At 39.0% G+C, this 72,089-nt stretch overlaps 2 protein-coding genes and 1 pseudogene across 6 annotated transcripts; 2 read left to right on the forward strand and 1 right to left on the reverse strand.

Annotated features, from left to right (window-relative positions):
• Positions 1-681: 681 nt before the first annotated feature.
• Positions 682-5,567, reverse strand: LOC103474114 (alpha-(1,3)-fucosyltransferase 7 pseudogene; annotated as a pseudogene). Its single transcript, XR_014090344.1, has 2 exons — positions 5,291-5,567; positions 682-3,389 (listed from the first exon to the last, which is right to left on the reverse strand). The product of XR_014090344.1 is annotated as an alpha-(1,3)-fucosyltransferase 7 pseudogene (transcript).
• Positions 5,568-12,806: 7,239 nt separating this feature from the next.
• clic3 (chloride intracellular channel 3) lies at positions 12,807-16,494 on the forward strand. 3 transcript variants are annotated; one of them, XM_008423971.2, is made up of 7 exons: positions 12,807-12,879; positions 13,057-13,155; positions 13,740-13,849; positions 15,030-15,155; positions 15,245-15,351; positions 15,456-15,631; positions 15,719-16,494. In XM_008423971.2, exons 2-7 carry the CDS (start codon positions 13,120-13,122, stop codon positions 15,881-15,883), a joined length of 720 nt encoding a protein of 239 aa, XP_008422193.1. In that variant the 5' UTR covers positions 12,807-12,879; positions 13,057-13,119; the 3' UTR covers positions 15,884-16,494. The 3 variants fall into 3 exon arrangements, with proteins under 3 accessions (XP_008422193.1, XP_008422194.1, XP_008422192.1); XM_008423972.2 differs by having other exon boundaries at positions 12,826-12,884; XM_008423970.3 differs by lacking the exon at positions 12,807-12,879 and having other exon boundaries at positions 12,894-13,155.
• An 868-nt stretch (positions 16,495-17,362) lies between these two features.
• pnpla7a (patatin-like phospholipase domain containing 7a) lies at positions 17,363-44,058 on the forward strand. Of its 2 annotated transcripts, XM_008423968.3 has the most exons (36): positions 17,363-17,502; positions 17,935-17,983; positions 18,110-18,184; positions 18,423-18,510; positions 18,634-18,716; positions 19,046-19,146; positions 19,231-19,371; positions 19,461-19,620; positions 19,959-20,039; positions 21,050-21,178; positions 21,302-21,382; positions 21,852-21,981; positions 22,073-22,144; positions 22,230-22,306; positions 22,456-22,611; positions 22,735-22,812; positions 23,945-24,150; positions 24,247-24,378; positions 24,532-24,655; positions 29,647-29,760; positions 29,871-29,937; positions 30,090-30,239; positions 31,064-31,127; positions 31,326-31,494; positions 32,954-33,136; positions 33,274-33,392; positions 33,475-33,631; positions 34,479-34,595; positions 34,678-34,747; positions 35,479-35,595; positions 35,710-35,858; positions 36,003-36,155; positions 36,303-36,422; positions 39,708-39,792; positions 40,301-40,416; positions 41,517-44,058. In XM_008423968.3, exons 2-36 carry the CDS (start codon positions 17,936-17,938, stop codon positions 41,625-41,627), a joined length of 4,023 nt encoding a protein of 1,340 aa, XP_008422190.1. In that variant the 5' UTR covers positions 17,363-17,502; position 17,935; the 3' UTR covers positions 41,628-44,058. The 2 variants fall into 2 exon arrangements, with proteins under 2 accessions (XP_008422190.1, XP_008422191.1); XM_008423969.2 differs by lacking the exon at positions 40,301-40,416.
• Positions 44,059-72,089: the final 28,031 nt, after the last annotated feature.

Below are 72,089 nucleotides of genomic sequence, written 5' to 3' on the forward strand. Positions count from 1 at the left end.
TTGTGTGAGCAACTGTTCTGTTTTATAATTTAGTGTTGCTTTCATGGTTATGACAGTGGTGTAATTCTTTAAGCTTTCCCATCATTTATTCTAGTCAGGTTGAGTAAGAGTCAGATCAGCTTAAGAGTTGAAAAATAGATGCTGGTTTATCTTGGGTGTGGTTTGCCTTTGATTACTGATTGTTGTTGTCTTATTTTATCTGCAGCTTCCGCTCTCTTTCCTGGTACCTCTTTGATGTCAGCATAACTTCTTCTTGAAGAAATTTATATGTTTTTATTTAGCATATTGTAATTTGAACTCATTTGGGACAGAAATCAAAATGAGTGAAACTGCTACAATAGTTAGCATAGCTATAGCACGATTAGAGCTTTCGCTCTTCTGCAATAATGGTTTTATTGTTAGTTCCCAATAACCAACTAATATCTTCTTTGACTTACCCATTTTATGCATAATACATATATAATGCTACTAAATTAATTAAAAATGATCTTTTTCATTTCTCTCACATTTAGAAATAATTATGGTGATCCTGACTAACCTAGAACTTTTTTCATCCAATTCAATGTCAGACACTAGGAAAAAAGAAAGAGTTAATGTTTTATACAGTACGTGAACATACAAATATTCACATACTGGACCAAGAGAAAATGATTTACATTGACAGACTGCAAAGTTTTACGCTGCTTGAAAGTAAAATTGTGCATTGAAGTTTAAATCTAAGGAAATGAATTCAGCCATGCAGAGTTGATTTATTAATCTAATACTTGCTGACATATTACATATTAAACATATTGACTATTCAACATCAAAGGTTTAATATTAAATATTATTAAATATATGACGAATCACATGCATGAACATACAGTTGCTGCAGGGTGTTGGCCATAGCAGCTTCTGCTGCTTGCATGAGTAAGCAACCCAAGGACGTAACCTGCACTATTATTGCTTAAGATTTTAATGTATTTGCTTGTGAAAGGCATTGAAAGTTGTAGCTCAGCAAGTATGGGAAACTGAATTATCACAGACACTCATCTTTTTTTTCTTGGTTCTATATTTAACAGGAGAAGCTGCGATGTGGTCAGATCACAAGTTTCTCACGTTATCTCTGTCAAACGACTCTGGCAGTTCAGTTCTGTTTCTACCGGTAGACACAAAGAATACACAAAGTGGCATCATGGGTAACACATCCAAACTTTTATAATTGAGCCAAGATATTTTTGCGAATGAAAATGAAAGAAAAATAGCAACGAGTAATTTACAAATTTAAAAATACTTGTGAAAGTTTTGGATTTTCCATCAAATAGACTTTTTCACTCTAATTTTATTATAAAGTAATCCTCTTTATATAGGACTATTGTTTCAAATGCTGACACAAAGGATCATCATTCATGCATGAAAAGGTTAAAAATCCCCACTTACATGATTACGCTTACTATTGTTTGCATCTGCACAGGTGCAGTCTTTCATATTCAGGGCATCCAAATTTGGTAGTATTTCCTCTTTATTAGCTGGTTTCCGTCACATCAAAGTCTATGATGTTTATGATCAAGTCTTGCATAGCAGCTCCTTTAGTGAGTTCACTGAAGAATCAGAAAAGAGAAACTTATTTTTCACTTGGTTGTTCGAAGTGCTTTTCAGGTCTACACCACACACTTTCTTCACCTTTTTGTATAAAATCTTGTCAATATTCCTGAATTTATGTTTTCGTTTTCTCCACATGAGACAGACTGAAGTGAGACTAACTTAGACATACCTTAGTTGGGTTTTGGCAAGTATCAGCAATTTGACTGCTTGGTTCCCAAGGAGGAAAGTTTTCTCGTTGAGTTAACATCAATATAGTGTATGGCTAAACTGTTGATAATGTTTTGGATTAACTTATTAATAATTGGATAGGAAAAGGTGCTTAACAGGATATTATTACTATTTTTTTGTTATTTTTATAGATTTTGAACCAAGCAAAGCTAAAACTATGACAGTTCTCGGTCAAATATATTTACAGATAAAGGTTATTTTTTATCTTTAATGCTAAATGTAGACACAGCAATACAGTTACTTTTGACTTAATTGCTGTTTTTCCAGCAAATGGCATTTTTTGAGTCATTTTTGAGTTATTGATAATTAACAAAATTAGTTGATGATTATTTTAAAGATCAATTCATCTGAATTAGATTAATCATTTCAGCACTGATAATGCAAAGTTCAAAGATTTTAAATATATGCTATTGCAGTTTTTACTCGTAAACTTTAATTTACCATCTTGAGATAAGTGCAAACTTGAAAGCAACATATGTTGTAAACACAGCGAAGGCAGCCACACTGCCTCACGGTTAGGCGTTATGAGCTTTCTCCCAGGCCTCTAGATCTGAATAAACTTTGTGCTGAGGTAAACTGTTGTACTGTAAACATATCTTGCACAGCCTTTCTCTCCAGTCTGCATACACTTTCACCTTCCAGTGTTTTTTCCAGTTAAAATATTCCTCATATCGCTTCTTGTCCTTTGCAAGTCTTTGAAGATACTTCCCCAGTTCCTGTACTGATGAAAACTCATCAACATGGATAAAAGAATGTTCTGGAGCCACAGCTTTGTAGTCACTTATTGGGGGTCCTAGCACCACGGGTATTGCCCCTCCTTTGTAAGCATTCAGCCACAGCTTCTCAGTCACATAATCTTTTGCCAGAGAGTTCTCAAAAGCCAAATAAAAGTAGCAGCGAGAGATTGTTGGTAAGAGGTCTTCAGAGGAGAGCGGCATTTCACTCCAACGTCCATAAACCTTCACAGGAACCGTGGCACTGAGCTCTTTGTAAACTTGGGTTCTTCTGTGGTGGTTCCTGTAGTTGCTGACCACCCAGCAGACCAAAGAGGTCTTATTTATATGGCTGTCCTCCACCAGGTTACTTTCAGTCTTCAAAGGCAGCAGCTCGCCATAAGGTATGGTCACATCAGCGTCTCTCCTGTAGGAAATGGTCATGTTGAAGATATTTCCAAACTTCTGTAAGTTTCCGTTGTGAGCAGGAGACTCCAGTGACATCCAGGCCCATCTCTGGCCTTGTGGACGTGGGAGTTCGATTGGAAGCTGCTGGCTTCCCTGTACCAGTTCTCTGTTGTGGAACACCACAACATGAGCTGAGGGGAACAAGGAGCGCTGATCCACCAGTGCACAGTTTGGTATTTTGTACAGATCCCAGCACACATTTCCCTTTAGACTGTACGAGCGTCCGAATGGCCACTTCCACAGCAGGATGGTCACGTTTGCAGTGCTTTTCCAGTAATTGTAGGTGTTTGCTTCGCGCCATCTATTGTGAAAACACAGCAATAAACCACTCAAAATGCAGAAGACAAATCCTTTCTTCATGGAACACCATTTCATCTTTTTAGTGTAAGGATCCCCCTGTTAATAAAAAATAAATGAAACTGGTTATCATAGGTTTAACAGTGTTCTGATTTACCTGAGATTTGCTCTTGCAAATTGGAATATTGTTAATTTCCACATATTTCTTTTAATCTCATGTTCTTTTGATGAAAAGATACTGTAAATATAATTCAATAAGAGTTGGACTGGAAACGTGTGTGTGCCGTGTGCCCCCCGCACTTCCTCTTCTATTTCAATACTGAAGACAGGCACCATCCTCCTTGCAACTCTGAAATGGAGTAAGCTAGAGGCCTAAGTAAGTTTATGTCTACTTAAACATAAGTAGACATAAAATTTTCAATTTTAAGTGTATTAAAATTGAAAATTAACTAGCAAAGAATCTTGCTCTCAATCTGACAGAACAACTTTAGGATGAATTAAAGATTATAAGACAGACCATATTGACATTTTTAGTTTCAAAATGTCTAGTCAGGTTGTGAAAACCAGCAATGTGCAAAGCCAAGCATCGAAGGTGTCATTGATTCTGACAGCCCAACTCCTTCATTATGGCTTCCTGCCTCTGTTTTATGTGCGCTGGTCGTGTTGGTACAACAGGATGCTGAATCATTAGAATCTATTGCTGGACTTGGCTGCAAGTTCACAGCTCCACCTAGAACCTACTTAGTAGTATATGTGTTGGATCTAAATGCAGGTTATATCTCTATGTTTCAGAAAGATGTAATCTAAACTAAAAGTCTTTGCTGTTGGAGAAATGAGTGCATGTCAAGGTGCTTACATTTCAGAGCTGCAGTAAATCTTACTGTACATCAGTAAACAGTACATGTTTTACAGTCATCTGAAGTCATCTCAGTGGTTTCCAGGCAACCAACAATTGCCTCTAAGAATAAGTTAAAGTACCTCTCTTATGGAAGTTGGTCCACATGGGAGGGCGAGCTCACAAAGGTGTAGTGTTTTTATTCTTACAGCAAAAATGTGCTTAATTTTTCCTTCATTTTTTTAACAAACAAAATTTTCCTTTGTTTGTTAAAAGTTTTTTCTGGACAGAAAATTACTGTTGCATGCTCGTCCTTCAAGCAAATTTAGACTGTTGTTGGATAATTTTACCTAAACACCTAAGCCAAAATTCTGACTTATTTTCTTAGGATTAGACAAGACACTAAAAGAAGCATTGATATCTTCACAGGCGGCCATCTCTACCTAGACAACAACTGGACTTAAGTGAATTTCTGCCACGAGATTAAATAAATGTTTTGATTGCAACCTCAAATATGTTTATTTTAAACCCAACATTAGTGTTTTTGTAATCCATGTATTTTGTCAGATAATCCAACAATCCAACAAACCAATGACAAACTATGTACATCATTCAATTCTGCCCCATCCCCCATCCTGAATGTAATAATGTAATTTTAAGCAAAATCATAAAATGTCACCGAAGATTGCTGCTGCCCTAGCCCCCATCCTGAATGTAATAATGTAATTTTAAGCAAAAGCATAAAATGTCACCGAAAATTGCTGCTGCCCCAGCCCCCATCTTGAATGTAATAATGTAATTTTAAGCAAAAGCATAAAATGTCACCGAAGATTGCTGCTGTATTTCCTTTTTTTCCCGCAAAAGATGCAGCGTGTTCTTTCCTTAGCATGAATTGTAAAATTGATTCAGAACAGGATGTGGTAAAAGATTTACTTTCTCCAGCCTAAAAGCTCATAATCTAACATTTCACATGTACATTTTATAAACACGTCACAAACAACATTAGTTCCACGCGTAAACTTGTGCGACTATTTTTCTTTGTTTTCAAAGAAAAATAGAAAGAAGAAAAAAAGACAAAAATGAGGAAACAAACTTCATCAGACGTCCTGCACTGACCAAAATCACACACGCACAAGAGAGAACTTCACAAGCTTCAACCACTAACCTGATAAGAAGCAGACCGGTGTAGTCGGCAGTCGACACCAAACCCAGTTCTTGGTTGCTGTTGGTTGTGAAACACCACAAAGCTTCAGCAGCATAAATACCACCACCCTTTTAAGGAAGCGGAGGAGCAGTGATCTCTTCTTTCCATCACTTGTGCCTCCCCAATACATCTACTTCTTTATCAGTCTTTTCTTTGTAACGTCAGCAATTTCTGTTCAGATGTTTTCTCCTCATTATTGTCGACAATAGCCGTCTTCCTTGTGAAGTTTTCAGCATGTCTGAAGTAATGTAGAAAGAGGAAGTGTAAAATGTGATCTGCAGAAGAGAGCACATTTACACATGGGGTACTTGAGTGAGTCATCCTTAAAAAAAATACTAATATGGTACACCATGTTTTAAAACTGTGTATAATAGTACATCATACTATATGATTTAAATCATTACACCATCTAATCTATTAGTAATCAAGTGGGAAAAAAGTATGAAAAAATTTGTCAGGATTTACTGAATGTTTTCTCAGTAAATTCTATCAAGACATTTCTTTCCCTTTATCAGTTGTCTTTGGCATTGTAGTTTGTGAACCCCTTGTCTACTGCAGTCTCATTTTTCTCAAGTGATCTTTGAAGTTGTTTGGAAATTAAAAATATTAACTGGTGCAGTTCAAGAGAGATCTCTGTCGATTTCTATCAAAAATAAGCTGTCAGAAGCTCAGCAGGTGGCGGCCTTCATTGTCTTACACTTATCTTTATGAGGAATTTCACAAGGTGACAACACGGCCACATGAGCAGAAACAGGAAAGTGAATATGGATACCTTGCATATACATATTGTGCTGCTCCTAAGTTCAAATAGACTTATTGTGGACATGAATGTCATTGATAGAGCTATATTCATATTGATACATCCATCATCTGTTCCCGCTTATTTTTGTAGAAACGTAAGGATGGAGTTTGGATGCGGATCAAGAAGGTTCACAAAAATCTTAGAACACCGACTAAGCCACTAACATGAAGCCTGACCTTACTTGCCTTGATTAAGGCCAGTGTTTCTAATTCAGCATTTAAAAAAAACTGAACCAAAATAGCTGCCATTGGGATTTGGTTTAATGCCGTTTAAATCAGTTCAAAATTATTTTATTAATCCCATCAACCACAAATTCATATCAACCTCAGATCCATGTCCACGAGAATTATTAGAACAGGTGAAGTACTTGACAAGCTGAATCTGACTGAATAATGCAATACTATTTGTAAAACCCAAAAATGAACTTTGGTAAAAATATATTTAGAGGGTTTTATTTATTCTGTGGAACAGATTAGCCGGAAATAGGTGTGTGTGAGAAAAGGAGCAAGAGTTAAATTTACTCTCGTATGCAAGGAAACAGGCACTGCCAACTGAAACAGGATGTAAAGTAACCACACACTTGAACAAGGAAGCACAACATAAAGAGCCTAAACAACTGAATAAGGGTAAGTAACAAAAATACCAACATGAACATAAGTTGAACTAAAAAATTTGTCATACAAAAAGCAGCATGACGACTCTTAATAGCAATGTGCAGAATATGCAGACTGTCAGAGCTTTACGTTTCATTTAAGATATGTTAAATATCCCTCACCCATCAAAAGTTTCTGTCAAGTAATACCAAGATCTTCCCAATAAAATCAAAAACGTAAAAGGGTTATTCCGTTACTGTTTGGGGAAGTTAGAGCCGTGTGTATGAATTGTTTATGCTGCTGCAGATACACATCTGCTTCTAGCTTCAAAAACTGCACCATTATGATCATGTTGACAAGGTAACTCCATCTTTGTGTCTAATGATATTTGCCTCAGTGTAATTTATATAAATAACCATTGACTGAGAGGTTAGCAATGAGGGAAAATAATGGACCCAACAAGACTTTCTGTATTTGTGCAACCTACTCAATATTTGAAATACCTTCACATTTACCAGCCCAAAGACGATCATCTGAAACTTTGCCATGCTTTGGTAGTTGCCTTAACCTTAAACAGCCACTAGATGGAGACATGTTTCTCCAGAGCTTTCTGAATGAAAAAGTGAAATGACGTATTCTCAGTGGGAAGTCGTGCATCTTCTGGTGAAACCAAAGATTTTCAGGATGGTGTGTAATATAAATCCATCCATCCATCCATTTTCTTGCACCCTTTTTCCCTCAGTGGGGTCGGGAGGGGTGCTGGTGCCCATCTCCAGCCAACGTTTCGGGCGAGAGGCGGGGTACACCCTGGACAGGTCGCCAGTCTGTCGCAGGGCAACACAGAGACACACAACCATGCACACACACACTCACACCTAGGGGCAATTTGGAGAGGCCAATTAACCTGACAGTCATGTTTTTGGACTGTGGGAGGAAACCGGAGTACCCGGAGAAAACCCACCATGCACAGGGAGAACATGCAAACTCCATGCAGAAAGACCCCAGGCCGGGAATCGAACCCAGAACCTTCTTGCTGCAAGGCAACAGCTCTACCAACTGCGCCACTGTGCAGCCCCGTGTAATATAAAATTAAACCAAATTAACGTTTTTATTTGTGCCTTTTCTAACATCTCTATTTTTTAATTGTTACCACAAATGACTTACAGGGAAAATATGCATGGGCACTTTCAGAAATGTGCACACAGCATGGTAAGCTTTTTCTTCTTCTGTTTTTTTTTTATCTGTCTAACTCTGACCTGCATGCCTGTTCCTGCTAGACTTCCTGTGGTTTTTTTTATGTCACTCAATGCTGTTTTATGACCTATAGCCTACATTTCTCAGCATTTGTTACTTTTTACCTTTTTTTAATGACTTGTTATACTCTTCCTTGTCTAAGTTAAAGATGCAATATAGAACCTTTATATATATTTTTTTACATATTTATTGAAACTGTCAGTATGTTGTGACAGTGTGATATGAGACAGATAATCTGTGAAAAAATGGAACTCCACTGCCTTCTTCCAGCGCTTACTACCGAAACAGCCAGTCAGAGTCAGGAGGCGGGTTTTGCACTGTCAACCACTTTCCCTGTGGCGCTGCACCTGCCCCCGGTCCCTTTGCCCTCTGAGCCTGCTGTGAATACTCATGCTAGGTAGCATGGCTGCCGATGATGGCAGGTAAACTGTTTTCTTGTAATGGTAAGATGTTTCTCAACTATTAGCACATTGAACAATGAGCAAATAAAGTTGATTGACAGCGCTAAGACCCACCTCCAGGCTCTGGTTAGTTCTTTTGGGTCAGGAGAGGTTCTTTAGACAGCAGTAGTCCCTCAGGAAGGAGGTGGAAGAGATTCATCTTTTTATAGATTATCTGTCTCATAATATACTATTATGACATGCTGACAGTTTTAACAAAGATATAAAAAGCTTCTTTTTTAAAAAAATAAAAATTACATACTGCAGTTTTAAGTGTTTAAACCACATAACATTTACTGCCTGTTCCTGGAAATATTTTGAGTCATATGCTATAAACCTTTTATTTTCAAGAAACATTATAAATATTTCCGTGAATGCTACAAAAACTTAAATATGTACTCTGATGCTAGAGCACAAAAAACATTTTTTAACAACATTTGTAAAGAAACAACAAAAAGAACACTTGGGAATATAACATAAGTACGGACCCACTAAGGGTACATTAAAGGAAAAACTAAAGAAATACATTTCTTGTACATACCAGATACTGCCTCGTGCATACCAGATAGTATCTTGTGCACACAAGATAGTATATAGTGTGGACGAGATAGTATTTGGTGTGTACCAGATACTGTCTGTCCAGCGCTCACCAGAAAGTATCTGGTGTCACAAGAAAGTTTTTTTATTTTATTTTTACCTCCATTGTCCTTTGAGGGGTTCTGTACATAGCAGCATCTAGAAATATTCTTCCAGTAGTATATCCAAAAGTGACAAGTGACTTCACCTACACAGGATATTAGAAAAACATGTGTAGGTCACCTAAAAAGGTGAACTGTGAACAAGAAATTTTACAATACCAAGTGGAAAATCTCCTCCAACCCAATCTATGGCTGCTGAAAGTGAAATAATAGTTGCTTTAATAAAATATTAGTCAAACAGAATGCATACCAATGTAACCAGACATTTGCATCTTATGCATAATTTTCACCCATAACATGTTTCTGTACTTTACATTTGAATTGTACAGAATTCCAACATAATTGGAAAACTTTTTTAAATAGTTTATTAAGGACTGTTTTCAATACATCACAAAAATGACATTTTAAAGTGATATGAATACACATTTGAGGGCCACTTAAACCGTTCATTTTTTCGCATAAATTCTTATAACTTTTTAGTCGTCCACTCTTTTTAAGCCTTTCTGACTGATTTTGCACATTTTGTTTCAGTCTGGCAATAGGAGGACCTTTGGTTCCTTTAAAATGTGACTGAACCGAAAGAGTGAAACAGTTCATTGCCTGGGTTGCAGGGACCTTCTCTTTTAGTTACATATTGAGGATTGCACCATCTGTTGTTGCAAGAACCAAAGCCCTTCCTCTGATACTTTTGCAACCCCAGCAAACATGTAGATTTTTTTTCCTATAGCCTTGTCTTGTTCTTAGCTGGGTTTTTAGCTGATCTGATTTTATTACAGCAGTGATAACATTTTAAGGAAATACATTTCTTGGATGACTTCCTCCTCACTCTTCATTTTGTAGATTTTTTTTACACCCGTTTTATTTTAGTTAAACTCATACATAGGATATGGGAATCTTCATTAGCTGTTCTGATATGTCAACTACTCTCTTGTTGCATTAATTGCATATTATTATTAGATTGACATTAATGTTGCATAATTTCTCGTTTTATTTATTCCAGTATTATTTGGAATGAAAACGTGAATGACTTGCAAACTTATTTACACCCCTTGAACAAGAAATGTCTGAAGCTCTTATGGGATTTCTAACAACTTTCTAGTCAAGTCAAGTCAAAGTTTATTTATGTAGCACATTTACTACAACCCCAGCTGACCAAAGTGCTTCACAATAATTACAGCATCATAAATAGATATTTTTTTAATATATATATTATTTGTTATATAATAAGAAATAAAGTAATGTTTGCTAAAAAATATGATGACATAGAAAATAGAAAATATACATCTAATCTCTTTCAGTTGTTTGTTTTACAAATGTTTTCCTGTTGGTCAGAAAAAAAATTAAAACATTTCTAATGTAGATGATGAATTTGAATATTTTTGTATCTTAATGAAAAACGTCAATGTGTTAAGCTTTTAGTTGTGCATCCCATGAAAATAGCAAAAATGAAAGAAATGACCTAAAGTTATTTGAACCTGTTTCAGTCAAAGTATATTCAATGCATGAGACAAGGCAAGGATAGTTTTCTGTAAAGCCCATTTCAGCAACAAGGCAATTTTGACATGTTTCAAACTCAGCGATCATTTTTGTTTTTATTTATCTAGGGAAAGTCAGGGCAGATCCATTCAGTCTATGCATCTACTCATCCCTCCAATTGTCAAGGTGTGTGTGTTGGAGGACAGACAAAAATAAGACAGGAGCTGGGAGTGTGGATCATTGTTAGAATATTTTAATGGCATAAATAAACAGGGTGATGCGAGGAGAACAAAGGGAAGTGACGGGAGAAGATGAAAGGATCCGACAAGGAGTGACTAAGAATGAGAGGCTTAAATACCAGGGAGGCTGAATGCTGAACAAAAGACTTGGGCTGATGAGTTGTCTCACCGCAGGTGTGAGTGGAAGAAGCAGGAGGGAAACAAGGGCAGTCTCGGTATTGTGGTGAGGAAAACCAGACTGAATGACATCAAAACAGTTGGTCATTGTTATGTAACTATTTAATTGTTGAAATAATGCTTACTGAACAAATAGGCCCTTTGAGACCAACATGTTGTCAAAAACAGGTTGTGGTTGATTTGTCCCCTCAGAGATGTTTTGGGCTTTATCATTAAGAATGAAATGCAGGAAGTATTTCATTCAGGGACAACACCTTTCTGAAAGATCTGAAGCAAAAGCACACATTTTATTCTACAGAAACCTGCAGAGTTTGTTTCTTCAACGTGTAAATTCCTTAGCTCAAAGTCACTGATGAATGACACCTGCTCATGAACACACCCTTTTCACTAGCGACACCTGTGTGACTTAAAGTATACCTGCTGTGAACTTTCTGGTTTTGGATCGCACTAAATCAATCTTCTCAGCTTGCATCCTTGCTTTTCTTTGTGTCGTTTTACTTTTTTGTTTTTTCCACCTCCTGTCTCCAAGAAATGGTTCCTCAAGTAAATGTCTAAAACATGACAACACATTTTGAGCCAGCTTTAAAAGATAACCAAAGCTGAAAGATTGTATGTGGGCTAAAGACAGTATAAACAAATAAAAAGAAGAATGAAGAAAGAGCCACAAAAAACAGCAAAGAGATACAGAAAGAGAGAGAAAAAGAGAGATGGAGAGATGCAAAAACACAACTCCAGGTTTGCTGTTTTTGTCCAAAACATTAAAAAAGTGTTATTGTGAAGGAGTCATTCACAAAGCCTTGCAAAAGTGTCCATATGTTTTGTTTTTCCCCATTTTGCCACACTGTAACCACAAACTATGTTTTTTTTTTTTTTTTGCAACAGTGCTGATTGTCTATAAATCTTACATACTTTTTTAAACCTTTAAGTGGCCACAATTGTAAGGCATATACCTTTGTGAGCTGAGCTGTGGCTGTACCCTTGGAAAACTGGTCAGATTTTCTCTACTACTGACCAAACCCAAAAGAAACAAGAAACCTGTCGTTGAAAGAAAGTCTAGTCCCATTTGTTTTGCTCATATTAGACCAAAAAGTAACAATTAAGCCAAAATGGAAAACACTATGTGTGGCCAAAAACTGACAACACGCATCACCTTGAAACACAGTGGTGGCAGCGTCAAGCTTTGGGGGTGCCTCTCTTCAATAGGAGCAGGAAAGTTGGACGCAGTTGATGAGAAGAATAACAGTTTGTAGCTAAAGTGTACCATCTTTTTAAAAGTGATCAAAATTAAAAAATTTATGTATACTTCATCTTCCCTCGTCTTCACAACTATTCACATATTATTTTGGAGTATCACAGAAATATCTTTGGCTTTTTAAGTTGCTTGTAACTTAGCTAAATTTAAAAAAGCTCAGCGGGTTTGAATAGAAAATTAACTTTTTGGAAGCAACTTCAGTGTCCATGCCCATACTAGCCTCAAAATCTGTATAACCATTACATCTGGACCCCTCAAACTACCTAAATGAGCTCTAAATTTCAAGTTCATTAACATCCAGTAGTACCATGACACTCAGCAGATCTTTTAGGTCTTCTGATTGGCAATCATGTTGGGACTTAAGACACTAAAAAGAATCAGGAACCAATGTTTCAAGACTGTGCTAGCATAAGCACACTCTGATTTTTTCCAGAGTGTGTGCTGCAAGACAGCTTCAACAGATCCAGATATGCTGGTCTAACTGGTAAAGCCAGTGGGGGGCGTAGCCTGACTTAAAGTTTGAGGGGTGTGGCTAGAGAAGAACAAAAATAATAATAATAACAGCAACAGGTGCAGTGAACACTGGAAGGAGGAGGTGAAGAGGCATCACATAATACCGGTAAAGTGAGTTTAAAGTAATGTTTTTGTACCTTTTACAGGCTGTGTAGGAACAACTTGCCTGCACTCACCTTACTACCAGTTTTTCAAGAACCATGAAAGTACATGAGCGCGCATGTGTCAGCCGAAGGATTACTGGATCTTTACAATCAGTTTTGACTTATCTTTGCGTGAACAGAAACAAGCCATCGTGAGAAAGCAACAGGAATAGGTGGACGCTATCAGACAAAGAGAAAGAAAAATGGCTGAGACTCCAAAGATTGAGCTCTTTGTGAAGGTAAGATCAAGAAACTTATATTAACCTACTTTTTTACTAACATATAAGGTTGAAATACTATAGTTGAGTCTGTAGAATGTTGGCATAAAAGTTTTTTTTTTCCTTTAAGAAGTGGTAAACGTTTTGTCGGCTTAACAAGCCAGCAGGTCTTATGCCAAGTCAATCATTTTTAGTCATGAAAGTCGACTTTGTCATTGAAGCCAAGATCTCAGAGATGTTCTCTGTTATATTTTTACCCATTTCGAGGTGGTTAGTTAATTGATTGGATCCAGATATGTCACTGTATGCTACAGCAGAGATAACAAGTTTAATTCAAACAACCAACTGTGGGTATCAGAATGAAGGGTATCAGAAGCCCTAATTCTCCATTTCAAATTTGCATTAATTGCTGTTTCAATCTGTCAGAGGAGATCAGGTTGATGAGGATGCCTGAACTGGTATCTATAATTTATTCAGACACATTACAGAGCTGGCTTTGGTATCCATGTTGCATTGTGCTAAAAAATATCAGTCATCCTGTCATTTTAGAGTACACCCTTCACATATCCATGAGATCTGGTTATGGTTTTCCTGTCTCTATGCAGGCCAGCGATGATGCTGAAAGTGTTGGAAACTGCCCTTTCTGTCAGAGGCTCTTCATGATCCTTTGGCTGAAGGGGATCAATTTCACCCTGACCACTGTTGACATGAGGAGGTAAGATCAGATGAGCTTATTCTTTGCTTGGGGTGTGCTGGAGTCGCCACCTGATTGACATCACACAAAATTATTTCCCAGGGAATGTCATTGAAAACACTGGTAATATATAATCTGTCTTTGTGGTGCATTTTAGGAAAATATTTCTCTTTTTAAAGATTTGTCATGGCACTAGTGGCCATTACTTGAGGTATTTAGATAGGAAATAGGCAGAGAGAAGTGGAGAAGACATGAAGGAAAGGTCCCATGGTTCAGAATCGAACCCCAGATGGCTGCGTTGAGGTCTAATAGCCTATGTATAAGGGGAGCCCATCCTACCTCCACACCATGCAACGCCCCAGAGAAATATTTCTGACTGCAGGGATAAGAGAAAGCTGTGTCTTAAAACCCAGTAAACTACAAATATTTTCAGGAAATCAAAAGCCTAACATTGATTTGATATTGTTAATACAGGGGAAAATATATTGTAAAATAGCCAGAGACTAAATATTAATCCGCTAATCCTCTTTAGGTGTAAGATAGCAAAAGCAAGAACCAAAGCTAGCTGCTACAAAGGACAGATAAGTCGCAAAAATAGACCGTTCTCACAAGCTTTTTCTTAAAAAACATGTATATCAGACATCTGTGGATTAAACTTTGCAATCTTGGAACAATTTAGGCCAAAGTTGTAAAGCTATAGTCCTCAAGGCCATGATCCCAAAGTTTTTAGGTGTGTCTCTGCCTAAACACACCTTGATCTAATCATTAGGTCATTAGATAGATTCTGTAGAACCTGACTGTTTGATCAGGAGGCAATTTAGCCATTTTATTAAGGCACATTGGAGCAGGTTGTGGGTCCTGGCCCTCACATGACTTCAGTCTGACACTTCTGATGAAGGCAGACACTTTGCACAATTGCCCAACTATGCAAAAATAAAGCTGTGTTAAGCTGAGTTAGACAATAGATTATCTTTGCCATGTTGAAATTCTGACTTCTTGACTTGAATGCTATTATCTGATGTCAAACACAGCTCAGAGTTCTGGTACCTAACATCAGTTATTGATGCTGCCATCATTGGACTTTTCTGTTTTTATGCAATGAAATGCAAGTTTTGCTCAGGGAATTTTCTTAAGTAAATTTAGGTATATTTCAGTTTCTAGCTGGACTGCTAATTCCTCTCTGGTTGTTGTCCTGCTGCAGGGCACCTGATGTGCTGAAAGATTTGGCTCCTGGATCTCAGCCTCCTTTCCTCATCTACAATGATGAAGTCAAAACAGACACTAACAAGATTGAGGAGTTCCTGGAGGAGAAACTTGCCCCACCGAAGTAAGTAAAGCGATCTATAGTAGATAATTTTTTTATGACAACATTAAGTAACTATCAAAATTTGTAACCATACTTTGTAAAAATCATAGCTACCCAAAACTCGGCTGTCGCTACAAAGAGTCCAACACCTCTGGACAGGATATCTTCAGAAAATTTTCAGCATACATTAAAAATCCCAATCCTGGGCTAAATAGCAGTAAGAAAAATTCCCAGGTGTTCTAACTTACATTCTGAAAAAAATGGCCTCCTGGTTACAAAGCTTTCAGAACACTTTGCAAAGGTTTGTTTCTTGTCTTCCAGTGCTTGAGAAACAGTTTCTGTCAACTCTGGTTAAGCTGAGCATGTACCTTGACACTCCACTCACTCACGAACTGGATCAGAACCCAAATATCGCAGAGTCTACACGCCTCTACCTCGATGGTGACTCCTTCACCTTGGCAGACTGCAACTTGCTTCCCAAACTCAACATAATAAAGGTAAAAGAAACTCACAAGAGAATTGCCTTCAAAAAATAATAATAAAAAATCACCACAGCAAATCTTTTCTCATGGTTCTCCCATTAGGTGGTGTGTAAGGAGTACCGTAACTTTGACATCCCCAGGGAGCTGAAAGGACTGACACGTTACCTGGATAACGCCTACAAACAAGAACAGTTTCGCTACACCTGCCCAAATGACTCAGAGATCCTCATTGCTTACAAATCTGTGGCCAAGTACCTGACCAAATAGACCAAGAGGGAATGACAAACTATCAGGGTTGTTTTGTTTTTAGTATTTATCTGCTTTAATTGAAACTCTCATTTATCCTTTGTTTTGACAAGTTTAATTGTATGTAACTACATTGCTAAGTTGTACTTGTGCTTGAATAGGACCTCTCTTCCAACTGGTACCAAAATGATTCTGTAAGGTGGCCTCCACTGTGAGTAAAGAAGAAGCAAAACTGTTTCAGAAAAAAACAGAAATGCATTTGCTCATAAAAAGAGATATTTGCAACATAAGGTTTACATTTGCATAACAGGTTACTGCAAATATCAAAGATTTTGTACACACTAAAAGTGCTGTGCTATTTGGTCTTCTTCAGTCTTTATAAGGTGCAGGTCTGCTTCATGCATCTTGCCAAAGCCGGATGGTTTATAGGTATATTGTTGCTGTGTTTCATAAATCAGTATTTTGCATTCAGTTAAATAGTCACAAATAAAAAAAGGAATGAGTCAGTTCTGTATTTCAGTAAAGTCTCTAAGCTATGTTTACTTATGACATAATCTGTAATTGAATGAAGTGTGGTAACATAAAAAATATTTTATTTTGTTCAATATTAAAAGCTGCATTATATAAAGAAATCATGGAGTTGATGGATTCATTTGTTGAATTTTGTGTGACCCCCCAAACCCCCACCCTCCAAAAAATAAAAATAAAAATCTAAGAATACTATTTTGGAATACATTAAGTTAATTTTTGATCTTCAAACTCACAAAAAATGATGCAAATGTGTGCATGTCTAATGTTGGCATTACCATTTCAGTATTTCATAGCATTCAAGCTTAATTTAATTATTACATGATATATTGGAACATAACTTTACCATAAATGATTATGTCATGCAATTGATAGCAAGATGATGTTTCTAAAATCCAATGGAGAATCTGTACCAAGACTTGAATTGTTGTTCACAGTCATTTATTGTGCTTTATTATTTAACTGAGCCTGTGGCTTGCATATCAGACCTTTCAGATGTTTTAAATATTATTTTTCCATTTTAAATTTTTGCACCATTTTGTGTTGGAATGTCATATTAAATCTAAACAATAAAAGTAATTAAAAAAAAACATTAAAGTTCATGGTTGTAATCTAAGAAAATTGGAAGAATTTCAAGGAATATACATATCTTTGCAAAGTATTAGACATACATTTCTTAATAAAACAAAATATGGATTGTTCATTTTGATTCATTTATAAGTTTGTTGGTTGCAACGGAGTAAAACTGCAATGCTGTAGTAAAAGACGGGTTAAATTTTCTCAACATCCTAAAAGTCAGTAGTAGAAGTGTTCAGGCAAGAGCCAGAGTATTTAACTCTGGTTAAGATAAAAGTGAAAATATAAGCAGACTTCACTTTGCTCAGCTCAGGCGTCTAACTTGTAAAATTAGAATGAAAGTTTCCATTTTAACGATAGTGAAACATGCTTCGTTCTGATTGGATACCTGCCTCAAGCGAAACCAAGGCAACAGCAGAAAGGGGCGGGTCAAAGCAGCTGACAGCATAAAGAAAACTTTGTTAGCGCGTTGCTAACAAATTTGTCTGTTCAGCGATGTAAATAGTAGGAAGCAGCACTTCGAAAATCACATAAAAGTAAGCATTGTTACTCCTGTTTTTCTCGGATAATTGTAATGGTTAAATTAGCTGTTGAATTTGGCTATTTTGTTTCACTAGCAAGACGGTAAACCCTGCTTAGGCAGCTGCTAGCTAATGATAACCCAAGCTAATAGTATTTTTCTTTCTAACCACGTCGGGAAATCATCAGCTGTCAATCGCTTTGTTTGCCTAATTACACGAGCATATCATGTACTTATTTCATGAAGCTGGAGGGGGTTACCGAATGAGGCTAACATTCAAATCCAGGTTCCTCTTTTCAATTATTTCTTTCCTTTTCTCCAGAACGCAGAGAAACCTTCACACAATCGGACTTCTCTTTTTTTTTAAAACGTTGATATCCTTTCTTTTTGTAGGTCACGTTTTATTTAAGTGTGAGGCTAATCGTTTACTGGGATTCTTGTTACACAGGATGGACTGTGCTGCAGATGAGAGGGAGCTCTGTCAATGGTCCAGTTCGGTATGCATGCAGCACAACTTCTTTTGATACCTATGACAGAAGCGACATTCATTTAAATTCTTTAGTCAATGTGTATTTTTTAATTAATTGGATAGGCAAACTAGTGCTAATATCAAATATGTCTAGATGCTGACGGGCAGCAGGAGTGCTCTGAAGGCACGAGTTCAACAGTTTGTGGAAGAGAGGATGCAAACCACGATGGTAAGAATTACTGAATAATAAAAATTGACAACACTTTTCATAGCAGTTTGCTTCTTATTTCCCTTGTTCTGTGCATGTCAGAACCATTGTGCATAAAATATTAACTTATAGCTTGATTTTCTGTGATCTTGTTGTTTACACTGGTAAAGAATCAACCGGTGTTTAATCTAACCTTACTGATTTAAAATCTTATTGTTGGCTCGGATTATTTATCACATTATTTCTTGTGTACATCCAGCTAACAGGTGTACTGATCGGAGCAGCGGTCGCTGTCGTACTGATTGGGATCGTGGTGCTCTTCTATTACAGAAAAATCAAGCTTGCTCGTGAGTCTTCCAAACTCATCCTAAATTACATATTGTTCAAATAAATATGTCATTTCATATTCCCCACTAAAGGAACTGTAATGTAATCGTATCTGCATTTTACATTTTGATTCTCTGACAAAGGTGAGCAGCAGCCTGGTGTGCCCCAGTATCGTTTCCGAAAACGAGATAAAGTGCTTTTCTATGGAAGAAAGATAATGCGAAAGGTTTTTTCTTTTCTATTTACATTTTTGTTGGCATGTCTGAAAACAACCATTTACATTTTGCTAGATTATGGTTCTCTAATTTACTTAAGTCTTGGGTTACTTTTCACATTTTTTTCCCTTAAATAAATTACTCTATATGTTACTATAAACCTGGTGTTTGTGTGATACAGCGAGCGGGTCACTTGAAATAGAGAAGTATTGTAAGCCAAAAGGAAACCAAACTTTGATCTCTATCTTTAGACAATTCATTTTTAAGTTTTTCAGTAATTTGGTGTACGCCTCAAAGAACAACAAACTTGATTGTGTTCTCTTTGTCTTCTCTGCTCAAGGTTCAAACGCTGTCCTCTACTCCTCCCCCTTCCTTATCCTCAGTGTCAAAGCAACCGCAGCGCATACGCAAAAGAACCAAAGTTCTGAGCATAGCTCGCAGGTTTGCAACATTTTTACATGTTATTTACTGTGAAAACAATTATTTTTAGGTCTTGCTCTTAAATCAGTTTCTCTGTTCTAACAGAATCTTGAGGATCCGTAAAGACCCACCGACTCTGCAGCATAAGGAACCTCCTCCATCTTTGCTGGAGGCAGATCTAACAGAGTTTGATGTGCAGAGTTCAAATCTTCCTTCAGAGGTTCTCTATATGCTAAAAAATGTTAGGTAAACAGTTTTGCAACATCTTTGCTTATAAAATTTTGTCTCCCTATTAAGACGGTGTAATAATGCTTGTTTTGTCACACTTCTTGTAGAGTCCTGGGTCACTTTGAGAAGCCTCTGTTCCTGGAGTTGTGTCGCCACATGGTGTTTGTTGAGCTTCAAGAAGGGGAAGTGCTTTTTAGACCAGGAGATGACGATGACAGTATATATGTGGTCCAGGATGGTCGACTTGAGCTCTGTGTTCAAGAAAATGTATGTCGCCAACAACTACAAATAGCTCTTTTTAAAAAATATATATTTATAGATAAAGTGATTTCAAGTTTGGTTTCAGTAATCCAGTCATTTTTTTCCTTATGTGCAACATATATCACTCTACAAACAACTGTTAGATTGCAATGTTGTGTTTAAATGTTGATTTTAAAAATGACATTTAAGAAATATGAACAGCAGAGGGCAGTAAAGTAACATCTATCTATATGGATTATAAGATATTTTGAAATGTAGTTTTTTTTATGACGTCATTGTTTGATGGCATATTCAAGCAGACGTTGAACAAATATTCAGTTTTATGGATGCTTTTACTTTTAAAGGATGGCACAGAGCCAGTGGTGAAGGATGTTCACCCTGGAGACAGTGTCCACAGCCTGCTCAGCATTCTGGACATCATCACTGTGAGCCATTATTTATTCTCTCATTTTACATTTGACTGGCTTCTGTCCTCATTGGTGCGTTCATCTGACTGCATCAGTTCAATTAGATCACCCACGTTCCTTTGAGTAAACTAAAAAATGCAAGTATCTAGTTGGATAGTTTTATTTCCATTTTATTATCATAAATAACATGTTTACTTAACACCTCGTAATTTCATGAAACATTTGATTATAACTCTCTCTCTCTCTCTCTCTCTCTCTCTCTCTCTAATATATATTTATTTATCCCTTTCAGAGAGGAGATTGTGCAATCCAGATTATCTATTTTAAAAATAGAACACATAAAAATTTAATTAACACATATAACGGATATTAAAGTGAGAGAATCGGGTTATAAAAAATAAGAGTACACAGTTTTATAATGAAACTATATGACTGTTAAACATAGAGAAACATTCATATATATTTATGTATATTCTGTATAAATACAGTCCCTGCCAAAAGTATATATATCCTTCATGAAGTTATCCAGCTTTTCATGACCTGTGTTCTGCTGGCAGGTCAACCTTTGATCTTAAGAGTTTTCTATCATATATATCTATATATATATATATATATATATATATTTTTTTTTTTTTTCAATTTGCAGGTGTATTATATAATGGTCAAACACAAAAAAACGGCAATAAAACTAAAATGCAGTGAAGTTTGTGGTTGTAAATTTAAGAGATGTTTGAGAAGCATTAATGTATTTGCATGGCTCTGTGCATAGATATAATTACAGGAGAAGTTATTTCAATTTTCACGTAGTTACCCAGTTTTTGAAATGTAGTTCAAGTTTAACATTGATGTGTAGATTACAACAGAATAAGCTTTTATTAGACCTGCAGGGTAAAATTCAGGTACATCCAGAGATGAAATGGACTGTATGTTAAACGTATAAAATAACAGAGAAATAGCACCTGTTGGTTATTCTCTTCTATTTTCGGAGTTTTTATTGTAGTTTAATTTGTCTTCTCTCCTATTTCCAGGGTTATCCAGCTCCGTATAAGACTGTATCAGCACGAGCTGCAACTCGCTCCACCATCTTGCGCTTATCTGCTTCAGCCTTTGAGTCAGTTTTCAAGAAATACCCCGAGACACTTGTTCGCGTCATCCAGGTATGGAAAGTCTAACAATAAAAATAAAATGTGAATACATTGTCATAAATTAGAAGTAATCACAAACTTGTGAAGAACATATCTTGCTCTGTTTAATTATTCTTGACTTTATTGGATTTGCAGATAATCATGGTGCGACTTCAGAGGGTGACCTTTCTGGCGTTGCATAACTATCTGGGCCTAACAACCGAGCTCTTCAATCCGGTAGGAAGGAAATTAATTGGTGCACGCATATTTGTGTGTTTACACAGAGTCACGCAGAGAGGCTCATGCTGAATACCTAAGCTTGGTGATTGATCAAATTACACATAACAAACATTAGAAAAGCATTTGCACACTAGATCACACACAGGGAAGCTACTTTTACAGATCATTAAGCACATCTTCACAACTTCGTCATTCCTCCTGGTCAGGGAGATGTGAATAGAAATTAATGCAGCCGTTTCACAAAAAATGGGGATCACTGACCTTTAAATAAGGTGGTTACTGACTTTAGTACCATCTGATAATTTCAGTAGTATGCACAAATTATTTTTTTTCAAAATCAGTATATATATTTTTCTAATGTTTGACGTACTGATTTGTGAATGGATCCTGCTCTTGGAGCTTACGATTGTCTGTGCTTCTAAATATTAAATACCTGAATTTATTTCTTTTATCTCTTCTTTGGCAGGATAGTCAGGCTGTGCCGTTGTCCAATATAAACATTGTGATGTCTGAGGTAAATTCTGTAAAGATTGCTCGTCGTCACCATTTCCAGGATGAGTTTCCAGCTGTGACCAATGAGACCACTTCAGAACCAGGTATAGCGATCTTACACATGCACACATTTCAAATGAAGCTTTTAATTTCTCATGTTTGATCTGCTTCTTGTACTGTTTTCCATTTTAAAAGATGGTGTTAAGGATAGTCCTCTAAACAGCTGCAGGAGGTCGCGGTCCGTCTCTGCTCCCACTGATTGTGGAGGTGGGTCGCTTTATTATTTTTTGTCTGTCCTTCACATATTTTTTAAGAGGAATTATGGTTGTAAAATTTCTTCTTTGCACAACAGGAAATGACCTTAACATGGCTTGTGAACGAGCTCGTGTCACAATAGAGGAGGCTCCATCCAGTCCTCTCACTCAGAAAGTAAGACTTTACGGTTTAACTTCTCATTTATGTTTGCTCTAATGTTTCTCTGAAGCTTGGTGTGAAATTATCCAGAAAGCTGCTGTACCTCACAACGCTACAGCTGTTATTGTCTGATTTAAACGACTTTCTTGTGTCTGGCTTTGTAGTCTGCTCTAAAGAAGAATGTGACGATGCAGCAAACACCGTCTGAGGTGTTCCACTACACTGACAGTGGAGGGCAGTCTGACGCCAGTAACGTTGGTAAAAGCAGCACTGTCCTCCAGGCTGCTAAGAAAGACTTCCTGGGAGTCATCCAGCTGCAGGTAAATGTATCAACACAAATACATCTCAATAAATGAGAATCTCATTCCAAGATGATGAAAGATTCTTTTTTTTATGCTGTTGTAATGAAGGTTTTAATTTAATTTCTTCTTTTTTTCTTATAGGACCCCAGTTTACTTGATGGCAGGGTGACCCTTCACCATGTGAAGGCTGGTTCTGTTGTAGCTCGTCAAGGAGACCAGGTTAGAGAAAACCTTTAAACACCTTTTTTATTCTTATTTTTTTATTTACAAATTTTCATGACTGTTGTCAATTTCTTTTCACAATCCGTTAGCTGAGTTGTTTGGTATTTTTAGTTATTATATCACAGGAGGTAATAAAAATGTCTAACAATGCTATTTGGCAAGACATCCTAACTTTTGAAAAAACAAATTTTCTCTAAATGATGCTGTATTTGAAATAAAACAGATCAAACCAAATAACAACGATAATAAAATAAAACATACTATAAAGACAGTATGACAGAAACCACAATAAAACAACTCGTACTGTGTAAGAAGCCTCTGAAAGCAAATGTTTTTAAGAGAGATGAGATGTTTGCAAATTGAGCAGCACAGTTGAAGTCTGTGGATTACATCCATGAAAATCCACTCTGTACCAAATTACTTATTTTGTTTCTGATTTTTATTGGGCGTTTTATGTGATCAGACTGGTGACCAGGATGAGGAGGGAATGCTGGGCTGCTGTGGTTGTGTACAATTCCCCCCGCACGTTACTAATTGAACTGTTTGTTGAATTAAACAACGTTCAAATGTTTGTCCTCCAATCATCCAACCTAGTAAACTCCACCAAATACAAGTTGATATAAGAAGAAGTAGTTTGGCAGAGGTAGAAAGGATTTGGCAGGTATTTATTTGTTTATTGGCACAGCCCACATGTTCAACTTTGCTGCTCAAACAAACCCCCCCAGCCCCCTTTTTATTTTTATTTTTTTTACAGATGTGGCACAATTTAAAGTGAATGAACAAGCTTTCCAAGAGTATAAGATGTGGTTCAAAGTAGCACTCTTGCAACAAATAATTGTGCTTTTCTTTTATGTGTTAAATTTATGTAACATATTTTTTTCAAGTGATTTTTCTAAGAGATCTTAAGTTACATATTTGATTTTACATATTCATTACTTGTGCTGCCAATCAGCCTTGTGATACTTTCATGAGATTATTGGGTCTTCTGATCAAAATGCAGAAATGCAACATAGAGTTGACACTTAAACATCAGGCAGATTTTTTTTTTTGCTGTCAAATAAACATCCATCATCAAACCCTCTAGCTTTTTAATTTTCCCTCAGTTGACTTGTGCCTGCTTGTTTTCTAGGAAGTGAGCATCCAGTTTGTGATCTCCGGCCTCCTCCATGTTTATCAGAGGATGATTGATCGTGAAGAAGAAACTCGTCTGTTTGTGACGCATCCTGGAGAGCTTGTGGGTCAGCTCGCTGTGTTGACCGGAGAGCCTCTCATATTTACGGTTCGAGCCCAGCGAGACTGCAGCTTCCTCTCCATTTCCAAAACCCACTTCTACGAGTCAGTCACGTCCTGTTTGCGATCATTGCTCTCATTTTGTGTTAAATTCCACTTTAACTTTAATTTCTCCATACCTTTGTTTCTTTAATTCTTTAGGATAATGCGAGTTGAGCCAAAAGTGGTCCTGAATGTTGCTCACACCGTCTCCAGGCGGATGTCGTCTTTTATCAGACAGATAGACTTTGCCCTTGATTGGATGGCTGTGGAGGCTGGCAGAGCTGTTTACAGGTTTGTGTCGACAAATCTTTATCATTTTCATAAACGTTGTCTACTTTTATGAATGGATAAAGATGAACGTCCCCAAAAAAGAAGATAATAATTGAGCATATTCAACTAAATAAGATTTAACTAAATTAAAGCTATTTTATTTGCTTTTCCTAGGCAGGGGGAAAAATCAGATAGCACCTTTATAGTGCTGAGTGGTCGACTACGCTCTGTGATCAGGAAGGACGACGGCAAAAAGGAGCTGATAGGAGAGTATGGACGTGGTGACCTGATTGGAGTGGTAAGACATGAGGCAGAAAGTTTTTTTTTTTTTTTTAATGTGGAAAATCAGAGAAAAAAAGGAACATTTTTCTTTGTGATTTTTATAAATTTAATTTGGAAAAAAAAGCCAATATGTACAGTGATGAGGAGGAAAGCATGTTTTTCTGAGTTTACTGTGAGACAGCTGCAGCAGAGAGTAGCATTTTAGGGTCACCACATCCCCATAATAACTATTAGGGGGTCACAAAATTATTCCTAGGACCTCACTTTGGACACCCTTACACTAGATGTTGTAACACTGATGTTTACTTCAGTATTGCTTGCCAATGGGGAAAAAAGCTGTTTAAAACAAGATTTACATTTAGTTTATTAAATTAATAAAAAAAATTGCAGTCAATTAGAAATAAAACATTTTATTAAAAATTCACCTCAAAAAATTTTTTTATACCATTTTCAATAATCAGTAATCAAAGCTTTTTTATTTTAGCTGAGCAACTTTTTACACGTTAAAGTTTTATTCTCCCCAGATTCAAGTTTTGCTCTTTATGGCTAAACTCTGTTGTTAAAGGCTATGCTGTTTTTAGTTTTACACCTTTGCTACTTTTTTAAAGCTAAACCTCTTAGTTACCCTCACCTGGCCTCCCACTTGCTGTGGTGACGGGTTTCTGCCACAATGCTTCTAATAATACCTGGGCTGATGGATGCTATGGTTACTGCTACTTGGAGGAGGAAAGCTGTCATTGCAGCTGTTGTGGTAGTGAAAATAAGGATGCGATGGAGGTGTCTCGCACTCGGAGACACATTTAGCCTCACTGTATTGACGTCAGCTCTTCTTGATGAAATGAAATGAAGACAACTCATTTACAGCTCCTTTCTTTTACTTGTGATCTTTATTTCACACTGTGCTATTACAGGACTCGTAAGCAGTAAACAGGTTTGTAAAGAATAACTGATTCATATATTGAAGGAGCTGAATAAGGCAGGTTTTTTTTTGTTTTTTTCATAAGTTAATAATTTTGTGCAGACTTAATGCAGGGCTTAAAGAGCTCCGGCTGGGGGCCGGATTTCTGGCTTTTGACCAAACGGTCCACCTCAACCAAACTGTAGTCTCCGGGCTTAAAACCCGGAGGTTTTGTCTCGGCGGCGACACATCTAAATTTGCAGTACCGCAATTCCGCCACACGTAGCGCTATCTGAAAAATTCCAACGGTTTCTGAAAAGGGAGACGTTGCACTTTCCAGCAAATATCGGGTTAATACGGCAACTTCACAGCTGCAGCTGCAGAGAGTGTAATTAATCCGTAGGGCACTGGTTAATAGACGGGAAATTGCGAAAATAACTTGCTGGATATTGAAAATTCCGGTTGTTATGGTTACATGGGTAAGTATATCATCTCACAGGACATTTAAAGAACTACTTACAATTAAAAGAAGAAAGATTTATTTAGTCAGACACAGGCGCGGACCTATGGGGGGGGGGCTGGGTGGGCGGCTGCCCCCCCGAGTCTGGAGGTGCCAGGGAGGGAGGAATGGTTTCAAGTCGCTTAAATGTCTGATTATAGACGGAGAAAGTGCGCCCTCGCCTGTTGAGAAAGGTGTATTTAATGTTAAACTTACCTTCCCCAATGGAATATATACTAGTCAGCCCCAATGGCTGTTTCACTCACGGTTTAGCCAAAATGCTTCCTGGGTAAAAATCAAGACATACGCGGCACAACCTCCCCCCTCCTCCGCTCAACAGTTTCCAGCAGCGCACGTGAGGGACCTGGTGATTCGTTAGGGGACCAGTAATTGGCCCTGTCCCCCGGCCCGACGCTGACTTGTTCCGCTAGTGGTCAGACGTTTGAAACTTAGGCGTAAAGAGCTCCGTCTGGGGGCCAGACTTTCAAGCAAAGAGAGCATTGGACCAAACGGCCCGCCTCAACTGTAGATAATGGACAAAGATGTCGCCAATCAGAATTCTAGCTCCCGTGTTCTTGACCAATGACTGTAAAACGGTTTGTAGAAAAGAAGCGCATGCGTTCGGTTTGGCGGTTAAATCAAATGCGATGTGAAAGAAGATGGAGTTTGTCTCACCCAGTGATGTTTTATTGAGGATTTTTGTACATATGTTTTGGCAGTTCTGTGATCATGTCAAAGCAGCAACTTCTATTAAAAAGTGTTTTATTGTCCGTCAGAATGCTGCCCGCTTCCATGGAAGGACAACAAAAAATCGCTCTTATAAACATGTAATTACTAAAATCACGATACCCTCACTTTGTATCCCTCTGAAAAATAAACCCATTTAAATAAAGAAATCCCTCCAGGGGTGATACCACGATAGAGAGCGTTAATTTTATAGCGTTAACACCGGTGCTGTAAGTGGTCTGATATGAAACGGGTGTAATAGAACAGCGGTACCACAGCACATTTAAATTTCAATAATCAAAATACCAAAATTGTTTCCGTTGTTTTAAAAGGTTTATGTCAGTCTGCCTTTTCCCATCGATACGCCCTGCACCTTAGGGGGTAAAAAAAAAAAAAAACGACGTGCACATTGCGCAAAACTCTGAAACAGGAGAAGCGGGACATAAATCGGAGCTACAAACTAGATGTGAATTATGGCATAAAAACAGAGAATCTGACGCTGAACAGTGAAAAATCAACAAGTGATGTGAAACATATGATGATTAGGAGGCGCAGCATGTGATGAGTGAAGATTACTGATGGTCAATAAACGATAAAATTAATTTAGCAACAGAAAAGAAACTAAAGTGGACATAGCAATAAACCAAGAGAGGATAATACTAATCAAAGGAAACTAAATGGAAATGAATGAAGAACAAAATGCAAGAATAAACTAAGAAACTAAAGTAAATACAGAGGAATAAACTGGTATGGCAAGACCTTTCAAGCAATAATTAATACAGAGGACTGTATGGCAAGAATAAACAGACACTATTTCCAGATAAAAGGTAAAATAATATTGTTGAAGTGCCATGGGTTTGTTGAGACCACATCTAGTTCTGAGAATAAATATATCTTATAGAGCATAACAGTAAAGAACTGATCACTTATTTATGTTTTTAATTAGATTTGATATATTTATTTCTTCAATATTATTTTTCATGTCAGTGTTAATGTCATGAGGCTGACTACTCCATGACACTTTCAATTTGACTCATTAAGATTTGATTAAGAACCAGATTTGTTCTTTGTAATTTCTGTCCAGTAAAACTATTAATCTATAAATCAATAGAGAGGTCTACATAAAGATATAATCCATGTTTCAGTCTCATATTTGTATGGCATTAAAAGGACCTGGAACTTTTGTTTTTCCACTGAAAGCTCTGGTTTGCACTGTAAATGCCATGTGGGTGAAATTTTATGGATGATACTCTGATGTCCCATTCAGCACAGAGCTGCACCATCAGAAACCGACAGAAACACTGAAGAGAAGAAGAGCTATGATTAATGTAGTTACAGTTCTATCCATGTTTTAATGTTGCAGAGCTCAGTCATTTTGCAAATAGTTCAAAGTTTAAACTGGCATGATGTTCATCTTTTATCTGCTCATTTTGTGTAATATTTAACAACTAGAAAATGGCAAAGAATAAGAATATTGTTTCCACTCTGATTGGCTGCTGTTAGGCCTACCAATTTTAACTTGAATGTTCATAAAATTTTTCAAAGACACCTGTGAAAATAATTTCTATTCCCATGGCTTTTTTGTTCTCTGGGAAATTATCTTGATGATAAATAAAGAAACAAGCATAAAAATCAAAACATCTACAATAATAATAGTAATATTAATAATAAAATAATGGTCAGTGCAAAGTAGCCTACAAATTCTTTGTTGGGGGGCGGTGAGGGACCTGGATAAAGGCTAGGGGGGCGCTGGCGCAAAAAAGATTGAGAAACACTGATTTAGTTGGTAATGTTGCATGTTCTAAATCATTGCTAAAACATTGACTGAAAGGACTCTTATTTAATGTTGAGGGATTTTTGCCTGTAAGGCAAACCTTTAGGACACAGACATTTTGCATTTTGTTTTGAGTTGAAATGCACTGAAGTCTCATTTAAATTTGAGTGTTTAGCTTCTTAATTGTATTGTTAGAAGCAATTGTTTGCACTATTCTAAGACACTTTTTTATTAAACTATGGCAATAACAGCGGTATAGTTAATTTTTATCATAACTATAAGTTTCAGGCTCAGGATTTTTTTTTTTTTACTTTAAGCCCTGTTAATGAAATTTCTGTGGTTTGCTTTGGTCTAAATGCTGCAAGGATAAAGTGCCTTGTCACCCCTCTAACTTGTTTAGGTGAGTTACAGACCTTGGCTCAAATAGGCTACCTGCCCACACCTCTCTTAGATCGTAAGAGGGTATAAGCTCTGGGGAAACCGAGAGGCTACACTTAAGCACACCAAGACATTTTACTAGCAGTGACATTTTTGTGAAGACGGACGTCTTTGAGGTCATTGTTGTTGCACCAAACAAAGTAGTGAAAAATGTTGATCACTGCAAGCAGTGCTGGGTTGACCTAAATGGAGAGCTTTTCTCTACTAATATGCAAGTAAGGAAGTGTATGATTCACAGGACGCTCCACAGTTATGAGTAAAAAGATGCTCGAAAGCCCTTGAAGCATTTAGCTTTAATTGCATTGCATAATCTCACTCTGAAACATTTGCTACTCTCAAACAGTGAGTTTTGCATTCCTCGCTGCACACACTGCCAAGACAAACCTCATTTCTCAGTTCAAGTTGTTTTTTAGATTTTTAAATTGTGTAGAGATCAGTTTTGGAGAGAAACATTTCCTTTACATGAAGATCAACAGTACTTCGACCGAGTTGAATGACAGGTTCTCTGGTGTTTGCCACTTTGAAAAGCAGGTTAGAGTGACGTACCTCTATGCTACATCATACTTGCACCATTCCTGACACTAATCGCCTTTGAGAAAGATAAAATATAGCAAACAGCAATTGTGAAATATTTTGTGGGGATTTGGCATAAAGCAACAAATGTCTCTACAGGTGGAGGCCTTGACCCACCAGAACCGAGCCACAACTGTTCACGCTGTTCGAGATTCAGAACTGGCGAAGTTACCAGAGGGGGCGCTCAACTCCATCAAGAGGAGGTTCCCACAGGTACTCATGATCTAAACTGTACTTAACTGTGCAAGTTAAGTGTTTTCCTGATGTTTTTTTGTTTGTTTTTTTAAAAGCAAAACTGGTTATAAAACACTTTGATCTCATAGGTCGTCACAAGGTTGATCCATTTGTTGGGTCAAAAGATTCTTCAGCAGGTCAATGTTCCTCTTTCAGGTGTGTGCTTGGTTTATAATGTTACTTTCTCGTGCTGTTGCAGGACACCAATGGTGTTGCTGAATGTTTAGTTACTTAGATATTGAGTTTTGTCAATGCTTTTATCTTTTATTTAATTGAGGGACATGTCTACAATTTAATGATTTGTTCAGCACGTAGCTTGGCACTCCACACTCCAGGGAGCAAGTGGGATGCAGGGAATCAAGCCTCCAACCTCTCTACTGTGACGGTCCTGCCTGTTTCAGAAGAGGTGCCTTTGACTACCTTCACCTTGGAGCTGCAGCATGCCCTCATTGCTATAGGTAAGACAAAGGTCACACTGACATGATGCTTTCATTTTACTCTTATGTCAATCCACATAAGTGTCATCTATAGTTATTACAATAAAAAAAAAGTTAACGCTAAAAGGGGAAGACACAAAGTCAGTGTTCTTGGAAAGGAAATCTTTCATTTGAAGCAGAAAACTGTGTGTGTTGTGATAATTGGTGCAGAAATGTTATGTGAAAAGTTAGCACAAAGAAAACAGGTGGCTATTCCTCAAAAGAGATTTCCAGTATACATAACAAAGCCATAGAAACATGATTGGTCAGGATTACTGACAGTGGACTGTTAATAACTTTTTACCATTTTTACTGGTTTGTCAGGACAGATTTGTTTTGGTGACTCCATTGCTTTGTATGCGACAAAGCAAGCTCGAAGATTTACCCTTTTAAAGTTTTCATTTTAATGCAATCAGCTTTTGAGTCTTTAAAGAATAAAATTTAAATAGGCACACATGTATACAGTTGATCTAAAAATTGTAAACTGCTTAACATATTAACTAGGGAAAATACAAGAATTAAAGCTGCAATTAACTTGTTATGTAACTGTGCAAATTCTTAAGCTAATAGTTTAAATAATTCAGTTGTTTTAAATTTACCTGATTAACCTGATAGATTAGAAGAACCTTTGTAAGATACTGGGGCTAAATATTTCCACAATGAGATGTAGCATGCTGATGCTCTTCTCCCAAAGAAACATGAACAAAGTCATGGAAAAGTTTTAGTTTTAACAGGGGGCTGTAGACTACTGTAGAAGTTGCCTTGAGAAGACATTGATTGGGTAAATGTAATTTGATCTCATACAGGACCAACTCTTCTGCTGACAAGTGACATTATCAAGCAGAGGCTGGGAGCTGCAGCACTGGATAGGTATGTTGATGTCAAAACTAAAAAGAGTTTCATATTTACATTTGTTACATCTTAGGCTTTCCCTGAACATGCATTAGATATATGGGAAATATTTCCTTTGGTACCACTGTTGCTCTTTCATTTACGTTTAAACTTGTTTTATTGATGCAAAAAATGGATCTATAGTATTCTTTATTCATGCACTCTCTTTGTCTTCAGTGTCCATGAATACCGTCTTTCCAGCTGGCTGGGCCAACAAGAAGACATACATCGCATCGTTCTGTATCAGACCGACTACACATTGACCCCATGGACTCAGCGGTGCATCCGTCAGGCTGACTGCATCATTATTGTGGGACTTGGGGAGCAAGACCCTGCTGTTGGGGAGGTGAGATGGAAAGACTTGGATGCAAACAGAGAGAAGATGGCGGTCATACTGATGCATGCAAAAAAGTTTTAATAGCTGTTTTTTTTTTTTTTTTTTAATCAGTTGCTGTATTACAATGTAATGTCTGTTTTGTAATTGTTTTTCCCAACAAGAGCAACTTCAAAATAGTAATTTGTAATGAGAGTGAAATCATTTTATCGTCTACTTTAATAATTACTAACTGAACCTTTCAGAATCAAATACTTACCATTCATAAGTTAAAGTTGTCTGATCTGCACTGATGGAGAACATTGTGTTCAAATTGTAGCTAATTTTGTCAACATGATTTGATCCTGAGAATTATTTCTATCATCCAACTTTGTTTTTGCAAGCACTGCGCTTAAGAATCAAAGTTGTTTGAGTGCAAAGGTTGGTTATACGAAGTCTTTTATTTCTAGAAGTGCTCAGTGCACTTCTTCTAGATTTTTGGCAGCAGCTTGACTCTGCATTTGTTTTTATGTTTTTTAATCTGTGAGTGGATATTTTAAAGTAGTAGTAACACATCTTGTAGAAGTGCATAGAACAGTTTCTGCCCCTCGGTTTTGCTTAGGATCCTCATAGTGTCATTTTTTAAAATTTTCAGTATTTTATATATAAAAAAAAATCTGAACATAACAATCACCTCTAATGTAATATGAAGGCCACTTCTGATCATTACTCAGTCAAGTCAGGTTGTGGCCTTCTTGTTTAACCATTGTAATGGCTGAATCAGCTCAGGGTGACTCGTGTTTAACCCTTAAATATGTTTGAGAAATGAGCAAAGACCGGACGGATGCTGTGAAAGAGAGTCCATGTGTTAAAGCGCATGTAGGGAAAGAGAGGTAATCTTCTCTAAAGGGGAGCGGAAAAAGGAATGTGCCCCTGCTGACCAGGAAATGGTAGCTGAAATCGAAAGACGGATCAATATTTACCCAAATTCAGAATGAGTCATATCTTTGACTTGGTTTTTATCTGTGGGGCAAACACCTTCTCTACAAAAAAAAAAAAATCACACCCTGATCTTAACACTATCTTCAGCAGAGGCAGAAGGGGGTAATTTGCTAATAATCTGATCGGGCCATTATCTTGTTTTCTTTAATCAAAATGTTCATTAAGGAGTTGATTAGATAAAGGGAAAAACACATGGAGGGTAGCATGCTTTTTAAATTTGCAGTGGCATTAAGTGTTATTTAGAAAAGTCAGTCATAACGTGTGGCTTTTGGCTGATGTAAGAAACTTCAGTAACTAAAGATTCATCCTTTATTCATGACGATTTACCAGCAGAAATGCTATGTCTGCCTGTTTACGTCTAAGTTTTCCAAACTTTTTTTTCCACCAAGTGCTCGTCCATCTGTGCCGACATCACACAGGAAAAAGTGTCAAATGTAAAATGTTCTGAAACATCTGTGCTCGATGGCTCTCTCTCTCTCCCCTCCGTCAGCTGGAGCGCATGCTAGAAGGAAGTGCAGTGCGGGCTCAGAAGCAGCTGGTGTTGTTGCACCGAGAAGATGGCCCTCCTCCCCAAGGAACTGTGAACTGGCTGAACATGCGAAGCTGGATCTCCAGGCACCTCCACCTCTCCTGTCCCAGAAGGGTCTTCTCTAAAAGGAGCCTCCCCAAGCTGGTTGGAATATTTCATCTATCAAAGCACCTCACGTAGTCCAGTTTGGCCCAGCTGCGCTTCAGCGTTCTCGGTCTACATCATCGTCGTCATTTATTCACTCATTCCTCTTAACTTTCGTTTCTTTGCTGTTTTTGCAGTTGGAGCTGTACCAGCGTGTGTTTGAGAAGCCTGCAGACCGCCACTCTGACTTCTCCCGTCTGGCTCGGGTTCTCACGGGCAACGCCATCGCTCTCGTCCTCGGCGGGGGAGGGGCCAGGTAAGCTAGTTCCTCAGCCGCTCTTTTTACACAAACGCACGGCAGTCAGTGTCCCGTTTCATCTTCTCCGTCTCCTAATCAGGGGTTGCTCCCAGGTGGGGATCCTGAGAGCGCTGTGCGAGGCCGGCATCCCGGTGGACCTGATCGGTGGGACTTCGATTGGAGCGCTGATGGGGGCTTTGTATGCTGAGGACCGCAGCCTCAGCCGCATGAGGATTAGAGCCAGAGAATGGGCAATGGTGAGACCGGTCTACATGAGCCATGCTCACACAATAAAATCTAACACTGTCGCAGTGTTATCTGGCCTTTAGACAATTTGACTGTCAATGTGGAAAGAGAACATGTGTATATATATATATATATATATATATTTCTATATATATACTGCTTGCCACATTTCTCTGGTAAAGATTTAATTTGAATACATGGAGAAAAATCTGTTTAGACTCCCTGCTGGGCCAGTTATTTTTACCTTTGTTTTTATTACTTTGCACATTGATTTACATGATGAGCTTTTGATACATCTGGGGTTCCATGAAACTTTTTTTCATGTCGTTATATTCAAATTGCATTTCAGGTGCAAATAAACATATAGAAGAAATGGATCCAACATCCGCCACATCTGTTTGTTCTTCCGTTTGTGCATTAAATATCGACTTGGTTACCAACATCCTGCTCACTGTTTATAACATATTAATATTTTTAAACGAGGCAGCTGATGCACAGCAGTCAAGCGATTATTTCAGTGCCTTAAAGAAACATGTACATATTTAAATTATTTTGTAACAGAAGCTTTTTTTTTCTTTTTTTTTGCCAGCACAACATCAAAAACCTCAATCCTTTAAGTGTTTCAGGAACTTTTGTGATTAGCAGCTGCTGCAGTAAGATGTTGTTCAAGGCTCTTAGACATTTTAAAATGATCTTTGCTGCAGGTGTGACTAATGGTGTTTAAACCTTTTGTTCAGAGAACTAATATCTTTGAACTGAGGATAATTTCATCAACTCAGGTTGTTCAGATTAACTGATTCAAGTAGACAAATACTGTCATTACTTAATGAAAATATGTCTTTTGCTCTTTTCCAAAAGGAAATGACCTCAACATTTAAGAAGGTTTGGGATTTCACATATCCTATGTCCTCCATGTTTACTGGTGCTGGCTTCAACTCCAGCATCAGTAAAGTGTTTCAAAGCAAACAGATTGAGGTGAGCTAGAAAAGGAAGCATATATCTTATATGTTGTTTTATATTGTTCTAATTATTTTATTTAATATTTTTTTAAATGCAGGACCTTTGGATCCCATATTTTAATATTACTACTGACATTAGTGCTTCAGCCATGAGAGTACACACTGATGGTAAGTATTGAATTTGTGTGTTTGATTCTCTCTCCTTTCTGCTTCTCTTTGGTATTAATTCATTTTTTAGGTTGTCTTTGCTTGGAGATTTACCCAAATCAAAATTTTAGGAAATGTTTCTTCATTTAGCAATCCCTGCAAATAAAGGTAATTTAATCTGTATTTACTTATAAACATTATATCCAATCCGAGTTTAGTGGCTTTTACTTTAAACACAGTTTGTGGCCAGCACAATTATCAGCATCCTTGTGAAAGATATGAACAAAAGCCTTAAACAAAATTATTGCTATGCAATAATCTGTGCACTGTCTAGTTTTATTTGTCATAGTTTTACTTGTTTTTCTAAATATATTTTATTTATTTAATTGTAGATTTGAGGAAGTGTAGGCTAGTAGTTGCTTAGTTTTAACTTTTCTTGATTTAAGATCAGCCGACATTTGTCTGGTTTACCAATTATAATTTCCAAGATGCTCTGATTAAGTGGATTTATTTGTGTATTCTTAGTATAGTTTTTTATTATTATTTTATAAGAGTTGTTGCCAGTAATTGTGGCTTTAAGAAAAGCCACAATATATGCTGTTGCTTGAATAAATCTAATCAAAAACACATTATTTCAGGGAAAACTTCATATTGAGGCTTTTTGCACATGTTTACCAGTCAATAAATGTAGTGGTCCCTGTATGTAATTTTTAAAAATACAGTCTAATAAAATGTCCTGTTTGCTGTTTTAGGTTCTCTGTGGCGATACGTTCGAGCCAGCATGTCTCTCTCAGGATATCTGCCCCCTCTCTGTGACCCCAAAGACGGACACCTCCTGATGGATGGGGGCTACATCAACAACCTGCCTGGTTTGTTAAGCTCACCCTCTCAGTTATCAACATATTACAGATGTTCTTTCTGTTCCTCAATATGCGTTTCTTTTTTTTTTCTTTTCTTTCTTGGGCTACCTTCGATTTTCCCAGCTGATGTGGCGCGCTCCATGGGGGCCAAGGTGGTGATAGCTATTGACGTGGGCAGCCGGGATGAAACCAACCTCACTAATTACGGCGATTCGCTCTCAGGATGGTGGGTGCTATGGAAACGCCTGAACCCCCTGGCAGAGAAAGTGAAGGTGATGAATTGATTAACGAATAAAAACCCAGCAAACGGTGGGAGGAGGTTTCCAAGAAATAAACCAAATCTATGAATAACAATGAAGATATTTATGGAGGTGGGTTTATTTTTTTTTGTTTGAGCTTTAAGTTAATTTCAACAGGTGTTGAACATGGCAGAGATTCAGACCCGGCTGGCCTACGTATGCTGCGTGAGGCACCTGGAGTCCGTTAAAAGCAGCGACTATTGCGAGTACATCAGGCCGCCAATTGACAGATATCGGACTCTGGAGTTTGGCAAGTTCGATGAGATAGCTGTAAGTTTGAGACACACTTGGCTTTTTGTTCAATCTAACACTCTAATAGTTATGGATTGTAAAATCTGGTTTCTTTCCACTCCTAAGATTGCCTGGTGGGTTCTTATGATATATTCTTTCAGATCAGTGAATATTTGTGTTTTGTAGGAAGTGGGCTACCAGCATGGCAAGACCGTTTTTGATGTGTGGAGGCGGAGTGGCGTCGTGGAGAAGATGATGAAAGACAGGCACCAAGAGGAGACCTGCAACACCCAAACCAAGAGCAATGTAAGCATGGGACATGACGACTGTAGGGAACACACACTAAATTTGTGATAAATTAGTTCTTATTGGATCAGTGGAGGTTAAACCTCTATACCATTTCAGCAGCAAAATGAACATTCTATAACTATATTAATTTTGCACAAGTAAGAAAACGTTCTCTCTCCTTACTGTCTATTTAATAAAATTTTTTTATTGAAACATGAAACAATATTCCCACAATGAATCATGGTGATGTCTGCATGGTCCTCTTGGTATTTTTTTTTGTTTTATCAAATATAATCACAATTAAATAATGTGAAATTTGTTAGATTCAGACAAAAAAAATTATTAATGAAAACCAGTTTCTGTCTTAAGTTCCACTCTTGAAGTAAAAAAAAAAAATCAGATTTCTGGATCTGATTTCTATTAATATTTAGAAAAGGCTACATCCTTACAAAGCAAAATAAGACGGTGACAAATTAACTCCAAAGAGCTGTGGTAATGTGCACAATAAAATGAGAGCAGAATTGACATGCAAAATCCTCAGCAGTAACAAAACAGCAGAAAACGTATGCACCTTATTTAAAAATGGAGACAAGAAGGAATCTATTGTTAGGGTTTCAGATTTGAACAGTGATGCTGTCTTTTGACCAACTCCCATTTTTATTCTTTAAAACAACAGCCTTCCCACACAGACATTTAATGATGTCTTGCTATTTTCAGATCGTCTTGTAGGATGTGTCTCAAGAGAAATAATGCATGTCTTCCCCTTTTAAAAATCATGTTGCTTTAAAAAAATTCAAGACAAAAAATATTTAGCTATAGAAACAAAATATGAAGATTTGATTAAAAAAAAAAACAACAACAAAAAAACTGGCTTCGTATTTTGAAGGTTAAATGTTTACATCTAGTATAACTTTCAGTTCTGTCTTCTATGCAACTTTTAAGGAAGCTAAACAAATACGGGTTATGCATTTAAGAAATTTCTCACCATGTGGTTGGTAATAATTTGGTGGCAACAGCAAATGTTTTTCAACTATTTTGCACGTATATGTAGGCCTGTCACGATAACAAATTTGCTGGACGATTAATTGTCTAAGAAATTATTGCGATAAATAATAATATTGTTTCAATACCTTTTGACACTGATTTAATGGAAATGACTAATAATGCATGCGGTTTCCTGCCATAGATAGATACACTTTATTTTCAAAAGAACACATAACACTGGAACTGATGAACTAAATAAACAAAACAACCAAAAACAAAAATAAAATGGATTCTCAGTCTCCATTAACAAAAAACATACTAGAATAAAAGCTAAACAACATAAAGCCAAATTGGAAATAAATACTGCATTCAACCAAAAGAGTCTGTATACTATATTGCCCTTCAGTAATCACTACATTAAAATAGAGAAGATGGGCACATCCGACTACCTGATGCAGTAGTTCATACTACACTATTTTTTGCCCATATTTTCCCCTTATAACAAAATTAGATCGTTGGCCGATCCAAGATTGTTGCTGGTGATTTCATAGCCGATCATCCTGCAGTGTGTGGTGGGTTACGGTAGATCGTAATGGCCACTCCGATCTAAATCAGGGATTTCCCCTGACTGGAAGCGTCGATGCAGCCCGTTGAATGTGACAGGTAGCCAATCAGAAAGCACGTATTCTCCTCTGTGCTTTCTGAGGGGAAATTACAGAGGGGAATCCCAAACAGCTGACACAGCGCAACACGAAGTCCAGCGGACATTGGAGGTGATATGTGGAAACAACATTAATATTTATTCAACATTTTGTGCAAAAGAAATGACAAGGGGAGGAGTTGGAGCCAAATTGCTACCGCAGTTGATAAACCCCGTAAGTTTTCAGCTGTTCTTCGTTAACGTCACATAAATAGGTTATAATGATTTTCATTCAGTCAGGACTTGACGCTGACTCTAGCCACATGCATCACAGGTAGATTCTAGTAAAGCATTGATTAATGCCTGATTTTAAAATTAGTTAACTGGACTTGCAGCCATTATTTTGTGCCCATGTGGCTGGACACCACACGGTACAATCGAACCCGATCGAACCGTTATACCTATACCTAGGATTTCTGTCGGCTAATGTGTCTCTCAGGTTTAGAAAATGGGCCAACAATCGGCCGACAACTTGGGTAATGTGAGCTGGACATTAGACTAAGGAAATGAGGAAGGGAGGGTCAGTGGAGAGCACCGGAGTTGAGCCTTTTTTCATTCAGTGTCATCAGTAGAAAGAAAAAAAGGCAGGAAGAGACAATAAAGCCGATAATTAAAACGAGGTCGATAGGTTTAATTTATCGTGCGATTAATTGATTTATTGTTTATCGCGACAGGCCTACGTATATGTCTTTTTCACAGCTTTTGGGTATTTCCGGTTAACCTTTCACACGTACAGTAAAATGTATGTAATCTCACTAGAAGTTTATATGCAGATGAAAATAGACATGCTTTTTTTTGCCCCCCAGTGTCTGAAATGAAATCAGACCAAACTTCTCTTGTATTACGTCAGTTAGAGTTGGCTAAATGCTGAAAGAATGAGACAAATATATGTCAGAGATTTATTTATGAATGTATTCAAAATCAGATGTTTATATACACAACGGTGACTGTCTAAAAAAAAACCCCAAAAAAACAAGGGAACGGCCAACTCTAGCAAAAATATTCAAACTGCGTTAATATTTTTCTCTCTCTTCACTGTGACATGATTGCAAGATCTTTTTGCAGACTCCATTGGATTTATGTACCACTTTCATGCTGCACAGACAGATGGAGCCTGCAGATGGAGTACAAAGATGAGGGATTACAGTTCTTGTTAACAACAGATGCAGTGATCCATGCATGTTATCTTAAATGAGCATCTCTGTTTCCCAGTCACTAAAGTCATAGCTGAAAGTTTCTGTTCATTTTATCTATGGGGAGCTGACTTGTTTTATCTTCCAGTCCTGATCCATACTTCTGTTCTTTCCAGCATATGCATTTGTATCCGTTAGGTATTTCCTACTTGAACTCCTTTGGATTGAGTTATTACTTAAAGTCGTGCATTATTTTGGTCACGAAAGCTTTGAGTGACAAGTGAGGACTCCGAGTGCAAAACAAGACGGAGATGCGTTGTCATCAGGTTGTCGGTCAAATTTATCCCATGCATGTCACATTAGACTTGCCAAAAAATGGCTGACGGCTAGACGAGAGTTTGAGGCTTAAAATGTCTGGTCAAAAAAAACAACTAAAAAATAAATACAATTTCTGCTATTTATGAGTTGAATTTGTGTGTCTTTCAGGTGGTGACATGTCCCAATGCTTCCTTCACTGACCTTGCAGAAATCGTGTCTCGCATCGAGCCTGTCAAGCCTGCGGTGGTGGATGGTAAAACTCCTGACACATAATTCAGCACTGCCACTTTCAGCAACACATCATGGTTCTTCTAAAAATGTGTTGACATTCTGTCTGGTAGATGGATCTTTTACATCTCTACACTTCTTCTGTTTTTGTGTTATTTTTCTTTTTAATCCATCAGCTGACATGTTTTGCTGAAAAGACTAAATTAACAGTTGTAGCCATTAGAACTGGGTGTAGACAGAGAAAGGAATTTTGTTATTATATCTTAATGAGAAAGTAGACGCTAGAATAAAAGAAAAATGTGTTTTGATTCTTTAAATTAGGCATTTCTATATAAAATATATATCTACAGGAGCTGGTAAATTCTTCTCTTAATCCTATTTGTGTCTTTTGCTACTATTTGAATTCACATGGTTTTAAACATTTTAAATCGGTTGCATGTATCTTGCAACCGAAAAGAAGTTCACACAATCTTTTCTTTTTCACCCACTACCTGCTTCCTTTCACTCTGTCCTCCACTGTCTCCCCTCCTCAGAAGAGTCAGACTATCAGACTGACTATGAAGAGGAAGCATTGGAGAGTGCCCTTTCTGATATGGAGCTGTATGGTCACTGCGGGGAGCACACTGAAGGGGAGGAGACGGCTGACACGGTGCGGACTTCTAGTCTGGAGCGTCCCTTTCTTTAATTTTGTAATTTGTAATTTAGTAATTTATTTCAGACAAACCTTTCACCGGCAATGTAGAACAAACACAAAGTACATAATAAATTTCTTGAAGACACATCACATCGGTGATTATGAGTCTGAAAAGGAGTATGAAGAAGTATAACTTATATAATCATACCCCTTTTCCAGCTGTAATTTATCACATTATTTTCAGTTTCCAATATCCTTCCTGACAAAATGAAATAATAATTGTAGTAATATTTCCTCAGCCAAATGAAAGTACTGCATACACACACATACACATTTGTACACATACATATATACATATTCACATATACATACACCTATACACATATACATACATACACCCATATACATACACCTATACACATATACATACATACACCTATACACATATACATACATACACCCATATACATACACCTATACATATATACATACATACACCCATATACACATATACATACATACACCCATATACACACCCATCTGCTTATATACAAAATACACAACTATTTACATACCTTTATACATTTACCCACACCTGCACAGACCTGCACCCACTTGATGAAATCATACTTAGAGTTTTAATTCTAAGTCTAAAATTTAATCACAGTACTTTCTAAAAATGCTTCACATGTTAAACTGTTTCCTTTAAAATTATAATTCCACTTTTTATTACCCCGTGTACTCATTGTTTCTGCTGAAGACAGCTTGTTTTAATCGTGTTTGTACAACATAAGTAATTAGATTTTTTTTTTTTTTTTACATGCTCACATCATGGATACTCCTGTTCTGACCGGCATTGTTAGGTGTCACCAGAAAACGTTACATTATGAAAGCAGTGCAGTTGTTGGGTGAAACTTATCAATAGTGAATGGAAGCAGATAATTAGTCACTAATTAAAGTTTAACTATTTAAATAATAGTTTTAGTCCACATAAAGAGGAAGAAAATGGCTTATTGAAATGAAAAGCACAGGTGGAGATTTTCACAAGGGTACTTAGTCTTTTTTTTTTCTGGACCATTTTTAACTCTGCTTTTCATCTAATCTCGGACTTTCAGGATGAGGAACAAGAGGAGAGAGGATTCTTCAGCGGGGAGCCTGCAAACGTCTCTTTCAGTTCACAAGAGCAGCTGAAGACGCCTACAAATCCGTTTCAAACGAGCCATTAAAAAAAACAACCATCGGAGCAATACACGAATGGGTCATCACAATTTTATCACAACTAATCCTCTTTCTTTGGCTGATCTCTCATATTGAGATATAGTTTATGTGAACTTCTTAAAGCTTTATGTGAATCACAGCTGTTCAGTAGAAGATGGAAGGCAAAGTGAAGAAACTCGTATTTCTGTGAAATACTCATCACTGAGACAATGATGGGAAAAAGTTTGATTCTGTCATGATTGACTGTTGGTTTAGTTTTTAGGTTTAAAGTAGTCAGGAAATCACTGTCATATTGTTGTGTTTTTCTGTACATTACTGCTGTTTACAAGGATTATTTAAAGAAAGTCCCCCCTCTTTGTGGTCTTACACAGAAATATGAACCTCAAACACACATTTTAAATCAAGACAGACTGAGGCATGCAGGAAACGTTGTAAGAAAGACAATTTTTGCCTAATTCTACCTGAAAATATTTGGATTTCCAGGCCACAAAGAGTGTCTCAAAACATTTAACCCTCCCAGGCAATGATGGGGCAGTGGTTTTATGTTTGTTTTTCTTTTGTTTGTTTTTTATGGCATCTAAAACATAAAAAAAAAAAAAAAAAAACAGTACTTAATGGAACCAAATTGATGGAGCTCTACAAGTTTTTAGTTTAGGTAGTTTCATTCAACTGCAGCTTGATAGGCACAAGTTATGATGGCATATATTTTCAAACATGAACCAAATTGCACCAAGCTATTTGCTGGATATAATTTGAGTTGACCAAGTAATATAATATGCGTTCAGATTATGAAAATCAGAAGTTCAGGCTACTTTAAAGGTCAGTTATTTATATTTATATTATTTCACTGTTTAAGTTATCTATAATGATCTTTCCTATTTTCATGCTTAACACTGAAACTTGCAAAAAGATAAGGATTTGTTATAAGTCTAAAATAGTTTCTTCTTGAGGCAGAGTCGCTGCTGTTCGAAAGAAGAAAATAACCACTGCTTAAAATGATAAGTTATTGCTTTATTTCTTAACGTTTTATCCTTTCATCGAGCAAGGACAAGTACGTACTTACAGTAGAGCAGTAGGAGCACACCTGACTTAATATAGATAATAATGATTTATACATGGAAGCATTGATTGGGTCTCCTTAAAAATTCAGAGCACAAACTGTTCAGGAATGTTGTTGTGTTTTGTCTAAACTGATGCATTTACACAGATGTATGCCAACTTCAGCACATGACCAAAAATTCAATCAGAAAAGCTGTTTATCCTATAAATAAAAAATTAAAAGTTTTGAAAATTGTTGCCAACTTGCAACTCCAGATGTAAGGACACAGGCTGGTGTTGCAAAATGTTATGTAAATAAAATACACAGAAACCTCTGCCTTAATGTAATATATATGAATTTTTTCCTGACATATTTATAACAAAGGCGACACAAATTGCTTGGCAAGTAGCACTAACTTAGAAATGCAGCACAAAACAAAGCAGCAGACTGTCCAGTGACGGCTATCGGCACAGTTTTGTTATTCCCGACGTGCCGGGGACATGCAGGGGGAGTTAATGATGGCGGTCCACTTCAAAGCACGAGTTTCCCTGTTGGCTGCTCAGACAGCCTCCCCCCTGTTTGTGTACTTGCGTGAATCTATCAGACACAGACTTAGCAGCAGACAATGTGACTTTGAAGCTCATCTTGTCTGCAGACAGACTATTATAACAATCTGTCTTTACACAAATTATTCATCTTGACATATATTTGTTAGGCACCTTCCTTACAATATATTGGATATGTTTAAATACTTGTATAAATACAAAGGTATTGGCCCTTGTGTGAATCATAACTACAGTATTCCAACACTAAGGTAATATCAAACTCGAAAGCATGTTCATTCCAAGTATCATTATTTATTTCACCCCCTGATACTGCACACCACCCTGAAACACACACTTTATAGGTGTGATACTTACTACTGGTGCTACAAGTGCCTGCAGCCTTACGCGTGTGGACAGTGGGAGAAAACCTGTTATAAACACTATGGATGTGTTGTGAATATGTGATCACTGGAAAGAAAAAAAAAATGTTGCTGTTGACCAATGAGATGAAGATGATGATGATGAGGTTTGCACTTTTTTTTCTCCTTTTCCTTTGAAGCCTCGCACAATGACTTGTTGTTTGGCAGGAGGATCGATGTTTCACTTCTTCTTTATTAAATGGGTCGTTGTAATGAATCAGCTGCTGGAGTAATGTATGGAGCCCTGCCATGAAGTTAATACGCCTTAGATGACCTATATGAGGAAAATTATTTATCGTGCACTTGTTTTACGCTCATGTTAATAATAATGATATTGTATGAGAATGTTTACTAACGAGCCTACAGCATATTGTCTATATATTTGTTTTGTTTGATCAGATGTCGCTAATAAACCTGTTTTTCCTTTTCTCTTTTATGACGCTTTTTTATCTTCCTTTTTTAAGTTTAATATGATAGAATTGTGTCTAAGCAGTTTAATTATCTGCCATATAAAATTGTGTTGACCCTTTAAAAAAAAAAAGAAGAAGGTTTTGGTTGTTGGCTAAAATGATGAATATCTAATGCAGTCTAGTTCTTAGTTTAATTTCATACTTTAAGTCCAAAAGTTTTCTGCAGTGATTAGGCTTTACATATGAAACATTATGGACTGAAATGTTATCCCAATGATTTGTTTTAAAGATATAGCAGGATTTACACAATGGAATAAAAAGATTAATATGTAAATCTATACATTTCTACTGATAATTTCTTCTCCCATACGTTTCCAAACCTGGAAACGCTCGCATTCGTTCATTTTGTGCTTGGGAACCTTGATCGAGCCTGAAGGCTTTGCTGGCACATTTTGTGTAATTATCATATTAATAAGCGAGCAAGTATATCTATGGAGAAAACGGCTGTATCCAAATTATTAATAATGCTCACTTTAAAATGATAACTGCGTTTAAATGAAGGTGGTGAGTTTGTTTAGTGTCTGAGTGTAACACCTGGAGGACAAGTGGAAACATGTAAGCTTTGTTTTGTGCTGGACTGTTTGTGGCATTATCCAAAAAAATGGATCCCACATGCCTACGTTTGATTAATCCCCCCTTTAGTGATGGGCCCTTTAACAAGCTCTTTCATACTCCTACTTTCCCTCGGGAAGGCAGAATTCCAACAGCTAATTAATGACTGTAAGGGGAGGAATTTAGGTCACAATGGGGCCTGGAAGAGGAGAGCGGAGTAAGTGGCACTCGTCTGGATCAATACATCACTGGGAAGGAAAGTGGAGGGCAGAAAATGGGGTGAAAGAGATCAGGCTTCTTGGAAATTAGAGTCCTGGCAGAAAAGTCAAGGTTGACGGTGGACAAGTGGAGCCACGGAGCTGGCAGACAATGACCCCATCTGGACTAAATAATTGTGACAAGCTACAAGATATTAGGAGAAGCGTTTATGGAAAAAGCAAGAAGTTTCTGACCTTCAGCGGACGGACACTTTTATTTATAGTCGGCCAGAGGTCCACGTACAATACATTATATCATGCCTGGTGCTCTTTCCTTCTCCTCTCCTCCCTTTGGCTCCTCTTCATTCCTCCTTCTCCGTCTGTAGTTTATTGGGAAAATGGGGACAAAAAGGAACTTAACGGGTAAGTGGGTCACAGTTTGTTACTGTGGTAAAAGTGTCTGTGATGTACAAAAAGGGTGTCCTTCCAGGGTAACTTTACATAAATCATTTGAAGAGCTTCAGTACAGTCTAAATTAAATTAGTGACTTTACATAAAACATGAAAGTCTTATGACCGCTGGAGATAGACACCAGCACCCCTCACAACCTCACTAGGGATAAGTGTTTAAGATAATTTGGTGGATGGATGAAAGTCTTATAATGAAGGACAGAACCAAACTCTCAACCAACCAACTCAAATAAATCTCTACCTACCTTATACGACCAACAGATCTGCTTCTAAAACCTTGTATTTAATTCACCAGTAAGACGTTTTATAGCATTTTTGAGTCATAACCTACATTTAATTTGAAACACCCCTAGTTAGTATGCATAGAAAAACAGAAAAAATAAATGTTTTATTTAATGAAAATCCTCAAAATTTCATTTGAATTTGTATTCAGTTCCACCAAAATTTCTACTTGTATTGTCTCAGTGCTGTATGTTTTCTTCTAAACCCCAACATAGCACCAACAAGTGCTTTGCATTTTGTTAAATAAGGTTCCCTCAATTACAAACTACGTAGGAACTACAGTATAATACAGTAGTAAAATACAAATAAACCTAGCGCTCAAAGAATGGTATACCAAAATTATTCCAAAATGACAGGAAACGGTACAAAAGGTTTTTGAGAATGCTCATTTAATTAAACAAATATAAACTAAATCTACATAAAATAGACTGAAAGTCTGAAAAAAGCTAAATTGTTAGAGCAACTTTCAAAACATTTTACTTGGTAGTAAGTTACTGACCTTGCTATCATAAAAAGTTAGGATGTTATCATCCTAACATTTTGGGTGAAAATATCTCCAAAACTCATTCACAGTTATGTTGGGCTTCCCATGTCTCCATAACAAAGATTAGGCACTATCTACATGCTAAATTGCCACACATGTGAAAAAAAGAAGCTGGATCTGGTGTTAAACAAAAGATAAATGTTTGGAAAATCATGTCCACCGTAAAGTATGGTGAAGAATGTATGATGCTTTGGGCCTATTTTCCTTTCAAAGATCAGTTTTGAAAGACTTTAGCCAGGGTTGCCAATTATTGTTGATGTCGTTGTGAGTTCAACTTTGCCACAAAGCCTTTAGCGCTGAAAGAATGGATTCACAAATACGAGAGGCACAGATTTGATAAAATGCTAATATTCACATCCTATAAAATTGAGGGGACACAAGAGCCAGAAGTCGCCTCTACAATACTGTCACTTGCCTGAAACAATAGAGGAAAAACTTAAGATTCCTGCTCCTTGTCTCATTTAAAAAGTCTAATATTTTAAACACTTTGTCTTCTGCGCTGCAGCTGTGCCTGCATATTTGAATAAGAGGGGAATAAATAAACCCCTATAGACCCAGCAATGTGCCCAGCAGGAAAAACAATAACAATACATCTTGGTGGAAACCTCAATTACAATAATGGTCTAAGATCTGGCGGCATCTATAACAAATCCCTCTGCCAAACCTCATCATCAGTCGTGAAACAACACGGAGATAGATCCTGGGTGGATATTTTGAAGCTGTGATCAAGAACCATGCATTCGCTTTACATCGCGCCTGGGTTGGTGATGGATATGGGAGTGAGTGGAAGGGTGCAATCAGCGGGCATCGTTTATACCCCGTCCTCTCACAAATGAAGAGAATCAAAAGCTGGATTCGTGCCATGCGACATGCTGCATGCTGATCGCTGTGCAGGTGAGTCTGTTCAACATCAGTGGGATAAACATTTGGGACAGCTGAGGTGTATTTCCACCAGGGTATCTTCAGCCTTGATGTTTTGATCAAAGACCCAGAGATCATGAAGTGAATTGCTGAAGCACAAAGTGAAATAAATAAAAAGGAGTGCTAAAGCTAACTAAAACTGACAATTATTTGAGAAAACAGACAGACAAAAGGTTTCTCGTTGTGTCTTAATGCTTCCTGTAAGGTTTTGGCTGAGCTGAAATGTTTTGTTTGTGGAATGTTTACAAGCTCTGCTCCATCCGAGGCGTTTCGCCACGTTCCCAGATCCAGCAATTAACACACGGGCCAGACTTCAGGACATCTGGCTGTGACTTTCTGAGGAAAAGAAAAGCTTTTCACACATGTCCACTGGAACATGAGTGCATAAATATAATCCTGCAAATTTAAATGCATTGTTTGTTGAATTTTGGAGATCATACTCCTATTCATGTTGTTAGCCTTATTGTCTCACAGTAGAATTCCAGTGCACGCATCTGGAACTAAAATGTAAATGTACAGAGTCTCTAGTCTTAATTATAATGATTGTCCCTTCTGCAGAACAATTGAAAGGCATCATCCAACAAACAAAGTCAGACAGTCAATTCAATAAAAACTCTGTGCTGCTGTTGCTTTGGCGATCCATTTTCTGACATATCCTATTTTTAAAAAATCTAAACCGTAAGCAGACACACACAAAAACAATATCTGGAACATTTGATCTCAAACTTCCTTTTCTCTAAACATCTGCAGTCTCACAGATTTTTCTTCAGCTGCCATTGGAGAGCTCTTCTAAATGGATTAAAAAAATGCATGCACTATAATATTTCAACATCATTCACAAAGTTGAATTGTTTTTTGTCACTAGTTTTTGCTTACGGCAAGGAATCTAATACTGATGTTTCAATAAATTTAAAAGTACTTCTTATACCACTCTAGCTTGAAAGTGCAAAGTTTTGGTCTTGGTGCTTCAACCTGGTCAGCTCACTGTCAGTCCATACACTAATGTTAAACTGGTCTCACTGTGGACAGGGATGCTGGAGTTCCAACATCACCTATTTCATAGAGTCTTAGTGGTTCCTTTTGTCAGAGGTAGTTTGGGTTTGATGACTGAAACATGGACACAACGGGGCATTCTCAAACTCACATCTTAAATAGATATAGCGCTTTCTAACATAAAGGTTTAGGAATTACATTCAGGCATGTCCTTGCGAGGAATCTAACTAATTTAAAATAGTTTTTATCAATAGTGCAAAGCAAAGTGGTCAACTATCGATGCAGAATCATGCCAAGACCTCACTGAAGGCTACACAATCTGTGATTTTTTTATGCAGCTTGCAAACGGGACATTTATCCAGGTAGTTGTGGGACATTATATACCATTTAGAACTTGTGTGGATTTGAGAGCAATCAAACTTTTTCTGCAAAGTCTTGTCTTCAAAAACTGTTGAAGTTGTTAATTAGATCATCGGTGCTCATAGAACAGTTCGAGTGCGTCACTTAAGAGCAAAATTAGCAAGGGACGCAATTAAAGGACCGCACAGTGTGAGCGCCTGAATGGAACTATATTTAACACTCAAACATTAAAGGTTCAAACTAAAACCAGTTTTAGCTTTTTTCAGTTTTACATTTTGATCAAATGCAAGAAAGAAGGAATTAAATCCTGGTGTTTAAAAAAATAGATGTCTTCTGGTTGTTAGATTTATGTGGGCTGGAGCGATGCTGAGTTTGTAAAACTCAGTAAGGCTTGGACAGCTGCAGATCAGCGTGTGGGAGGCCTTGTCCATGTCCTGGTGTGGACTGTGTGATTCTTTAACAGGTCTGCAGAATCACAGGTAAGCATAAAAACAAGGATAGAGCCACAGCTGCTGCCTGTTCCAACATACGGTCTGTGCTGAGCTGCTGTTTCTCTCAGCTCTCCGCCAGGCTCATAATAACATCGCGGTGAAGCTGCTGATCTGAAGCACGAGGTGAGAACACCTTCGTGTCCAAACACGTCACAGAGGTTCACAGCTTCTAAAAGGAGGATATCTTTACCCCAGATAGAAACATGCTTCATTTGAATTATCTGGGCACAAAAAAGTACTCCCACGTTCTTGCTTTAGCTCAGTGTAATGACGTAAATCCTGTCTTTTTTCTTTCTTTTTTTTTACACCAGGCATCACTTTTGGTAAAGAAAAGCTCTGAAATAGACATGATGACTAGTGCAGTTGCTCACAGGGGCAGAGGACTCCTGCAGAGGCTTCGAGGCATGCTATTTGAACTCTTGGAAAACTTGGATTTGTGTCTAACAGCTTTAAAATAATGCATCTGAATCATTTCCCCCGCGATTCAAAAACAACAACAAAAAAGAAACAGGTTAGACTCTGTTGGAACAAATAAGATCCCAAGACATTCAGTCTGCTGAGTCTACGCAGTCTGATGCGTCCTTCTGTGTTGAGCAGACAGAAGCTTTTATAATCACCACTTACTAATCAACACCCATAGGATAACTTGAGGGATATACAAACAATCATTTGAGGTAGGTGTGCAGACTCCATTTAGGATCCAGCACCTAAGAGGGATTTAATTTAATCCTCTTTGTGTTTGAGAATGTTCTCAGCTGATTGAAATTTTTGTACATTTCATGAAAAGAGCCGATGACCTTCCCTAAATTTCTAAAAGAAAGATGATTTAATCCTTTATCAGCTTCTGAATGAAACACTTAACTATTAAATGATGGGAGATTATTCTGTTCCATAATCATAGACAGGATTCCAAAAAAGTATTTCAAGGGAGTTCTTTGTTTTATTTGTACCTTTTTAATGAACATGCATTCGTTTGTATTAATTGTTTATTGTTGTTTTTTTTATTGAAGTTAGCACTTTACGTTCTCCTGCTGTCTCTGGAAATCAAAACAGTTGTTTAATTACGTTTGTTAGAAAAGACTGCAGGTCCTCTGTCATCCAGAAGGCGGCAGTAATCCTGCACTGCATTTTATCCTAAAATGAAGAAGAGTAGAAAGCTTTAGCCTTCTCGAACTTTTCAGCCTTTTCCGTCGTTTTTTCTATTGCAGCATTTGACTTGATTGTGGCTATTTACATTTTCTTGGTCATATTTCTAAACTTAAAGATAACAATATCTAGCGTACAGACTCAAATTAAAGTTGCTAATAGTTTGTGACCTGTAAATATACCAGCTAATGTATGTACAATGCTTTGAAGATGTATTTGTCTTCCCTTACAGATCGATTATGTTTTGATCATTAAATAATTTTTAATATCAGACAAATGTAAGCTGATTGAATGCAAAAAACATATTTCAGTATTGTCTTACCATCCCACACATTTCTCATAACTGATTTAATTTAATTCCAACTGCATTTCTCACCTAATTAGGTCAAATGGGGGGGTGGGGGGGGGCAAGAGGAGTTATTATTCTGGACAAAGCTGTCAAACTTATTTAGCAAAAATTAAATGATTTATGAAATGAAAGACACTGAGTCCTCTTTATGTTTAAGGGGATTGTTTGATTAAGGGTGGACCTGATATACGTGGGACATCTGTGGAGCACAGAGCTCATAATGCAGTCTGTCCAGCACCTCTTGAAGTCCCAGAAGCCACTGAGGCCCAAATCCACACTAGAGCTGTGGAAAATACACTCACGGTTCAAACAGCCTTTCTGACATGTAAACGGAAAAACTGAGAACTGATGCGGCCACTTGCTGAAATAATGTTACATAAAGCGAATTGTGCTTCTGCTGACTGAGACTCACCTTAAAATAGAAAACAGGCATATTTTAAACATGCTAAATTATATACTAAAGTGTATAATTTGAGCTCAGGAAAATGTGGACAGTACAATGAATTTGTCTCACAAGAGGCAAACTCTGATCTTTAACAAATGTATATTTTGTCTCCTCCTTGTTAAAATATTTTAAATAAAGTGTTGCTATGGAGACGAGGTAGGTAATAATATTTTTGCAGACTCTTCCTGATTTATAAAAATCAACACCATTACAGTTTTGACTGAACTGACTGCTATCCGCTATTCTTCAAAATGGGAAAGACCTAAGAAATCAGCGAAACAGAAAGCCATAGACTATCAATAAAAAGCTCTTGAACACAGAATAATAATGTGAATAAAGCATAAGCTGAAAATTATATATTTTTTAGTTTTATTAGAAGTGATGAGACCTCTAATTATGGTACTTATTTTGTTACAAACTGATATTTCTTAAAATAGGTAATTTTCTTTTCATGTTAAATATAGGTACCCAATTTATCTAAGTTTGTTGGTGTAAGATTATGCAACAGCAATAAAAGACACATTTCTTTGCTTTGCTTCATACCGGTAATACTGTGTCTGTGACAGGAAAAAAAAAGCTGCTGCACAGGACAAACAGATGCTGTCCAGCAGTTAGGCTTCATCATGTAGTTCCCTGTGCCAAAACTGGCCTCTTTACAAAGGACACATGGTTTCTAAGAGCTCTGGCTCCCACAAACAGAGTTTACACAGTAAGGAGCAACGTGAAGGTGAGCATGAGCAGTAAAGCCTAAGCCAACGCCTGGACATGTCACAAAATTTTAACTTTACAACCACAATGCTTTAAAAAGTCTTTGCATCTCTCCCTTAAACACACTTTAAGCTAAAGGGCACATTTGTCTGGGTAAACAGCGACGAGTGTGCCTCAATAATTCATCATTCAGCCTCTGGGAGGACAACCAACACTGCCTGTGGCTTCTCATTCAGATGCATTTTAATACCCCTGCTGCCAAGCTTTATTCATTCTGGGAGAAGCTTAAATGACACCAGTGAGCTACCAATGCAACCACTCAACCCGAACACTCCTCTGGTGAAGCTGCAGCAGGACAGTAAATTAGAAAAGCAGTGCAGGACAGTATTAGCACTGCTTGTTGATCTCATCCAAGTCATGAAACTCCTGTTGCACAGAGACCACAGAAAAATAATTTTAAAAATCACACACCTCAGCTGAGTCCTTTGGATTTGGAGGAGCTTCTGCTCGACTCAAAGGTCAGATGATGGAAGTCCTAACATTACCTGGGAGGCTCAGTCCACAGATTCCTGTGGAGGAAGCTTATACCAAACAACTGTATCTCTTGATCATGACCACAGGCGAGGGGTGGAATATATATATAGATATGCATATATATATATATATATATATATATATATATATATATATATATATATATATATATATATATATAGATAGATATAGATATATATAGATATATATATAGATATATATAGATATCTATATCTAAAAAAAAAAAAAAATTCCCTTCTCACCCTCCGCGGGTGGTCTGTTTCATCCTCTGAGCTCGGGTCCTCTACCAGAGGCCTGGGAGCTTGAGGGTTCTGCGCAGTATCTTGGCTGTGCCTAGAACTGCACTTTTCTGGACTGAGATGTCTGATGTTGTTCCTGGGATCTGTTTGAGCCACTGCTGCAGTTTGGGGGTGACTGCCTCGAGGGCCCGATGACCACAGGCACCACTGTGGTCTTCACCTTCCAGGTCTTTTCCAGTTCCTCCCTGAGGCCCTGGTATTTCTCCAATTTCTCATGCTCCTTTTTCCTGATGTTGTAGTCACTTGGTATTGCTACATCCACCACAACGGCTTTCCTCTGTTCTTTATCCACCACCACAATGTCCGGTTGGTTCGCCATTACCATCTTATCTGTCTGGATCTGGAAGTCCCACAGGATCTTAGCTCGGTCATTCTCCACCACCTTTGGGGGTGTTCCCCACTTTGATCTCGGGGCTTCCAGTCCATATTCTGCACAGATGTTCCTGTACACTATGCCCGCCACTTGGTTATGTCGTTCCATGTACGCTTTCCCTGCCAGCATCTTGCACCCTGCTGTTATGTGCTGGACTGTCTCAGGGGCCTCCTTGCACAACCTACACCTTGGGTCTTGTCTGGTGTGGTAAATCTGAGCCTCTATTGCTCGGGTGTTTAGGGCCTGTTCCTGGGCGGCCAGGATGAGAGCCTCTGTGCTGTGCTTGAGTCCAGCTTTCTCCAGCCATTGGTAGGTTTTCCTGACATCAGCCACTTCAGTTATTTGTCGGTGGTACATCCCATGTAGGGGCTTGTCCTCCCATGATGGTACTTCCAGCACCTTGTCTTCTGTTCCCCATTGCCTGAGACATTCGCTGAGCACATCGTCCGTTCAGGCTTTGTCCTTGATGTATTCATGGATCTTGGATGTTTCATCCTGGACAGTGGCTCTCACACTCACTAGTCCTCTGCCTCCTTCCTTACGGCTCGTGTACAGTCTCAGGGTGCTGGATTTGGGGTGGAATCTTCCATGCATGGTTAGTAGCTTCCTAGTCTTAACATCCATGGCCTTCATCTCTTCCATTGGCCAGCTAATTATTCCGGCAGGGTATCTGATTACTGGTAAGGCATAGCTGTTTATTGCACGGATCTTGTTCTTGCCATTGAGCTGGCTTCTCAGGACTTGCCTTATTCGTTGGAGGTATTTGGCTGTGGCTCCTTTCCTTGTGACCTCATCGAGGTTGCCATTTGCTTGTGGTATTCCCAGGTACTTGTAGCTGTGCTCTATGTCTGCTATTGTTCCTTCTGGAAGTGAGACCCCTTCTGTGTGGGCGACCTTCCCTCTCTTTGTAACCATCCGACCACACTTCTCTAGTCCGAATGACATCCCAATGTCAGTGCTGTAGATCCTGGTGGTGTGGATCAGTGAGTCGATGTCTCGCTCGCTCTTGGCGTACAGCTTGATGTCATCCATGTAGAGGAGGTGACTGATCGTGGCCCCATTCTTGAGTCGGTATCCGTAGCCAGTCTTGTTGATGATTTGGCTGAGAGGGTTCATGCCTATGCAGAACAACAGTGGGGACAGAGCATCTCCTTGGTATATGCCACATTTGATGGACACTTGTGCAAGTGGTTTGCAGTTGGCTTCAAGGGTGGTTTTCCACAGCCCCATCGAGTTTGCAATGAAGGCTCTTAGAGTCCTATTGATGTTGTACATCTCTAAGCATTCAATGATCCAAGTGTGTGGCATTGAGTCATAGGCTTTCTTGTAATCAATCCAAGCGGTACACAGGTTGGTGTGTCGGGTTTTGCAGTCTCGGGCAACTGTGTGGTCTACAAGGAGTTGGTGTTTCGCTCTTCTGCTATTTATGCCTATGCCCTTCTGTGCCTTGCTCATGTATTTATCCATGTGCCCGCTTATCTTAGCCGCTTATCTTCAGTTAACCATTCAGGGTGAGTCCCATTTTGTAGCAGCTGGTTCAGTTGAGCTGCCAGTCGCTCATGGAGGGCAGTGAGTTTCTTAAGCCAGTAGGCATGGATCATGTCAGGTCCTGGTGCTGTCCAGTTTTTCATACCCGAGACTCTGTCTTGGACATCTGCCACAGTGATGGTTACCGGGGCTTGTTCAGGGAGGTTGCTGTGGTCCTCTCGTAGAGAGGTTAGCCACTGTGCATTGCTGTTGTGGGACGCCTCCCTTTCCCATGTGCCTTTCCAGTATTGTTCAGTCTCGAGCCTGGGTGGGTCTGCTCTGTTGTTATTACCCTGCCATTGAGCTGGTTGGGTGGCGAAGAGCCGGTTAATCCTCCTGGCTTCATTCTCTCTCGTGTATCTCTTTAGGCGGCTGGCCAAGGCTTGGAGCCTTTGTTTGGCAGTTTCGAGTGCTTCAGGTATGGGCATCTGGCTGTACTTCTTGGGTACTGATCTTTTCATTGCACCCCTTTGGAGCTCTGACAGTTGACTCACTTCCCTCCTTGTTATCTTGATCTTAGCCACCATGGAAAAAACGGTTAACGCTAACCGTTTTTTCCATGGTGGGTATTGGGTCTCATGGTTGCTCTTATAACCAAGCATCTCAAGGATCACTGATGCCGAGTTGTATATCAGCTCATTGGTTTCTGTTATGGTGTTGGTAGGGATCGTTCTCAATGCTGCATTCACATCTTCAATGTGATGTAATTGGCGTCGGGGTCGTCTGGTGTTCATTCGGGCCATGATTCTCTCTCTCAGGTCAGTTGCTGCCTCGTTCAGCTCAGATGGTTCGCACATTACTGGGGCTACATACCCAGTCTCTGGGCGGGGAGTTGTAGTTGACTCCCTTCTGACCTGGCATCCTGGCTCCTTCCCGTAGCACTTGTGTCGTACCTCGTCAATCTCCAGTTGTGACAGCAGTTGCCGTTTGCGGATGTTGGAACACTGAGCTACTAGTTGTTTGGCAGTTAGTGTTGACTGGGGATATCGAGCTAACCATTCCTCCCACAGTCTTTGCATGTAGCCCCTCTGACTAGGATTACTTGAGTAGTAGCATTCCAACAGATCCATGTTTTCACCTCTCGCCCATTTCCGTCTTGTTCCAGTAGCCCATTTTTCATCAGGGTGCTCTGGTTCCCCAGCACCTGATGCAGACCTTGTTTGGCCGGGCGACGTCTGAGCCGGCATGTCGTGCTTATTTGTGTCTCTCATGGTATGAGGTAGGCTATATAGCTCCAAGGGTCTTGCCTAAGGACCCACACTGACAGCTATATATATATATATATATATATATATATATATATATATAGGGCCACAGACCAAAACAAAACTCGCTGGTTTTACCGAATGCAGTGAAGTTAGTTTAGAGTTGGATATTGGATTTTCCAATATCCGCAGAGTAAGCGGCATTTAGCTCAAGGTGGATCCGATTTATGAACGCTAATTTCAGACAGCCGTTCTCTAGCTCCCTCCTCAGGTGCTCGGAGGTTCACTTCACTGTATTCGGTAACACAACAAAACCACCGGGATAAAATTTGTTTTGGTCTGTGGCCTGCAAAGATGGCACCGAGCGACTGCACCTAAACACTCCACAACGTCTGACGCAGTGACGTTGGTTCCAAAGCTCTATTGGCCAATAGAAGGCAGCTCCTCATTAACATAACGATGCAGCAGAAAAACAGCAAGCAGAAAAAGACAAAGCAAAATATCTATTTTTCTTGACAAAAACGTATGTTTAGGGGAAATAAGAAAGAAAATATATACATTACTTGGCGAAAACTCTTGTTAGGAAAATGAAAAACTAAATATATATTTATGCTTTTATTTCTTATCAAAAATATATTTATTAATAAAAGAATAAATAAATATATCAGAATAAATATATATAAGAATATATAAATAAAAGAAATATATAAATAAAAGAATAAAATATATATACCTAATATAATATATATTTGTTCTTTTTTATATATGTCGAATATATATTTATTTTTTTGTTTACATATTTATATTTTATTTTGGTCCTCTATATGTGTCTGATTGTAGAATCCATCTATCTATCTATCTATCTATCTATCTATCTATCTATCTATCTATCTATCTATCTATCTACCTACCTACCTACCTACCTACCTACCTACCTACCTACCTACCTACCTACCTACCTACCTACCTACCTACCTACCTACCTACCTACCTACCTACCTACCTACCTACCTACCTACCTACCTACCTACCTACCTACCTACCTACCTACCTACCTACCTACCTACCTACCTACCTACCTACCTACCTATCTATCTATCTATATATATATAAATGTATATATATATATATATATATATATATCTGAGGGAAGTGGCTCCACAGTTAGAGCAAGAGTCGTTGTCGTACAACTCTCCATCTGTGTCGCCGCCAAACGAATCCAGCCAGACCAGCACAGACTCCAGCAAACTTTTGATGTCATAGTCCTTTCCCACGTCTGACGTCAGCTTCTTCTCCCTCAGCTCCATCAGAACTGGGGAAAGGTCTTGTTGACTAAAATGCTTGCCTGGCTGATGGACAGCTGAGAGGATGAGACTTCCACAGCAGGGGATGGACGATGCCTCCAGAAAAACCCTTTTCTTAGCGAGACACCGCTTGGTGACGCTCAGGTTTAGGAGGCTTTGGAATGCAGCGCTCACCCAGCTGTACTGGAGCTCATCGGAGAACTTGAAGAAGTTCTCCTCCGCTTGTCCTGGTCCTGCAGATGTCCTCCCTACGTCTAGCAGATCCAAGCCAACGCTAGCTACTGAATTAACGTTAGGGGAACAGGAAACCTCGACAGCAACGGAAATCTTTACATTCAGAGATGGTTTTTCAGACAAATGAGCAACACTGTTTTCATCTGAATTACAACGTTCCCCGTCTGGGGAACGTTGTATTTCAAAGGACCCTGTGAAAGTGGCCTTCAGAGGACTCTCCTGCATGGATGGGACCAGCGAAACCAAAGCTTTGGCTGTCACTTCAGCCACAGCTTTGGCTGCGAGATCAGCCGCATACAAATCTTTCCCAGCCGGGTTAGATTTTTCTGCGACTGCAGTCTCACCCTCACGCTGTACCATCTCCGAACAAACCTCCCCAGCCGGGTCGGTTTGTCCAGAGACAGTACCATCATCCTCTGTACTGTCTCGTACAGAGGACGAGATGGAGTCAGAGGTCCCAACATCCAACGCCTTTACAGAACAAACCTCCCCAGCCGGGTCGGTTTGTTCTTTGGAACTGGATGGAAATCTTTTCCAAAACAGATCGTCCTCTTCATCCTGATCGTTTTCTTCTTTGCAATCCTTCCCTGGAAAGAAATGATTGCACACTTTCTTCATCCCGGTGGTCACGGCATATCCGATGCCCCAACCAACTGGGAATATCAGGGGAACAAGTGCCGTCGCAAAACTGAACATTGTTGCTCTACACAAATCTGAATCTCCAAGAAATGTCTGGATCCTGACTGATGCTTAGAGATTCCAGTATTCAAGAACTTATTTGATCTACTGTGATGAACATGATGTCATCTATGACCTCATCAGTGAGCTCACTGGACGTCTGGCACAACATCTTGCTTCTGATCGTTGATATGGAAATGATCAGATCAGCTCTGCATGACTCAAGCTGATATAAATATTTAAATAAAACGTTGTACTTTTTATTTATTTAACATGAAGAGAGTAATAGATTTGAATATTATTTAATTTTTGCTTTTGTGGTTTTCCATACCTGCTGTGGTATAAATGTTCTGAAGCCTTTTATCCACTATTATTTTTAATTACTATTAATTCATTAGGATTATTCACGTATTAATCATTGCATAGTGCTAGGAACAGTCTGTGACTTATTATATTTATTTTTATTAATTTTTGTAGACAATTTAATGCTGTGACTATTTTACCAAACATAAGAAACAAAAGCAGAAGAGCGATCCAGACCTGCATTTATACATAATTTTATTGAGGTCCAGAACCCAGAAGTTCTTGGCTTGTGTCATTCAGGAGCCTTGGGGATAAAAAGGCTTCATGATTGTATTTCAAAGGCAGATTTCAAGAATAACTCAGGCAAGAGTTTGGGTCAGGTGCTATTTCAAGATGTAGACGGTTGTAGGAATCTCCACGATGTCAGTAACACAGAGTAGCATGCCTTACTAGGTGTATGTGCGTGCGTGCGTGCGTGCGTGCGTGCGTGCGTGCGTGCGTGCAAGTAAAATGCTTGCTACCTTTCTGTGCACAATAATATGCATTATCATTTGTGATAATTGTATTTATTTATTTTTTTTTGTCATAGTACCCCCAAGAATTGTAGACAAATTATTTAATAAAGTACGTTTTTTTTGGCTGATGCAGAAGCAGCTTCTGCTTTACTGCAAATAAAGGCTCAATCCTTCCACCTATTCCCAGTGTCCCTGAGTTATGGTTGGGAATTCCTCTCATGTCTGTTGAAGGTCATGGCTTGAAGAAACAAAAAAAAAAAAGAGAGAGTACTTACTGTGGAGACCACTTTGATGTTATTCAAACAGGATTCATCAGGTATTTAATTTGATCTTGTCTGCAGGAACTGAACCATCCATCCATCCATCCATTTTCTTCCGCTTATCCAGGGTCGGGTCGCGGGGGCAGCAGTTTCAGAAGGGAGGCCCAGACTTCCCTCTCCCCAGCCACTTCTTCCAGCTCCTCCGGGGGAATCCCAAGGCGTTCCCAGGCCAGCCGAGAGACGTAATCCCTCCAGCGTGTCCTGGGTCTTCCCCGAGGCCTCCTCCCGGTGGGACGTGCCCGGAACACCTCACAAGGGAGGCGTCCAGGAGGCATCCTTACCAGATGCCCGAGCCACCTCAACTGGCTCCTCTCGACGTGGAGGAGCAGCGGCTCTACTCTGAGTCCCTCCCGGAACTGAACATTCTGTGTAATTTGTGCATGTTGTTTTATTCGTTCACTCTTATATTGACAAAATAGTAAAGCTGTTCATTGGGTTTTGGATGGTTTTCAGCTTTTATGATGCAAATAAACAGATTTATACCAGTTTGGCTCATAGATTCCTGCTCCTTTCAGAAGTTTCTTTCATAAGCTAACGAACTTGTAACCGAAGGAAGCAGCTTGTCAGCTCAGAAAAGGACTTTTAGGTTGTCTAAACGAACATAATGAACATATTAATAATGGCCTTGTTATCGCAGAAAACTGGCAGTAGATGTTGGCGATAGATAACTTTGCTGTCAAATGCTACAAAGTGCATAACGTTATTTCTGAAATTAAAGTAACTTATTTTCCAGTTAAAAGTCATATATGACAGATATAACTATATTCTGGTAAGAACAGTAAGAGCTCTTCAAGTTTTAAATAATTAAAAACAATTTCTAAACATGAAAAAAAAACAGCTAAACATTTGCACTTTTTTGCTTGAAAGTTGTGCAAAATTTAATCATATAAAATTTCATTTCACATCATTATAAATAGATTACTTCACAATTAAGGTTATTTGCAACTAGAAAAGCCTTAAAAATGCCAAAGGATAAATTTATGGCCTATTGCTTATATGGCACACAGGCTTATGGCAAAATATATTCAGAGAGGAAAATAAACTATTTTTGAATAAAAATAAATCGAACCAAAGTGTTGTTTAAATTTATGCTTTGTCCTACCTATAATAAGTTATTCTTGATTTTTTATTTTTCTGAGCTACAGTGCCTATAAAATGTTCATCACCTTGAATGTTTTAGTCTTCATTGTTTTCATAAATCAATCATGATTTGATCACTGAGCCACAGTTGGCCTTTTCATTGTCATTGTTTTAATATGCAGCCTTTATTTTAAGAGGATAAAACCCCACTGAGATTAAAAACCTATTTTTAAAGCGAGTCCTGGTGATTGCGATGCTTTTATCACCAGTTGACTGAAAAGTCTGTTGAATTAGGCCTGTCACTTTAAAGGGAACTAAAAGAAACAAACTCAGTAACAGAGAACTGAAGCAAAGAGTGACATAGTCAAAAAAACCCAACAAGTCTTAAAACACATGTAGCAGCAGAACGATTTAGTAGTAAAGCATATTAAAATGACATTTTACAGTCCATTCGGTTAAAAGCTGTTTCTTTATTATCTTGTGACAACTTCTTGCTCACCTGAACCAACATTAAATACTTTGAGGTAATATTGACGTGTCTGCTACAACACAATCCTGTCGGGCATCGCTCTGCTAAAGAGAGAGAACCTTTACAAACCCTTGCACCTGCTGAGTGGCCTACTGTTCACAGACTATTAACGTTCATCTCTCCTCTGACGACAGCACATAAACACTACAGGAATCAACTGTATTTTTTTCAATCAGGTTAAAATTTACTCTGCAGCAGAGGGCTGTGATCACTTTGCTTCTCCGTACACGGAAACCTGCAGTGCCACAGACGTTGCACCCTCCTGCGCTTTTTCCACTCCACATTTTATCCCCCTTTTATCTCCGTTTGCTTCTCATCTCTTTGATGCCTTCAAACCTCCTCCTGCCATCAGTTCTCCCTCTCTCCTCCTGGTGACTCTTAAAGAGTCAGGCCACTGTTTCTCAGCCAACCAGAGAGCACCGTCAGCTATTAGACAAAGTAGTGGAAATATGTCATCAGGGGGGGAGAACGATCTTTAAAACTGATGCGGAGAGACGAGAAGGCTGGGAAAGAGGAGAAATGGGGGAGTGATGCCATACGAAGGTGAACCAAGGTGGGGATAGACATGATGGTCACGTACGGAGAAGGCTTTTCCACTTCACATTTACACACACACATAAACTGTGGCTGAATCGTAAGAGCCGACACAAATACCATTAGTCTCAGTGGTGATTCTGGAGCAGTAATGAGATTGGAGGACTGCCCCCTTAGCTCACCCTTTACAACACCATAAATCCACCTGTTTACACAATAGAGGGCATGCTAACATGTCAACTCATCTCCTGCCATGTCTGCTAAAGAGTGACTCACTTCTCCTTGTTGCCGTTTTAGCCACAGTACTTCATGACAACATGCAAGGGAATTGCATTTTGGCAGACGTTTTTGTCTAAATGTTAGAAGACATTTAATATTCATTTAAAGGTTTCTAATTCACAGCTTTTTTTTTTTGTGAGCCACTTTACATTGTGTTTCACCTGAAAGTTGTACCAGTAGATAACCAATGCAAGGTGTAGTTTATTTGTAGTTTAAAATATTTGAAGTAAATAGTAAATAGTAAATAGTATCAGACCAAGTCTCCCCGTGCCTTCTGAGCATCTCTTTTCCACCATGAGGCCTACTTTACCTGAAACTTCATCTCCTCCTTTAGCCTTACCTGTACAAGGTCTACCACAAGGAAGCCTTGGACCTTCACACCCCACAAGGACGGATCAAACTACTGCCTACTCCACTCCAGGGCTGGTTCCAGTTATGCCATCAGTAAACAGTGGGATGGCCGATTTCCCGGCATCAACCCCCCACTTGACTTCATCAAGCCGAACACCTGTGATTTATTCCAAGCCCCCCGTGCACCTGGAGTTTCCCACATTTGAAGGTTCAGGAGAAGTTTCTGATGTTTTAAACTTCATTGATCAGTGTGAGACGTATCTAACAGTAAGACCCCTGGCGGATCCGGAATTATTGGGAGCCTTAACTGCTGTCTTAAAAGGCTCGGCTCGGAGTTGGTGGAGTGTGGCTAAAAACAAGATACACAACTGGCTAGATTTTAAGGATGCCTTTTGTGCTGCTTTTCTACCTCCCGACTATTTGTCAGAAGTAGAAGAGAAGTTAAGAGACATGGTCCAGCTGCCAAAGCAATGTCTTAGAGACTTTGCCTTTGAGTATCAAGCACTGTGTCTAAGGTGGAAGCCGGACCTCAGTGAGGCAGAGCTGGTGAGGAGGATTCTAAACAACTGCAATCCGAAAATAGCAGGCTGCCTGCGTGGCACAGTCACAACCATGGATCAATTAATAAAGGTGGGATCCCAGGTTGAGAAAGATTGTGCTGGTGTCAAAATCTACTGGGGGAAAGTGGATCAGCACAAGGCCAAAGGGAAAGGCCCAATCAGGGACGCCAGAAATCCTAGAAGATCAGACGACTCTGTATGTGTTGTTCAGCATGGTCCTGCAACCTCCCTGCTTCATGTTCCTATAGAGGTGCGCGACAGGATGTATAATGCTGTACTGGACACAGCCTGCACCTATTCCTTGATGAGAAATAGTCAGTGGAAAATAATCGCTCGAGAAGGGGAGATTTTGAAGCCAGCCGACGACCAAAGGTTTGCACTTGCCAATGGCAAAATATATAGTGCCTTAGGGAAGGCAACAAACCTTTATGGGTGGCATGGGATGTTGTGGTCTTTAGAGACCTTTGTGGTGGAGGATAATAACCTCACCTTTCCCATCATCTTAGGTCTCGATTTTCTGACCAAAACTTCTGCCATTATCAACCTAGGCGACCGCACATATGGGGTAAAAGGGCCAAAAGGTTATACTTTTTACCCTTTTTCATCTTCAGCTGCGACCGCATCATCGGTGCCTGCTAGTTCTTCTCCAATTCACCTGATCCTAGCTCTGCCCATAGAGAACCACAAGGCATCAACCACAGAGTCATATCCTTGGATGACAAAGCAACCACCTGAAGTCCAGAAGCTTTTGAAGGCCTGGCCTTCTGTATGCTCAGATACATTAGGTAGAACATCTGTGGAAGAACACAGAATAATGACCACCGATGAAATACCCATTCGCTGCAGAGCTTACCGGGTGTCCCCTTTCAAGCGGCAGATAATAAAAGAACAGATTGATGGAATGCTCAAGGATGATATAATAGAGCCATCACAGTCTTCCTGGGGCTCCCCTGTTGTCCTTGTTCCCAAACCAGACAAATCTTTTCGATTTTGTGTGGACTACAGAGCTTTGAACACCAAAACTCTTCAGGATGCCTATCCCATGCCCATCATCCATGAGTTGTTGGAGTCAATGACTGGAGCAAACATTTTCAGCACCTTGGATTTAAAGTCTGGCTATTGGCAGATGGCAGTGGCAGAGGACAGCAAAGCTAAAACTGCTGTTATTACCCCATTTGGACTCTATCAATTTAAGTGCATGCCATTTGGATTGAAAAATGCAGGAGCATCCTTTCAACGTTTAATGGAGAAGGTTTTAGGAGAGCTGCGTGGAAAGATCTGCTGTGTGTACATCGATGATGTGATTGTCTTCTCCGCCACCCCTGAGCAACACATGAAGGACCTGGACACAGTATTCGCAAAGCTACACCGTGCCAATTTGTCCCTCAATCTTAAAAAATGCAACTTTTTCCAGCAAGAACTCAAGTTTCTTGGACACATTGTATCAGCAGAAGGTGTTCAGGTGGATTCAGAAAAAACCCACGCCATTACGGCTTATCCAATTCCATCTAACCATAAGACTCTTCAGAGATTCCTCGGGATGGTTGGATGGTACCACAAGTTCATCTCACACTTCGCAGACATAGCTGCGCCTCTGTATCAGCTGCTCAGAAAAGATGTGGGGAGTGGACAGTGGGCTGCCAACGTGCTTTCATGACACTGAAGAAAGCTTTGGGGGAATCACCTATACTGGGGCAGCCAAATTTCGAGTTACCATTCGAAATTCATACAGACGCCAGCGATGTTGGTCTGGGAGCTGTCCTGGTCCAACCAACCCCTGATGGAGAAAAAGTCATTGCTTTTGCTTCAAGATCACTGAAAGGAGCAGAGCACAACTACTCCACCTCTGAGAAGGAATGTTTGGCGGTTGTTTGGGCCGTGGAAAAGTGGAGACATTTTGTAGAGGGTACAAAGTTCACCGTTTTCACAGACCATGCTGCCTTAACCTGGGCATTCAATTGCCCTAGAACCAGTTCTAGATTAACACGCTGGGTGTTGAGGTTGCAAGACTTCAATTTTGAAGTACGATATAGAAAAGGAATGCACAATGTGGTGCCAGACGCTCTATCACGAGCGATGCCTACTGACTCGGCGGGACCCGCACATGTAGCCCTGAATTCTGCTAAAGCCATTTTGGGCTTACCCCTATCATTAGCAGAAATCAAGGAAGCTCAGGGAAAAGACTTGGACCTCATGGATATGGTCCAGGACCCGAGACACCAGAGACCTGGCAGGAGCTTTTTCTGCAAAGTTCATGATCTCTGGTATAGGAAAACTCCTCTAAAAGATGGCATGAAATATCAACTGGTGGTTCCCAAGTCTTTGGTTCCTCAGTTTCTCCAGTACTTCCATGATCGTCCGTTGAGTGGACATCTGGGCAGGCTAAAGACACTTCTCCGACTGTTGGAGGTTGCATGGTGGCTGTCAGTCCGTAAGGATGTGTGGACTCATGTAAAGACTTGTGCAGTTTGTCAGAAGTACAAACCGGACAATCAAGCTCCAGCAGGTTTTCTGCAACCCACACCTCTGACTGAACCCTGGGCAAAACTTGGGGTCGACTTGATGGGCCCTTTTCCACGCAGTAAAAAAGGAAATGTCTTCCTTTTTGTTGTGATCGATTACTATACAAAGTGGGTGGAAATGTTTCCTTTAAGAGACAGCAAAACACAGAAACTCATCACTATCCTCCGCGAGGAGATCTTCACTCGCTTTGGAGTTCCTCAAAGCCTGGTGTCAGATCGGGGACCCCAGTTTACCAGTCAAGAGATGTTCAGTTTTTGCTCGGCGTGGGGGGTAAAACATCATTTTACCACCAGCTATCATCCACAATCTAACTTGACTGAACGGGCTAACAGAACTATCAAAACAATGATAGCTTCATATGTTGGACAACAGCACAATTTATGGGACCAACATATCTGGGAATTCCGTTTCGCCATCAATAGTGCTCAACATGAAACCACAGGGAAAGCCCCTGCAGAGCTAATGTTGGGACGTCAACTTCAAGGGCCTTTGGAAAGGATGATAGCCAAACCACCATCACCTCAGCAAACCGTATACAAATTGTTGGAGCGACACAAGGAGATGAAGGAAGAAGTCAAAAGGAAAATTGGGATAAGTCAAACCCGACAAGCCAAATACTATAATGCCCGGAGGAGGGGTGCACACTTCCGGCCGGGAGATTTGGTCTGGGTCAGGTCTCACCCCCTTTCCAAAGCAATAGATAATTTTTCCGCAAAGCTAGCGCCAAAGTGGTCAGGACCAGCTACAGTGAGGAAACAGTTAGGCCCAGTAAATTATCAGCTCCAGTGGAAAGACCAGCAGCAAGAAACGGACACAGTTAATGTGGTTAACTTAAAGCCCTATTTTGGGGTTCAGCCTCCTTTGCCTCCGGCTGGGGGGGGGGGGGGGTGGGGAGGATTGTAACATAACCACTGTTTGTTTGTTTTTCCTGGATAAAATACATTGAAAGGTAAATGTATTATATGGGTTGTATAACAGTTGTTGTTATTTCGTTGAAAAAATATTCCGTATTTCCATTTCTAAAGCTGATTTTTGGGCAGGTCATATTGGGTTTAGGTGTGGCTGACATTAATGTATAAAAAGGGGCGTGTGCGTCGGCGCGGGGCGGCGCAATCAGAGAGGAAGACGCTCACCGTCAGGTCCGTGCAGCGGGAGACTTGAATTGCCTGAATGGTTAGAATAAGCTACAAATCGAAGAAATGAGATAAAACAGCAATCAAGGTTCGCCCAAGCGCCGCGGATCGAGCGCTTTAGGAGCTGGATTGGAGCTCGCACCCAAGAAACGCCGCCAGGTGCGAGAGGACGCCAATTGGCTAGAGGACGCCGGCGGATCGAGAGATCGCCCCGGGGAGGAAAAGAAAGACATTCCCGGTGAGATCTGGACTTTACGTTTCTTTTTGGGGGATTTTGGGTGGTACCACTCCTTTTTCTAATTTTTTGGGGAGGGTTTTTTCGACGTGTTGGATTTTTCGTTTTGGATTGGGACTTTGGAGTAAAAGGGCGAAAGGCTGCCAGGATATGGAACTCTTTTGCGGACAATATTCGCAGTAATAAGGATCGTGAGTTTTGCATTTATCTATGTGGGTTTCTTTACTGACATGAACGGAGTGAATTAAATCTATCCTAAACTTGTTTTAAGTAATTTTTGGTTGCTGATTCACTCATCAAGATAAAGATTATGTTCTTAGTTTGTGGTTTTTCATAATAAATCATGGTGGCTAAAAATCAAACAAAATTTCATTCTGAGTGGTTGACTATTTATTTTTGTTGACAATTTAACTGGTGTAACATATTTTACCTGATGCCTGTGAAGTAACCCCCTTGTGTGTGTTTGTGAGTCCCGCTTTAAATAGAAGCCGGATTTTACAAATTAACATCTTCGAATGACCAAAAGATTGTGAAATGCTAACCGTCAGTCTGAGCACCTTTAGTTTTGTTATGAATAAATAAACGAATAAAGACATGCACTCCTTCTTTCTATGCAATTTAGATCAGGAGCCTGAAGTGACTGTGAAAGAAGATTAAATCTGTATTGATTTGTCTATATGTTTAGAAATGTTATCCTTACAAAAGACTTACCAATGTTCCACTTCCAGTTTTCTAACGGAAGCTATCACTATTATGTCACCCAGTTTCGAGTTTTTAATTTAGAAAATTTCATAATGCAGAACAATCCAACAAGATTCCTCAAAAAGGGAGGACAGGATGGGGTTGCTGAAAATTTCAATCTCGTTTGATCAAAGCCCAAAGCTCCAGTTTCTTAACAGAATAAATAGCGATAATATAATATCCAGTTAAATCATTAAAATCCAAATAGGAAATGTAATAAATGTAGCAAAGGAAAAAAAGATAAAGTGGTAGAAACATAAGAGCATACTAAATAAAAAAAAAACCAAACACTATCTACCAAACAAAATGATATTATTGATGCTGTTCCTTTTTAGTCAGAAGTGTTTGCTTCCAGCAAAGTGTCCCCTCTGTTCTAATTGCAGTTTAGTCAACTTCCTGTCTGATATTAGGTCGGCTTTGTTGTGATTCACAACCAGCTCTTGCAAACTGCTGCGAGAATTTCCCGAAATGTAATTTAAACCAGTGGGGAGCGCTGATAGAAGCGCAGATTATTTTTGCAAATAAATGTCTAAAGCATTTGATCATTTAATTCATACTATCTGCAAGCAGTGGGAACTTGATTAGAGACGCTGAATCTTTCTCAAACAGTGGGTGTAAATCCTGAAACAGCAAAAAAATAACTAAGAGACGTTTATATCTGTTTGGAAAAATCCTGTTTATTTATTGGAAAATAGTTTCTTGTTGATCTAAAGTGAGCACAGTGACTCACGTGGTTCACTCAATTGGGGAATTTGGTACAGCTTGAGCGTTGAATGCTTGTCTTGTCAGTGAGTGCTGCACGGAGGGATGTGACTGTTTGACCTTAAAGCTGGAAGAGCTCGTCTCCGGCTCTTCTCTGCGCTGCCGTCAAAAACGAGAGCCAGCTTTTGTTCAGGGGCGAGCGGATGACAGAGCTGACAGTAATAGCTGGCTTTGTAGAGCAAAAGGCCATCCTCATCACTGTCGAAACCATCCGGAGCAGCTCTAAGAGAGACTTGCTGAAGCAGCTCAGTGTACTCAGACAAGAGGGAATTGAAATCTGACACTGTGAATGGAGCCATGGAACATTTTGACAAATTAGGGAAGAGATATACCTAAGTGTGAGAGATGTAAGGCCAGAGCAGTCCTGGGTGACTTCTGAAATGTACTGGATCTCAAGGCAGAAGAACATATAATTTAAAGCAATGATCTTAGAGAAATATGTTTATACAGCAAGAACAACCCTTGTCCCACAAGATCTACAGAAGTATGAGTTTGTAAAAAAAAAAAGAAAAAAAAGAAACAATCCTAAAAGTTTGACTGCAGACATCTCCATGTAGTTCCCCTGAAGGCCGGGCGACATTTGAAGTGCTCAAACATGATATTCCCACATTTTGTTATAAGTGCACAATTTGCACCAGTACTTGCATTTATACCGTCGACTGCCATCCCACTTGGACCCTACAATATGGTGCTCATTTCTGCCCCATAATTCAGGCTCGCAGAGAAGTGCCGCTCACTCTGCTCCCGCTTGGACCCCACATCACTACACGAGCCACACATTTCACACCAGTACTTGTCCTCAGACACGTGGACTTCCCCCCATGGTCCCAAAACCAGACAATGCAAGTGTGAAGTGAGTTCCTTACTTGAGCCAATATTTGGATCCATGCACCAGGACATCACTTGTGTCCCAACATGCCCAACCCTGATAAACTGCTGGGACTTCTCAAAGTAGAGACGCAAGTGTGATACATTTTGGGTTTCCACATGGACACATAAATGTAGACAGCACTTGGTGGTCCCACTGATTTATACCTACATCCCACTTTTTTGCCTCCTGACCAATTATTTGTTGTTAGGTAATGACTACAAAGTAGGATTTTGATTCCGTATTGCCAAATCCCACTATCATTGAAATCTATGTTCTTTAATTGCATGTGTTAAATAGCTATTAAATAGTTCACAATGTCTGCAGGAGAGGTCAGAGAAAAAAAAAAAAGAATCTGCATTATGGGGAAAAAAAAAAGAAAGAAGGAAGTTATATAACAGCTGAGTTGAGCTAATCTGCAGGGTGTTGCTTGAATTTTGTCACTCCTTTTGTTGCAGCCTTTCTCGTCGTGCAAGTGAATTAGGAGCTTTAATCCTCCACATCATCTCCGGGATTTCGCAGCTCATTTGTCGCAGCCGGCTGAATGTCACAGGGGCGTGGGCAGTGGACGTGACCGTGGGACTCCCGTTAACAGAGGGAGAGTGACAATTACCGTCCTGCTGCCTTTGCCAAGCAGAGAAGGGATGTGAAACAGAGCGCCGGCGGATGACTCACTTGAACAGAGAGTCTAGTTTGGCTTCGCTCTAATGAAGCCACCATCCACTGGTGATAAATAACAGGGGCTGCCCTGAAGGAAAGAGAGGAGGGTCACATGTGTGATGCAGATTTGCCTTTCAGACCAGGACTCAGCTCTCCCTCTGTTGTCCACATACTTTGTCCCCCTTTGTTTTCTTTATGTTATCAGTGTCATTTCCCCCACTCATTTCTGTCGTTGAGGATCTTGTCCTCCATCTTCTCACTTTCTGCCTTCCATTTCAAACAATGTGTTCCCTCCGTTTTTGTTTGTCTCCTTGGACTCATTTAGGGTCAGCCATTTGTTCCTCAGACGGTGCCAAATGCTCCGACTAGGTCATCCTCGGCATTAGTATTCACGACAGTCGTTTTGCTCAGTAGTTCTCCGTCCTCGTTGTGGAGAGCGTCTGGTTTTCAGAGCCATAAGAAAAGCTGCACTTTCAAATCTATAAACACAAAAATCATTCGCTGCACCAAAACGCTTTATGTGACCTTGTTTTTCTCCATTTACTGGTGGCAGATTCTGCTGGAACTCAGAAACAGACTTACTTGATAGGACAGGCTGAACCAGCTTTATTGCTCAAAATACTTTCTTGCAAATATAGAAACCTGGCAACTCCACTGATGTGGCAAAATCTCCTGCCTGGAAAACATTTGGAAATTACTGTTGATATTCTCAAAAGACTATTTCAACATCCCACCTTTTAAGGCTTTAAATTTTCTCCTCAGATGAATTAGTGTTGAAAGTAGTCTGAGCTGCGGGAAGTAGAAGTAACCAAAGTTCGACACATTCATAACTGCTTTCCAAAATTTAAAAAGTAAAGAGTAAAGGGATTCTTACCCCCACAAGGTAACCATTTCAGTCTGTAACTTCACTCCCCATACCTGTGGATGAAGTGCCTTCGCTTTTACAAAGCAGAGGAGATGAAAACCAGCTGACATCGATCGGCCTTCAAAGGGTTTAAAAGTCATCTCTATGGCTCCGGTACGCCAGCAAACCACCGAAAGTCAAGTCAGTTCAAGTTTATTTTTATAGCATTTTCAGCAACCAGCGCATTACATCATAAAACATCATGCAGTCACCAACTATGAATCAAGCAAACATTGCATTTTGTCAAATGCCTTCATCAAAATTACCAAGCAAAGAGTCGTCAAATATGTTGGTCAACATTCCTGTTATGACAAGTCAAAGGTAACTCTAGACAGCCGGGGTTTTAGCCTCGATTTAGAGGAACTCAGTGTTTCGGCTAGATTTGTGGTGCACAGAAAGAGAGAGTCCCCACCCACACATGGAGAAACAGCTGGAAAAATAAGACTAGCAAGGAAGTCTGAGAAGAACCCAGGCCTCACTTCCTTCAGTTAAGGTCGGTGTTCACAAATCAACAATTAGAAACAGACTGGGGAAAAATTTGCATCGAGTTTCAAGGTGAAAAGTTCTGCTAACCAAAAGAAACACAAAAGCCCATCTTACATTTTCCACATATCATCTCAATGATCCCCAAGACATTTACGAAACGACTCTGTAAACTGAGGCTACAAATGCAGCACTTTATTCAAAGGCTCGTATCCCGTTCAATGTGGAGTAAATTTTGTTTAGCTAACATACCCAGTTGTGCCTAATCTCGCTACTCCGTACTACATCTTCCTGTGGTATCCAGGTTTGCTGCAGTGCCAACTAGCTTGTTTGAAAACAAATATTATTATTATTATCCGGCGCTTCTCTCTTTGCAGGTGAGGCTGTTGCTGATGTTTACAGTGCATTTTTTGGGCACTACTCTTAACATTTTTAGACAATTGATAGAAAAATTGAGCATCTAACAGAATGTTCTATTTTTTTGCATAATTTATTAATAACATGCTCACAGCATGCTTACTGATTTAGCAACAGCTTGTAATATGTTGTACTAATTCTATAGAAGACTTTTCTTTTTGCTAAATTGTGTTTTATATGTATAAATTTTAGTACTTCTGTTACAAACTTAACTTACCTTAACTTATTTGTAGCAATAATGAAGTGGAGGATTCTAAGTATATAAAACTAGATTCCTAAGACATCAACTGGTGTATGAGATTTCCTTTTCCTAACAAAAGTTTCCTCTACACTGTTTGGCAATCTGAGATAAAACTCTTGACTGCTTGAATTTATTCAAGCAGTTCTATTTAAAATTAAATAGGAAATTTAATTTTAATCCCTCCTAAAATAAATTTGAGGAAACCAATGTGAGAACAGAAAACAGCTTCTCCGTTACGGAAATTTCTAAGATAGTTTCCCAGTCTATTCAAAGGCAGGACTTGTCTGAAGCTGCATGTCTCCATGTACCTGAGGAAACTGCCAACCTGACACAGCAGGGAGTTTGAGGAGATGGATGTCAGTGGTAAAATGGCAGACAGCAATGCACAAAAATGAAGCACACTGCTGGAAGCGGACGCATTTTCATAGGCGCATGATGGGCTGTGTGTGTGTGTGTGTGTGTGTGTGAGAGCAGAGAACATGCGAGTGTGTCTGCATGTTTGTGTGTCAAGTTTAACCAGGGTGTGATCATGTAGGCTGATAAATTTCTGATTTCTGCATGGTCTGACTGACAGCGCAGGTCACAAAGTAAATGCAGGTTAATTAACTCAACAAACCACTTTGACAGAGGTTGCTATTTCCAAATGAAATACTCACTTACCAGCCAATTTTCTGTTGCTCAGCTTGTGGTAATGACAAATAAAGTAAAAAAACAACCATAGCCAGGAAAAATCTATCCCCTCTTTTTAGACGCGCTCCCTAAATCAGCCTCACAACAACACGCCTGTGTTTAAAAATTAAAAGGGCACACATTGTCATCTCATACATGAGCAATGAGCACTACTAAAGGCAGGCAGACTTTGCAGAAACAGACAAACATGAAGATCCCCATCAAAGAGCTGTGGTCAACACACTGATTTGGTCTTT

Source organism: Poecilia reticulata, chromosome 12 (genome assembly GCF_904066995.2).
Source record: "Poecilia reticulata chromosome 12, P_reticulata-male-v2, whole genome shotgun sequence".
NCBI classification, from domain to species: domain Eukaryota; kingdom Metazoa; phylum Chordata; class Actinopteri; order Cyprinodontiformes; family Poeciliidae; genus Poecilia; species Poecilia reticulata.

What these genes read in the sequence shown, in the direction of transcription:
- clic3 (XM_008423971.2), top strand. Translation starts at nt 13,120, where the DNA reads ATGGCTGAGACTCCAAAGATTGAGCTCTTTGTGAAG. An exon ending in GAGAAACTTGCCCCACCGAA is followed by an intron (nt 15,156 to 15,244) that starts GTAAGTAAAGCG and finishes TAAAAATCATAG; the next exon opens with CTACCCAAAACTCGGCTGTC. An exon ending in CCAAACTCAACATAATAAAG is followed by an intron (nt 15,632 to 15,718) that starts GTAAAAGAAACT and finishes TTCTCCCATTAG; the next exon opens with GTGGTGTGTAAGGAGTACCG.
- pnpla7a (XM_008423968.3), top strand. Translation starts at nt 17,936, where the DNA reads ATGGACTGTGCTGCAGATGAGAGGGAGCTCTGTCAATGGTCCAGTTCG. An exon ending in AGCTCTGTGTTCAAGAAAAT is followed by an intron (nt 19,621 to 19,958) that starts GTATGTCGCCAA and finishes TTACTTTTAAAG; the next exon opens with GATGGCACAGAGCCAGTGGT. An exon ending in CTCGGCGGGGGAGGGGCCAG is followed by an intron (nt 33,393 to 33,474) that starts GTAAGCTAGTTC and finishes TCTCCTAATCAG; the next exon opens with GGGTTGCTCCCAGGTGGGGA.